Raw genomic sequence first — 59,869 nt, 5'->3', positions numbered from 1 at the left:
TCGTCTCCAGGGCACGGCGGTATGTTCGCATCTGTTACTCTCCTCAAAACTTCACTTCCTGTCTGAGACGGCTTGCAGCGGCATAGAAATACACTGACACGGAAAAAACATCTTTCTTAAACAACTGCAAGTAGACTGTGTTTTTCCATACTTTGAAAATAATTTAAAAAAAAAAAACTGTACTGTATGCTAGCAGAAAAAGGAGGATTACAACAGCAACGATTGGTTGACATTGTCAACAGAAATCGATAATAGAAATAGTCTCAATGAATTCTATTGTCGACTATTGTCGCACACATTTTTTCCAACAGAGGGCGGCATCTCTAGTACTAGATTATCGCCACAGATATTTGGGAATTTGACGAATATCGGTATCAGCATTTTTATTCATTCAATAAGCCGATTATTAATAGCATGGCGGCGCAGTGGTTAGCGCGTGTGCGGCACGGTTCTAAGGTCTTGGGAAACTCCTGTGTGGGTTCAAATCCAGCTACCGGACTTCCTGTGCGGAGTTTGCAAGTTCTCCCCGTGCTTGCGTGGGTTTCCTCCGGGCACTCCGGTTTCCTCCCACATTCCAAAAACATGCATTTCAGGTGAATTGGCCGGTCCAAATTGTCCCTAGGTGTGACTGAGCGAGTGAGTTGTCTGTCCCTGTGTGCCCTGCGATTGGCTGGCAACCAGTTCAGGGTGTCCCCTGCCCACTGCCCGATGATTGCTGGGATGGGCTCCAGCACCCCGCGACCCTACTGAGGATAAGCGGTGCAGCTAATGAGATGAGATGAAATCAGATGAGATGAAGCTGATTATTAAGGCTCAGATGCAGCTGAGCCTCTCTATCCCTCTCACCTGTTTTCTGACTGACACGTTACCCACCTCGCGCCTTCTGATTGGGTAAGCGACCGGGGCCAGAGCCACTGAAGCAGGAATGATAACTTTGGAGCGGAGTAAACAGCTGCATCTCTGCTAACTCCTGCGTCCCAACATACCTGTGAGTCAAGACCGCTAATGATATCTTATCTCATCTCATCTCATCAGCTGCACCGCTTATCCTCAGTAGGGTCGCGGGGGTGCTGGAGCCCATCTCAGCAATCATCGGGCAGTGGGCAGGGGACACCCTGAACTGGTTGCCAGCCAATCGCAGGGCACACAGGGACAGACAACTCGCTCGCTCATTCACACCTAGGGACAATTTGGACCGGCCAATTCACCTGAAATGCATGTTTTTGGAATGTGGGAGGAAACCGGAGTGCCCGGAGGAAACCCACGCAAGCACGGGGAGAACATACAAACTCCGCACAGGAAGTCTGGAGCTGGATTTGAACCCACGCAGGAGGTTCCCATTACATGAACTGTGCCGCACATGCGCTAACCACTGCGCCGCCGTGCTGCCCCCGCTAATGATATATACATTTTAAAAGGTCCATGGCAGAAAAGCGTGTGTAAGAGAGCAGAAAAAGTATAGTTAGCTTGTTTTAGGGAAGCACGATCAGGTGGACTGATATATTAGCTCTTATCACAACATTAATTTGTCAATCAAGCGTGTGTGTTTGTGATTGAATTAGAGCATAAAAAGCATGCCAAAGTGGAAGGCTGAGTGATTAGCTGTTACCTGTAGTAGGACAAAACAATAAACGAAGAGTAAAACAAGCAAGTAATAAAATAGCAAATAAAACATTAGAGTTAAAAGGGGGCGGTATGTGAGGCAGATGGTCAAGAAAAGGCAAGTCTTAAGAGGTGAGTTTGGAGTCCGGATTTGAAGGTGGACAGGGTCTCAGAATTTCGGAGGTCCTGCAGCAATGAGTTCCAGAGCTGGGGGGCAGAGCGGCTGAAAGCTCTGCTCCCCATGGAGCTGAGTTGGGCAGGGGTATAGTGACATGGAGGGAGGAAGATGATCTAAGGGTGCGGGATGGCGTGGCAGTGTGAAGGAGGTCGGAGAGATAACAGGGTTATGAATGGCCGTGTAGGTGTAGAGCAGGATTTTATAGTTGATTCTATGATAGATTGGGATTGGGAGCCGGTAGAGTTGCTGAAGGACAGGGGTGATGTGATGACGAGATATGTTTTTGTTATGTTTAAATTATGGACCAGCTGAAGTTTATGGAGGGTCATTTTGAAGTAGAATGGATCGAATAGCTAACCGAAAAGAGGTAAATGTCAGGACCAGAACGGAGACAGGACCCACTTGCGTTACGTTTCTCTCAGTTTTATTAGAAGAAAGGAAATTGTTTCCCCCACGATCCGGTGATTGCTGGGCGCAGGAAGCAGGTCCCTCTGAACACGGACTTCCGTGGCGAGCGATGGCGGTGTCGGGAGCGGAAAAACGGGTCAGTAGCCAGGACAGGAGAACAAAAACGTGGTCGAAAGCGAGTCGTTAGCCAGGAAAGGAGTGTAGACATGGTCGGGGACAAAATAGGTCGAAAGCTGGGACGGGAGAGTAGCCGTGGTCTGGATCAAAAAATGGTCGAAGCCGGAGGACAGACAGGAGCAAAAAACAGGTGGGAGTCAGGGTCGAAAAAGGCTTGCCTAGTGATAACTGAGATTCGCAGACGGACTGAAAACAGGGGACAGATAGGAGTGGGTTTAAATAGAGACAGAGAGCCAATCAGAGTCCAAGGCAGTTGGCACCAAAGGAGCGGGCACAGGTGATGCATATTAGTAATGATGACAGTAAATGGTCATTTCGAAAACACACATCCTAATCGGACATTTTCAATTTATAGCAGAATTCTTCAAATTAGAAAACAGCTAGGGCAGCACAACGGCGCAGTGGTTAGCGCGTGTGCGGCACAGTTCTGAGGTCGTGGGAACCTCCTGAGTGGGTTCAAATCCAGCTCCCGGCCTTACTGTGCGGAGTTTGTATGTTCTCCCCGTGCTTGCGTGGGTTTCCTCCGTGCACTCCGGTTTCCTCCCACATTCCAAAGACATGCATTTCAGGTGAATTGGCTGGTCCAAATTGTCCCTAGGTGTGACTGAGCGAGTGAGTTGTCTGTCCCCGTGTGCCCTGCGATTGGCTGGCAACCAGTCCAGGGTGTCCCCTGCCCACTGCCAGATGATTGCTGGGATGGGCTCCAGCATCCCCGCGACCCTACTGAGGATAAGCGGTGCAGCTGATGAGATGAGATGAGAAAACAGCTACAGAAAAAATAACAGTATTTTATTAGCCCACTTTTTGGCAACCAACCCATGTCAAATGACCAAATGGCCATCTTATCCTTTTTTCAATTTCAGAAGAATGATTAGTCCAACATTATTTTTAATGACTGTGACTGTTTTTGCCACTCCCGCTGACCTGCACCAGCAGACTCGACATTTCCTGTCCCTGTGCATTCAGTGATCGTTTTAACATATGTGCACTGGACTGCGTGAACTGTTTTTGTACTTGTGACATTCTTCACCACACCAAGCCAGATTGCAAAGAAATCTTCGCTTAGGTCTGAAATGCTGAATTCAATTTGACAAAATAACAGTCGGGCTTCATACAAACTAGAGTTTTAAGTGTATTCGTTTAACGATAGTCGAAGAATAATAGTTACGTACGACAACCAATGAACAGCAATCAATATTTTGGAAATGTGATCAATTCATTTCAAGGACTTTAAGACAGTGGTTCCTAAAGTGGGCGGTAGTGCCCCCCTGGGGCAGTGGAAAGGTCTGGGGGGCGATGAGGAAGAAGAAGGTGGTAGGTGGGCGGTAGGGGGGCGGCAGTCTGAAGTTTGAACGTAGTGCGGTTATGAAAACGCAAAGCACTGCGGTTTTTTCACGGTTTTGTAGTGAGTTATGGAGTTTTGGCCAATCGCAATTGTTACCGTTCGAGTTTTAAAAGCGCCGACCAATCAGAGGCAACTTTTATAATAGTACAAGCCAATAAACGCGATTTAAAGTTTGTACGCACCCAGAGTTGGGTAGGGTTACTTTAACGTGATTACTTTCAATGACTTCTGGAAAACTCCAATACCAAATATGCTAATAAAAGACAAAAGAAACTAAATATGAATAAAATGATGACTCACAACACGTGGTAAGCTTTCTCTCCTGGCTTTGATCTCTTTGAGCTCCGGCAAAACGAACATAAAATGTGACAGAAACAAAATGAAAATAAATCCAAACAGCTTGCCAACATCATTTTTGCCGTTCCGTGTATTCCGTTACTCCCCAAGACTGCACAAAATTTAGTCATTTTATCCATATTTAGTTTCTTTTGTCTTTTATCAGCATATTTGGTATTGGAGTAATCCAAAAGTAATTGAAAGTAATCCAGTTAAAGTAACCCTACCCAACCCTGGCCGGTACAGAGGAGCAAAAACGTAAACAGGTTCAGAAAACAGGTCGGCAACGGGAATCAGACGTAAAACAGGGCAGGATTAGTCAGGAGTCAAAAGAGCTTGCCTTGCATGTAGCTAACGTTCGCAGACGATCTGACGAATGTTGACAGGAAGGCGGAGGTTTAAAAAGAGTACAACAGCCAATCAGGGTCTGCGGCTGTTGCCTGCCTCCAACGGAGCAGACTCAGGGGCCCTGCATCAGTAATCAACAGGGTTGGGTAGGGTTACTTTAACGTGATTACTTTCAATGACTTCTGGAAAACTCCAATACCAAATATGCTAATAAAAGACAAAAGAAACTAAATATGAATAAAATGATGACTCACAACACGTGGTAAGCTTTCTCTCCTGGCTTTGATCTCTTTGAGCTCCGACAAAACAAACATAAAATGTGACAGAAACAAAATGAAAATAAAACAAACAGCTTGCCAACATCATTTTTGCCGTTACATGTGTTCCGTTACTCCCTAAGCCTGCACAAAACTTAGTCATTTTCTTCATATTTAGTTTCTTTTGTCTTTTATTAGCATATTTGGTATTGGAGTCATCCAAAAGTAATTGAAAGTAATCCAGTTGAAGTAACCCTACCCAACCCTGTACGCACCACACTATGCCACACCTACTGTGTGAGCTCATTGAGTGTCATGGGGGACTCCGTAAACATAGTCCCAGAGTCAACAAACGAGAAGAAACCGAAGCTTGCACCGAAGGGCGGCACATCACTTCTTTGGACCTATTTTGGTTTTGACGAAGCGGACGTGGAACAGAAGAAAACGCCCGTTTCAGAATTCACTTTCGCGTAGTCGCTAGGTTCGGAGGAAACACGTGTCATTTGGACCAGCACCTTATAAAAAGGATTACAAGTAAAAGACGAAGAAGATGCATCTACAATTGGACTGAGAGGTAGACAAACCTCCATCAAAGCGGCATTTGCGCCCTTCACGCCGTACGAAAAAATTTTGCAAAGGCACAAAGAAATAACCGATGCTGTGACTAGCTAAAAATGTTTAATAGTGTCCAACCCCAAAACTGCATTATCGATTAGAGCAGGGGTGTCAAACTCATTTGAACTAAACTCATATGATAGAAAAAAACACTCTGTCAGGGGCCGGACTAGTAGATTAAAGAGAAAGAAAAAGAGAGAAAGAAATAAGAAAAAGAGGGAGGGAAAAGGAGAGAGGGCGGGACAAAGAAAGAAAAAAGAGAGAGGGGGAGAGAGCGTGAGAAACAAATGATAAAAGGTCGTGAGAGAGGGGGAAAAGAAAGGGAGAGGAAGAAAGAAATCGAAAGAGAAATAGAGAAAAACAGAAGGAGAGAAAAGAGAAAAGTAAGCGTGAAAGAAAAAGAGAGAAAGAAATAAGAAAAGAGGGAGGGGAAAAAGAGAGAGGGCGGGTCAAAGAAAGAAAAAGAGAGAGAGGGAGAGAGCGTGAGAAACAAAAGATAAAAAGTTGTGAGAGAGGGGGAAAAGAAAGGGAGAGGAAGAAAGAAATCCAAAGAGAAATAGAAAGACAGAAGGAGAGAAAAGAGAAAAGAAAGCGCGAAAGAAAAAGAGGGAAAGAAAAAAGAAAAAGAGGGAGGGAAAAGGAGAGAGGGCGGGACAAATAAAGAAAAAGAGAGAGAGGGAGAGAGCGTGAGAAACAAAAGATAAAAAGTCGTGAGAGAGGAGGAAAAGAAAGGGAGAGGAAGAAAGAAATCCAAAGAGAAATAGAAAGAAGGAGAGAAAAGAGAAAAGAAAGTGTGAAGTGTAGGAAGAAAGAAAGAGAAAAGAGAGAAAAGGAAAAAAGGAAGTTAGAGCAAAAGAGGTTAAAAGACACAAAGAGAGAACGAGGCAAAGAGCAACAAAGGAAGAGAAAAAGAGAGACATAGAGAGTGAAAGAGACAGAGACATAGAGTGGGAGAAATGGGGTGGAAAGAAAAGAGAGAGAGAGAGAGAGAGAGAGAGAGAAAGAAATACAAGTACAATGTCTTTGTTCGAGGCACCTGGCTTTGGCAACATCAAGTTAACATATTTCAACCTGCATCTTGTTTTTCTCTTTCGCTTCTCTGAGTGTTGTCTCGCGGGCCGATTCAATCCCTTTGCGGGCCTGCTCTGGCACGCGGGCCGCCTGTTTGACACCTGTGGATTAGAGCACACTTTTTGGGGGTCGCTGGCAATACATTGGGGAGCCAAGGGGGCGCCAGTCTGCAAAAGTTTGGGAACCATTGATTTAAGACCTCCAAAACAATTTCTGTTTTGTAATTAGTAATTCGTTTCTTGGAAGTCTCATTTGAGATTTCATTACATGTAAAACAAAATGGCAGTATGTCAACGTTTTCAGTCTGGTTAGAATTTCAACTTTAAAGTATGTTGTCCAATAATAACAGGGTTGGGTAGAGTTACTTTCACTTGATTACTTTCAATTACTTTTGGATTACTCCAATACCAAAATATGCTAATAAAAGACAAAAGAAACTAAATATGAATAAAATGATGACTCACAACACATGGTAAGCTTTCTCTCCTGGCTTTGATCTCTTTGATCTCCGCCAAAAAGAAACTTCAAATGCGACAGAAACAAAATGAAAATAAATCCAAGTTTCATATATTTAGTTTCTTTTGTCTTTTATTAGCATATTTGGTATTGGAGTAATCCAAAAGTCATTGAAAGTAATCAAGTTAAAGTAACTCTACCCAACCCTGAATAATAATACACACTAAAGAACATCGATGAGTTCCATAGAAGTTTGTATTGTTGTATTAAAGTTAAGAGGAGGACTTTAAAGTAAAACTTTATAGATTTATAATGTCTTAACTTGTTTTCTCTTCATTTTGATTGGTTGAAAATGTCAAGAGCCAGAACAGGATCAGGACCCAAACGCGTGATGTTACTTACACAAGCCTTTTATTTTACGGGAATGGGGAGTCATGCACCTTATGCAGCAGTCTGCCGTGAAATGATAGGAAGCCAGAGGCCGACGAGATCGATACCGATTGCCCAAGTTGATATCGAACAGATGGGGTCGATACCGGGCAGGACGGGACAGACAGGATTGATAATGAAACAGGATATCGAAATAAAACAGGACAAACTAGAAGGGAACAAAAACTGGAGAGAAAACAAAAAAGGACAAAAATAGACGGGAACGGAACTTGAAAGCGATATTTAACAGTACAAAAATAAACGGGAACAATACCAATACCAACAGGAAAGCAGGACCGAGTCAAAACCCACGTATTGCGGGGCAGAGGTTTGTTGACGGGCTGATAAAGGAAGCGTGACAGCGCTGAGCTGAAATAGACAGAAAGCCAATCTGTGAACAAGCCGCAGCTGGCGCCTCACAGGGAGGGCCAATTGGGCAACCATGACAGAAAAGATCATCCAGTATTCATTATTATCATTACTTCTACTTTTATTTTGTTTTCAAAATCAATTCGGAGTAGTTGTTTTTTGTTTGTTTTTAATCTTAAATAAACAAACACTTGCCACCTGTTTTACTAAAATCGGTAGAATATGAATGCATTTTTACTGCTGAGACCGATTATGATGAAAACCCACAGAACAAACAGTAAACATTCAAAATAACATATTTTGGACTGCATTTTTGAAAATTTATCTAAAGCCCCTGCTAAAAGTATTCAATTAAAAACTAGCATATTTAAAGGAACAGTGTGTAGTATTGGACTGCTAGCTGTCGCTATATTGTGTAGTGCAACCAAAAAACGAGTGCTGAAGAGAACAAGGAAGAATACAAACTACGGAGACTCAAAATTTGTTTTTTGTTTTCTGGGGGTACCCGTAGCAACAAGATGGCGGACATTCATGTCAGCTACATCTGGGTTTGGCACATGATATGTAAAATGAATGTAAGTTTATATGATAGTTCATGCTTTTTCCCCTTATTTTTGAAATTATTTTTTCTACCACTAGGTGCTGCTCAATAATACACAGTGTCCCTTTAATCTAAACAGGTCTTTCTGTATTTATTTTGTCATAAAATTAATTTGCAGAGGATATTTTCTCTTAATCCCACAAACAAACGCACTATTTTTTGCTAACTTTTTTTGACAATAGATGCTAATGCTAGCCCTAATTGGAAGTCAAAGGTAATCAATTACTCTAGAGCACAGGTGTCAAAGAGGCGGCCCGCGGGCCAGATCAGGCCCGCTAAGGGATTGAATCCGGCCCGCGAGACAACACTCAGAGAAGCGCAAGAGAAAAACGAGCTGCAGGTTGAAATATGTCAACTTGATGTTGCCAAAGCCAGGTGCCTCGAAGAAAGACACTTTCTCTTTTTCTCTCTCCCTTTCACTTTCTCCTTCTCTCTTTTTCTCTTTCTTTGTTCCTCTTGGTCTTTTTCTGTCTTTTTACCTTCTTTTGCTCTCTTCCTTTTTTCCTTCTCTCTCTTTCTCTTTCTCTCTTCCATTCTCCTTCTCTCTTTCTTTCCTCATCCTTTCTCTCCTTCTCTCTTTTGCTCTATTTCTCTTTTTATCTCTTGTTTTTCATGCTTTCTCTCTCTCTCTTCCATTCTCCTTCTCTCTTTCCTTCTCCTTTCTCTCCTTCTATCTTTTGCTCCATTTCTCTTTTTATCTTTTGGTTTTTCATGCTTTCCCTCTCTCTCTTCCATTCTCCTTCTCTTATTCTTTCCTTCTCCTTTCTCTCCTTCTCTCTTTTGCTCTATTTCTCTTTTTATCTCTTGTATTTATTTCTTTCTCTCTCTCTCTTTCCACCTCTTTTCTCCCACTCCGTTTCTTTCACTCCCTGTGTCTCTTTTTCTCTTCCTTTGTTGCGCTTTGTCTCTTTCTCTCTGTGTCTTTTAACCTCTTTTGCTCCAAATTCCTTTTTTCTCTTTTCTCTCCTTCTGTCTTTCTATTTCTCTTTGGATTTCTTTCTTCTTCTCCCTTTCTTTTCCCCCTCTCCAATGACTTTTTCTCTTTTGTTTCTCTCCCTCTTTTTTTCATTGTCCCGCCCTCTCCTTTTCCCTCCCTCTTTCTCTTATTTCTTTCTCTCTTTTTTCTCTTTCTCTTTAATCTACTAGTCCGGCCCCCGACAGAATGTTTGTTCTATGGTGTGGCCCCCGAGTTCAAATGAGTTTGACACCCCTGCTCTAGAGGATAGTTTAGATTTTTTTTTTTTTCATACAATCTTATTACATTTTTTCAAGTTCCATATACATGTATATCGTATTTTTAACTTCAGATACGGCTCGAAATGTTAGCGTAAACATAAGAGTATTCAAGTTAATAACACAGAGCTATGTTTAAAGTTGAGCTAATTTAGCTAACAAAGCAGATGAGGCAAGTTAGGATAGTTAATAACGCAAAGCTTTTGATTAGTTTAATTGAATTTAAAACAACACCTACAGCGAAAATGTTAGCATGAATAACTAGCGTATTTAAGCGAATAACACAGAGCTAAGTTTAACGATGAAGCTAATTTCGCTAACTAGCCAGGTGAGGCAAGTTAGGATAGTTAATAACACAAAACTTTTGATTAGTTTTTCTGAATTTAAAACAACAGCTACAGCTAAAAATGTTAGCATAAATAATTAGCGTATTTAGGTTATTACACAAAGCTAAGTTCAACGCTCAAGCTAATTTAGCTTACTAGCCAGATGAGCCAAGTTAGGATTGTAAATAACACAAAGTTTGAGATTAGATTAAATTTCAAAATTACAACTACAGCTAAAAATGTTAGCGTAAAAAACTGACATGTTTAAGTTAATAACACAGAGCTAAGTTTAATGATGAAGCTAATTTCGCTAACTAGCCAGATAATGCAAGTTAGGATAGTTGATAACGCAAAACTTTTGATTAGTTTATTTGAATTTAAAACTACAGCTAAAACTAAAAATGTTAGCATAAATAACTAGCGTATTTAGGTTAATAACACAGAGCTATGTTTAAAGATGAAGCTAATTTAGCTAACAAACCAGATGAGGCAAGTTAGCATAGTTAATAACGCAATGCTTTTGATTAGTTTAATTGAATTTAAAACTACACCTACAGCTAAAATGTTAGCATAAATAACTACCGTATTTAAGCCAATAACACAGAGCTAAGTTTAACGATAAAGTTAATTTCGCTAACTAGCCAGATAATTTAAGTTAGGATAGTTAATAACGAAAAACTTTTGATTAGTTTATTTGAATTTAAAACTACAGCTACAGCGAAAATGTTAGCATGAATAACCAGCGTATTTAAGCGAATAACACGGAGCTAAGTTTAACGATGAAGCTAATTTCGCTAACTAGCCAGGTGAGGCAAGTTAGGATAGTTAATAACGCAAAACTTTTGATTAGTTTATTTGAATTTAAAACAACAGCTACAGCTAAAAATGTTAGCATAAATAATTAGCGTATTTAGGTTATTACACAAAGCTAAGTTCAACGCTCAAGCTAATTTAGCTTACTAGCCAGATGAGCCAAGTTAGGATTGTAAATAACACAAAGTTTGTGATTAGATTAAATTTCAAAATTACAACTACAGCTAAAAATGTTAGCGTAAAAAAACTGACATATTTAAGTTAATAACACAGAGCTAAGTTTAACGATGAAGCTAATTTCGCTAACTAGCCAGATAATGCAAGTTAGGATAGTTAATAACACAAAACTTTTGATTAGTTTATTTGAATTTAAAACTATAGCTACAGCTGAAAATGTTAGCATGAATAACTAATGTATTTAGGTTAATAACACAGAGATATGTTTAAATTGAGCTAATTTAGCTAACAAAGCAGATGAGGCAAGTTAGGATAAATAATAACGCAAAGCTTTTGATTAGTTTAATTGAATTTAAAACTACACCTACAGCGAAAATGTTAGCATGAATAACTAGCGTATTTAAGCAAATAACACAGAGCTAAGTTTAACGATGAAGCTAATTTCGCTAACTAGCCAGGTGAGGCAAGTTAGGATAGTTAATAACACAAAACTTTTGATTAGTTTTTCTGAATTTAAAACAACAGCTACAGCTAAAAATGTTAGCATAAATAATTAGCGTATTTAAGCGAATAACACGGAACTAAGTTTAACGATGAAGCTAATTTCGCTAACTAGCCAGATGAGGCAAGTTAGGATAGTTAATAACGCAAAACTTTTGATTAGTTTATCTGAATTTAAAACAACAGCTACAGCTAAAAATGTTAGCATAAGTAATTAGCGTATCTAGGTTATTACACAAAGCTAAGTTCAACGCTCAAGCTAATTTAGCTTACTAGCCAGATGAGCCAAGTTAGGATTGTAAATAACACAAAGTTTGTGATTAGTTTGATTACATTTCAAAATTACAACTACAGCTAAAAATGTTAGCGTAAAAAAACTGACATATTTAAGTTAATAACACAGAGCTAAGTTTAGTCTAATTTCGCTAACTAGCCAGATAATTTAAGTTAGGATAGTTAATAAGGCAAAACTTTTGATTAGTTTATTTGAATTTAAAACTACAGCTACAGCTAAAAATGTTAGCATAAATAACTAGCGTATTTAGGTTAATAACACAGAGCTATGTTTAAAGATGAAGCTAATTTAGCTAACAAACCAGATGAGGCAAGTTAGGATAAATAATAACAAAAAGCTTTTGATTACTTTAATTGAATTGAAAACTACACCTACAGCTAAATTGTTAGCATAAATAACCTCCGTATTTAAGCGAATAACACAGAGCTAAGTTTAACGATGAAGCTAATTTCGCTAACTACCCAGATGAGGCAGGTTAAGATTGTAAATAACGCAAAGTGTGGGATTAATTTATTTGAATTTTAAACTACAGCTACAGATAAAACGTTTAGCGTAAAGAAAATAGCACATTTGAATTCATATCACAGACCTAAGTTAGACGATAAAGCTAATTTAGCTAACTAGCCAGCTGAGGCAAGTTATCATTGTTAATAACACAAAGTTTTTGATTAGTTTAATTGAATTTCAAATTACAGCCACAGCTAAAAATGTTAGCGTTAAAAATAGCCCATTTAAGTTAATAGCACAGAGCTAAGTTCAACAGTGAAGCTAATTTGGCTAAGCAGATGAGGCAAGTTAGGATTGTTAATAACACAAAGCTTGTGATTAGTATAATTTAATTTTAAACTCAAGCTAGAAACAAAAATGTTACACAGAACACAGAACTAAGTTCAACGATGAAGCTAATTTCACCAACTAGCCAGATGAAGCAAGTTAAGCTTGAGAATAACTCAAATCTTGTGATTAGTTTATTTGAATTTAAAACTACTGCTACAGCTAAAAATGTTAGAATAATAACTAGTGTATTTAAGTTAGTACACAGAGCTTGGTTAAACGATGAAGCTAATTTAGCTAACTAGCTAGATGAAGCAAGTTAGAATTGTAAATAGCCCAAAACTTGTGAAGAGTCTACTTGAATTTCAAATTACAGCTAAAGCTAAAAATGTTAGCGTAAAAAATATCCTGTTCAAGTTAATAACACAGAGCTAAGTTCAACAGTTAGGCTAATTTGGCTAACTAAGCAGATGAGGCAAGTTAGGATTGTTAATAACACTGAACCTGTGATTAGTTTAATTTAATATTAAGCTAAAGCTAGAAATAAGAATGTTAGCGTATTTGGAAGTAACAATAAATAACTGAGTTCAACGATGAAGCTAATTTCGCTAACTAGCCAGATGAAGCAAGTTAAGCTTGAGAATAACTCAAATCTTGTGATTAGTTTATTTGAATTTAAATCTACGGTTACAGTTAAAAATGTTAGCATGAATAACTAGCGTATTTAGGACAGTACACAGAGCTAAGTAAAACGGTAAAGGTAATTTAGCTAACTAGCTAGATGAAGCAAGTTAAGATTCTAAATTACACAAAGTATACTTGAATTTTAAATTACAGCTACAGCTAAAATGTTAGCGTAAAAAACTAGCATATTTAAGTTAATAACAGAGTTAATACGAGTTCAAAGATTTAGCTACTTCAGCTAACTAGTCAGATGAGACTAGTTAAGAGTGTAACTAGAACCAAGCTTGTGTCAAGTTTGGTATTTGTGGGGAAATATGTACAAACATTAAAAAGTTTAACCACGACCAGCACCCAGGAACCTCCCCACGGATCGGCCACGCCCGCTGGCCGCCTCCCATGCACCGACCTCCCGCTTGGCTCCGGACGTGATGCTGGAGGTCTACCGGTCGTCTTCTTCCAGCTCCGCGTCAGTCATGGGCTTGTTCGGGGGACCAGCGGCGGTGCTTGCGGTGTGGCTCTGCGGGCTTTGTGGCAGCCAATGCTGGGCGCGTTCGGACGCTCCTCGCGGTGTGGCGCTGGGCTTCGTTTTCGACCCGAAGGCAATCTGCGAGCCGCCGTGCCAGCACGCCGGAGTATGCATCCGGAACAATACTTGCCTCTGCAGCCGAGGATACGAAGGCGAAAGGTGCCAGCTTGGTGAGGAAAAAGACTATTTTGGTTATTATCTGCAGAATTGTATGCATACCTGTCAAGCTCCAGGGCTCCTTGCCCTTACAAAATGTTGTATTTTCCCTTACAAAATACAAAATAATCTTACACCATATTTTGTTTTCAAACGTGTTTATTGATGTAGTTTAACATGTTATACTGTACATGTGTTTCGTTATATCATATATATTGTTGATTAACATTTTGTTGCGACATGAATGAGGTTTATCATAAAAGAAGTTAAAAAAAGAAGTAGCTTGGACGTTCACCGTAGAAGGAAAAAATACATGCAAATATAATCAAGTAGAATAATACATTTTCTTATTCAAATGATTCATTCATTTTCTGCATTAAATTATTGTTGGTAATATACTGAGTAAAGGGATAACCACAAACCTGTCTTTTTTCATTTTCTACTTTTATACTTCCTTTCTTTCTTAACTTCTTTATACAACATAATCATTCGTAATATAATGCATCAAAGCAAGTGAGGAGTTGAGCCGAAAAAGCCTGTTCTCTAAAAAGAGACGGACTTCCTTTCATTACATAACTACCACATGAAATCCGAGGCGGCAGATGCATGCGCACAGTAGCATCAAACCGCTCGCTTTTTTTGCAACGGAAAAAAAAAAACGATACAGAGAAAGAGGATACCGCGGCGAACTTGTTTGACTTGATTGATTTGCCGTTTGGTGATAGTCGGTGTATACCGGATGGTACCCATAATTGACAAATTTGCATTTTTCCGTACGGATTTTCTTGTACGTCGTACACGTCTTAAAATGCATAATAAACGTAATTTGTACGGCAAAAACTTACAGGTTGACAGGTATGTGTATGAATTAAAAATCCAGGTGTAAATAGAAAGCTGTTTCCAGATTTTGACGTAATTTGGACGAAAACTTCTGTGAAATAACATCAAATGTATCAATCCTGATCAAAAACGTTGCACTTTACATTTCAAATATAGAATTAAAAACAAAAAACAAATAGATTTTAAGAGGCTGTGCAAAAAATGAGAGAAAAATATGGTTGCAGTTTGTTCACATTGAGTCTCGGTAGTTTGTAGTCTTCCTTGTGTTTGCTAGCATACGTTTTCAGTTGCACTACACAATAAATCAACATCTAGGGGTCGAATATTACCAAGTGTTCCATTTTAATATTTTCATATTTTCTTTCAGTAGAAATGCAATCTTAAAAGGACAGTGTATATTATTTGACCACTAGATGTCGCAGTATTTTGTCATGCGACCCAAAACAAATACAAACTACAGAGACTCAACATGACTAAACCTTAAAAATGTTGTCCTTTTTTCCCCAAGCTTTTTGTTTTCTTTTGTTATCTCTAGCAGCAAGATGACTGACAATTATGTCAGCCCCCTCTAGGTTAGACTTTTTATGTCAAATAAATTAAAAAAAAATGTTTTTTTTTTAATACACATATATGTGATAGTTCGTATATTTTGCTCATTATTCAAATCAATAAGTTTTTTTTCATGAATTAATTTTTTCAACCATCATTCGGAATGGGAGGACCGATACCAGGTATTAGTACTCCTGAAGGTGGTACATACTCAAGGTAAGTCCGCTTACCCGGGCTGTCCTGCGCGAGAGGGGGTCCGAATCTATCAAGCAGATCCTCCACAAAGAAAAAGAAACAAAGAACAATGACAGGTGGATACTTTTTTTCAGCATGAGAGAAGCCCAACTCAAACCTGGACATAATGATTGACATTACAGGCCTCACCCAAATATCGGCTAAGGCTTAAGATCTTACCTCCAGGGGGTCGGGAACCTAAGGCAACCTACAGATATTTCTCTTCTATGAGCACATATGGCTTGGAAATACAATACAATCTTCTTCAGCGTTCCAATTCGAGTTGAGTTTGGTGCGTGCATAGCCGACATGTCGCTGGTAGTAAGAGTGGTTCGGTCCAGTATAGAAAGAGCTCAGTCCCAAGTACAGTTTACAGTCAAAATATCACACCAATGGACCCTGTTAATCCTTTAAATGGAAGCTCACTAATCAATGCATTTTTACTGCTGAGACCGTTTATGACGAAAACCCACAGAACAAACTGTAAACCTTCAAAACACCTGCCAAGCAGACAGAAGAATTTGACCGGGTGAGCAGTAGGGGTGGTCGAAGCTATGCACACCGTGCCGTCTGCACCATAGGTAAATACGCCAGTAATCTTGTTTGCAGTATTTTTTGACATTTATACAAAAGAACTCTGCTAGCACCTTGCTTTGAAACAATTTATGAAAAAAATGTTTTGTCTTAAAATGTATGGTATGGTATGGCTCACTCCCCCCCCCAAAAAAACAAAAATCATAATATTTTGTTATTATGGCTCTTTGGGTCAAAAAAGACCCTGCCCTAGTAGATATCATTACTGGCTGTCTTCTAGTGGTCAGCTAAAATTGTGATTTAGTAATTTGCGGAATTATAAATTGCTATTTATAATAATTATCTATTTAATATCAACAATTATACTAAACAGGCAATAGGTACTGTATCTGTTTCAATCAAATGCTACTCAAAAGTTGAGTATCGGTGTCAATCTGGAAAAAATATGTGGTATTGAACTCCGCTACTCGTGTTATTGTTGATATTTTGGGTGTGTGTGTGTGTACAATTTCTAATATTGACATTTTTTTCTATGTTTTCTCACTAAAATGTGTACAATTGATGTTTAATTTAAACTATAAAATCTTATCCATTGCTTCCAGCTAACTGCCATCCAAAATGCAAGAACGGGGGCGTCTGTCTTCGTCCCGGAAAATGCAGATGTTCTCCAGGCTTTGGTGGGAGATATTGTCACAAAGGTAAGATTTTCAGCAACATCAGCTAAAACAAGTGCAAAAAAAAAAAAAAGAAACATTTTCTATGTGGGTGCAGTGACATGTGACGACGGTTGCTGGAACGGAGGAGAGTGCAATGCAGTCAATGGAGTGGCCAAATGCATCTGTCCCTCCAGTTGGACAGGCTCCAAATGCCAAGAGGGTTTGTTTATTGGGTTTACTTTTTTATAACGGGGACGGAGTCAGAACCAGAACAGAAACAGGACCCACTCGCGTAGCGCTTCTCACAAGTCTTATTAGAAGAAAGGGAAAGGGTTGCGCCCACAATCTCCGGATTGGACACAGGAAGCAGTTTGCTCTGAACGTGGAAGTGGGACTTCTGTGGCGAGCGATGGCGGTGTCGGGAACGGAAACGAGTCGAAAGCCGGGAGAGGAGAGTAGACGTGGTCGAGATAAAAAACGGATCGTTATTCGGGATGGGAGAACAGACGTGGTCGAGATCAGAACAGATCGTAGCAGGAGCACAAAACGCGACAGGCTAAAAAGGACTTGCTGTGTAAAGACAGAGATTCGCAGACGTACCGACAAAAGCGGACTGACAGGACAGACTTTAAATACTGACAGAGAGCAAATCCGTCAACAAGCTGCAGCTGGCGCCACACGGGCTATACACAAATGGAATAAAGCTACATATGTATGAATAGGTCTAACGCCAACAAACATTTTGAGTGTTTGAAAGTCAAAAATATAAAACACATGCCACGAGGGTTAAATTTGTGCAATGAAACCTAGGTGCTACCATTTTAAATTTTGTAGTTTTTGTATTGCTTTGAATAACGCATCCGTGATTTTCATCAAGTAAAGTAACAGGATGGGTTTTCTCTATGTTCTCTGGTCGATTAATGGTAGTCAGAAAATACAGCTTTTTGCAAGTCGTGTTTAGCTTTGTCAACATCTAGTGGACATATTTAAAAATGCAAACCATTGTTTGACACTCGTTTTTCTCTTGGGCTTCTCTCTCGCGGGCCACAAAAACTGATGCGCCTGTCCACATTTGGCCCACGAGTTAAACAAAGTGATTGGGTTTTGGGCGTTTTATTTATGTCTTCATTTATTTCTATGGCGTATATTTGTAGGTATTCATTTACAGGATTGGGTAGGGTTACATTAACTGGATTACTTTCAATTACTTTTGGATTACTCCAATTAGAGGTAAGATCGGGCCAAAAAAAAGCACCCGAGCCCGACGCAGGCCCGAGGGGTATTAAACCCGACCCGGACCGAGCCCGACTAATTAACTGGATTTGCTGGCCCGGCCCGAAAGGGGCCCGAAATTACATATTTTATTTATAAGGAGGGGTGATTTATGATAACAAATTAAACTCTGCCTTTTGTTACAACATCTAGGCCTAAGTTAAATAAAACTGTATAAACATTTACATCTTTTATATTTCTGTGACAGCTTTTTAAATGTCTGATCAGCGTCGAGGTCCCAGTCTTTTTGCTATCGTATGCGAGCAAATTGCCACATTGACACTCAGCGAAGCCAACGCAAGTCTCTGTATCATTTTCTACTATCAATTTGAAATTGCTCCACACTTCACTCTTACCAGAGTGCGTTTTCCTCGTCAGTTCTCCTCTCTTGAGTTTATCCTTAACTTCTTGTTGGTCCGACTCCATATCGGGGATACCAGGCCAAAATCACGCGAATTTGCGGAGGGGAAGATTATTAAGAGGACAGCATTCACGTCACGTCACGTGCACAGAGCATGCTCTGGCTCCGTTAAAAGCAATTACAGCTCCTTCTCCGTTTTATCCAAATTATTTATTTTATAACAAGTATTCCTTGGTCTAGTATCCATACATAGTTTAAGTATATATTTTTAATGAACATATATTTATAATTATTAATTAATTTAAAAAAAAAAAAAAAAAAAAAAAAGCAGGACCGAACCCGACCCGACCCGACCGTATGACTGACATTTCAGGCCCGACCCGGCCCGAAATTGCCTCGGGTTCGGGTTCGGGCTCGGGCCATAAATCTTAGGTCTAACTCCAATACCAAATATGCATTTAAAAGACAAAATAAACTAAATATGAATAAAATGATGACTCACAACACGTGGTAAGCTTTCTCTCCTGGCTTTGATCTCTTTGGTCTCCGGCAAAACGAACATAAAATGCGACAGAAACAAAATGAAAATAAATCCAAACATTTTTGCCGTTCCATGTATTCAGTTACTCCCCAAGCCTGCACAAAATTTAGTCTTTTTATTAATGTTTAGTTTCTTTTGTCTTTTATTAGCATGATTGGTATTGGAGTAATCCAAAAGTAATTGAAAGTAATCAAGTTAAAGTAACCCTACCCAACCCTGGTGATGTAGAGTGTGTTGTTGATTTTTTAGACATTTTAGAAGAGTTCTTAGAGCATTTAGAAAAGTCAAGGGGACTGTTTAAAAAGTGCCCTTTACTACATGTGACTGTTTTTAAAGGTAATAGTAATCTAAAACGTTTGAACCGCAGATTTCATCCCGAAAATTGAAGTTCTTTGTGTACTTGAGTGGTGTTGTCAATAATCTCCTGTGCTGTTTTTCCCTACCAGCTATTTGCCCCCAGGACTGCAAAAATGGGGGCCTCTGCATGGCGCCTGGAATCTGCAGCTGTCCTGAAGGTTGGCTGGGAGGTGCTTGCCATATCGGTGAGTTCAACTGCACACTAATTCGAAACAAAAATGGACAATTAATATTGGAACAATGCAAAAGGGCTAGACACTATAAACGTTCCAGTTACAGAATTGTAGTCAAACATAGTAAAAAAGCATAAATACGAGTACATTTTTTACTAAAACAATGGGTAAAATTTTTCAGATTCAGAAAGAGATTCAGATCTACTTTATTGTCATTCTAGTACACGTGTATACAGAACGAAATGTCGATGCATCTGACCCCCACAGTTTCCTTGAATGTACAGATATAAATAATGTTGTATAGTATTTTGGCTACGTGTAGTATTTTACCATAGTGCCGATAGTGCAAGAAGAGTAGCTAACCAGATGTGCAATATGGGCAGTCAGGTTAACAAGTCAGGTACACAGTAACATTAACACTGTAACAATAACGCTGTAATTACAATAGTGCAGAGAGCAATGTGCAAGGAGTGGCAAGCTATAAAAAAAACTGCCAGTAGTGCAAAAGTCAGATTAGCAGCCGTTTAGATTTAAGTTAACTATATGTTAGATTGACCATTTAACAGTCTAATGGCCAGGGGGACTAGACTATTGCGGAGCCTGGTGGTCCTGCACCGCACACTGCAGTACCTCTTCCCAGAGGCTAGCAGAGTGAACAGTCCATGATGGGGGTGAGAGGGGTCCCCGGTAATGTTTTTTGCATGGGATAGGCAGTGCTTCTGGCCAATGTCCTGAATGGAGGGAAGTGTAGTCCCGATTATTTTCTCTGCTGTCCTCGTTACCCTCCTCACACTACCCCAGTCGGTAGCGCTGCAGCCTCCACACCACACAGAGATACAGCTGGTCAGGATACTCTCTATGGTGCCCCTGTAGAATGTAATGAGGGAGGGTGGGGGCAGGTGGGCTCTCCTCATCCTCCGCAGGAAGTACAGGCGCTGCTGTGCCCTCTTCACCAGTGATGCAGTGTTTACGGACCATGTGAGTTTGTTTGTAATGTGCACCCCTAGGAACTTGATACTGCTGACAACCTCCACAGCCTTGTTGTTGATGCAAAGTGGGGCATGGTTGGGCTGGTTTTTCCTAAAGTCGACAATGATCTCTTTAGTTTTGTCGACATTCAGGACCAGGCTGTTGTCCCTGCACCAGCCCACCAACTGCTCCACCTCCTCTCTGTAGGCCAGGTCGTTGTCATCCCTGATGAGGCCCACCACTGTTGTGTCGTCAGCATACTTCACGATGTGGTTTGTGGCGGACCTAGGGACGCAGTCGTGTGTCATCAAGGTGAACAGCAAGGGGCTTAGGACGCAGCCTTGGGGGGAGCCCGTGCTGAGGTAGATGACATCTGAACTGTTCTGACCTATCCGCACTGATTGGGGTCTGTCACAGAGGAAGTCCAGCAGCCAGTTCCGCAGGGGGGTGTTGAAACCCAGGAGTCTCATCTTGTCTACCAGATGTTGTGGGATGATGGTGTTGAATGCTGAACTGAAGTCCAGGAACAGCATCCGCACATGGGTGTTCTTCTCCTCTAGATGTGTCAGGCTCAGGTGAAGCGCAGAGGAGATGGCATCCCTGGTGGAGCGGTTTGTCCTGTAGGCAAACTGAAAGGGGTCGAATGAGGAGGGGAGACTGGAGGTGATGTGCTCTTTAACCAGTCTCTCAAAGCACTTCATTATGATAGGAGTCAGTGCAACGGGCCGGTAATCGTTGAGTGATAAGATCTGGGGTTTCTTTGGCACTGGGATGATGTTGGCAAATTTGAAGCATGATGGTACTTTGGCTTGGTCTAGCGAGGTGTTGAAAATGTCTGTTAGTACACAAGCCAGCTGATCGGCGCACTCCCTAAGTACCCGCCCCGGAATGTTGTCCGGGCCTGGAGCCTTCCTTGTGTTGACCCTTCTCAGGGTCTTCCTCACGTCAGATGAGCCTTTTATTTTACGAGAAACGGGGAGTCATGCACGTTAGGCAGCAGTCTGGCGTGAAATGATAGGAAGCCAGAGGCTGATGAGATCGATACCAATTGCCCGAGTAGATTCCAGACAGATGGGGTCGATACCAGACAGTTGGGACAGACAGGATTGATTATGTAACAGGATATCGAAATTAAGCAGGACAAACTAGACGGGAACGAAAACTGGAGAGAATAATAAACGGGACAAAAATAGACAGGAACGAAACTAGCTAGCATGCAACTCCCGATTACAATGGATGTTTTTAGGACCAACCCCAAAAAACAAAGCAAAAAAAGCAACCTGGATTTTACTGTTTGGGTACCAAAAAAGGCTCTAGGGAAATAATGTAAGATTTCTTAAACTACAAACAAATACTTTGTTCAAAATAGTTTTCAATGTAAAACTGAGTTCAATGGCTAAATCTTCTCAAAGCACAATCTAATCAAAATGCATTTTCAAAGTACTTTTCAAGCAATGAACTGCAACTAAGTGATTGGGTCAAGAACCGGAACAGGAGGAGGACCCAGATGTGTAACGTTTCTCACACAAGCTTTATTTTACGGGAACGGGGCAGTCATGCACATTAACACAAACGCCAGTGATCCGGCGATCGCTGGGCAGAAGAAGAAAGACATAAGTCTGGTGTAGAACAACAGGAAGCCAGAGACCAACGAGATTGATACAAGTTACACGAGCCGATACCGGACAGATGGCGTTAATACCTGACACAACGGGACTGACAGGAATGATAACATATCTAGAAGACCGAAGACCGATATCAAAACAGGGCGAAATATACTCAATCGATTCCGGACAGAGTCAAAACACACGTCTTGTGGGTGCAGAGGTTCCTTGATGGACTGACAAAGGGCGAGTGAAAGCACTGAGCTTAAATAGTAAAGTAATAAAAATGTGTTTTTTGTTGCAGCTGAGTGTACCTTGCCGTGTTTGAATGGAGGAAAGTGTATCTCCCCCAACAAATGTCGCTGCCGCCCTCCCTTCATGGGCCCTCGATGTGAGGAAAAGAAGAAGCGCCACTAAGGGCCCAGTAGTCCACTTTACTCATTTTATACTTTTTTTTTTTAAATTGTACAAAAAATGCCTGCTTCATATTTGTTTAAATAAAAACATGTCATTAAATGGAGTGACCTGTGTACACTGTATGTAGTATTCTTGTTTTTTGAAATAGTGGCCCCAAACTAATTCTCCTGCAGTCAGTGCAAGAGTAACCCTATGTTATACTGCTCAACAGTAAAAAACTATAGCAGGAAACTTTCTTTTTGAGCTAGTAATTTCGAATTTCAGCAGTCGAAAACTCCCATAATTTCCGGCGCCCCCTTGGCCCCAATTTGTTTATCAATGATTTTCTGTGTTAATAAATTGTGTGTCCTATTTCGATAGACCTGGATCCTTGATTTAATTTTTTAGGGGGGATTAGTTATTCATATCAGAACTCCAAGAACTCAAAGTAATAAGGTAATTTAATTTTTATGAGTGGAGGGATTTCTAGCATCCTTCAAAGAAAAAAAAAAAAGATAGTATCAAGCCTTAAAGGGACACTGTATAGTGTAGTGCAAAGGAGGATTCAGAACTACTGAGACTCAAAGTAACCAGATGCACCATTTTTCTTCTTAAGTTTTTTTGCCCAGCATTTCTCGAAAGAAAAAAAGAAAAAGGAAAGGTAAAGGTGGAGTATGTAAGTTCAAAATAGTCTACTTTCTGATGCCATCTTCTGGCTGGAATCATCATTGCAGCTCCTTTTGTTGCGCGTGCAGGTATGTGAAATTCTGAGATGCACAGGAATAACCTCTTCCTTTTTCATCTTTTTGGGGTTTGGGGAGGTATTCGGACTGTCTTAAAACAGGGCGGCATTAGCTCAGGAGGTAGAGCGCTCGTCTTGGGATCAAGAGATCGCAGGTTCGATTCCCAGCTCCTCCGTGTTATATGTCGAAGTGTCCTTGGGCAAGACACTGAATCATAGCAGGTAGTTGCCTTTCATGGCTGACACTGTGATTGGTTAGTTAATGTAAATGGCAAATTGTGTGCATTTATATAGCGCTTTTCAAGTCAATGAAGACCTCCCAAAGCGCTTTACCCATTCACACACTCACACACCAATAGCGGCCATGCAGCCCTGCAAGGCGCTGACCTGCTTTTGGGGGATTTATTAGGGATTTAGTGTCTTGCCAAGGACACTTCGACATATAACACGGAGGAGTTCGGAATCAAACCTGCGATCTCTTGATCCCAAGACGAGCGCTCTACCTCCTGAGCTAATGTGTGAAGCAATTTTTCAAAGCGCTATATAAATGCAGACCATTTACACTCCTTTTCTTACTTTCACAATTTTCAAAATTGTTTTAACTTTTTTACCACTAGTAGGCACTAAATAATACACACTGCTTCTTTAACGTGACACAAAGAACCCTTTAATTGAGGTAGAGGATAATAAGTGGAGACGAAAAAAGGCAAGTGCAATACATCAAATCTCCACTAGAGGGCGACACTTGTAGATTAACCACAACGAATGCACAAACTCTCAGTCTTCTTACTTCATTTTGCTCGCGAGGCCTGCAAAACAGGAGAAAATACAGTAAAAAGTGTTTTAAATATTGGTCGCCGGCGTCTTTTGCAGACCTGAAGGGCGCAAGTGAGGCCCTTGTACCCCCTGCGGCAGTGGCAGTAGTCGGGCAGCACGCAGCGCCCCCCGTTTAAGCAGCGCTTTCTGCACACAGCTATATCATCGGCATGAAAACAAATCGATTATAAAGAGATGATATTTGCGATGCATGGTATGTGACTCACGAGTCTGACACTGGAGACCCTCCCAGCCGGTGGGGCAGTGGCACGTGTTGGGCCCCACGCACTCGCCCCCGTTTTTACACTTCTGCAGACAGACGGCTGAAATGGAAAAACACTTAATGCTCAGTTTTGTCAACATACTCACATTTCAATCAATAGGACATAAGTAAAATATGTTTTCATCTATATCAGAAATTTTAAATATATTTCCGTTAAATGAAAATGGTCAAGTGTTTCCTGTTATCCGAGAATCTTTCCATTAAAAATGCATCATAAGAGCTCTCTGCTGTTCCATTCATTCAAATTCCTCCTCCAAAGCTTAGGCTTTGAGGGTAAGACCCCCGGGCTTAAAAAAGGGGGGGGGGGGGATATTGTAAGGTTTATTGTTCCATATTCTTTATCAATGATCCATTATCCGTTATCGGTCAAATCACAATACGCTACAAAGACAAGGGCCGAGACACTTGCTCTCAACCAAGAGGCCGAGTCAAGGTCCTAGCCACAGAGCCAAGTAGTGATCATTGCGAATGCACCGTTCCCGGAGGTACTGCAATACCGGGCCGATGCGTGGAGTGGACAGAGCAAGCTCTTATTCCATCTCCGGATTGCACCTGGTCGTCACATGCCGACACGTTTAGGTTTTCCTAAAAAGGGGCCCACTCCAGCCCTGACTTCAACTAATACACCTAATACGACTACCACATTCACTACTACTGTAGTTGTAATACAGTGGAACCTCGCTAGTTCGCGGCTCCACTTTTGCGGGTTCAGAGCTCCGCGGGTCTAAAAAATATACCTTACCTTCTCAATAAAAGCATTTATTGACTTGAGCAAGCGCGAGCTTATGTCAACTGAGGACACGGTGTGGACACTCTTATTGTGAAGGGGAGGGGGAGGCCCTGACACAATGCTTAGTCATTGCCGCTTCGCTCCACCCCCCCCCCCCCTCCTTCAACTCCTCCCACCTCACCCCCTTCTTATGTGGCGCTGCTTATCATGGAGGAACTCGGCAACGCGACGTAAGTATATTCTCTTCTGTCACATTTCATCTCAAGTTTGACTTTATTATATAGTATAGTTTGGGTATAGTTTATACCTGTATACGTTTTTTTTAAGCATTTTTGAAGGGGCGCCGCTACTTCGCAGATTTTCAGTTTTTGCGCGTGGTCTCGGTCCCCATTAACCGCGATAACCGAGGGATTACTGTACTACTACCATTACTACTAGTAGTCGTGGTAATCGTAATAACTATAACACAACTGTTTTTACTACTAATTACTACTACTACTACCGCCATAAGTGTAGTCGTAGTAGTACAATGAAGGACCACCACTACTATTACTGATAGTAAAAATAGTCGTTGTAGAAGTAGTGCTACAAATTTCGCAACTTTAGCTTTTCATTACTAAGAACACAGTAGTAGTTGGTAGGAGAAATAGTTTTAGTAGTGGTTGTAGTCATACTCGTTTTTGTAGTACTCAAAAGTAGTTACAGTCGTTTAAAATAGTGAAGTAAAAGTTATCGGTCCATCCGTTATCTGCACCTGGGGTCAGCAACCTTTTTTGTGTGGAGTGCCACTTTCAAATTTCCTTGTAAATCAGTGTGCCACGCCAAAATAATGACTCGCACAACATTTGTTTTATATCCAACAGAGCTGTAATTTTACACCAGTCCAAATAGACAACATGGATATACATTGAAATCAGTTTGTTCATTTATTAACTAAAAAATGAATGTGAACAACATGTGGAAAAGCCTGCAGCCATCCATGACTTCAACTTTTGACCACAAGAAATAACCAGAATCAACTATAAACTACAATCAAAAAACAAGTAATATGGACAGCTACCATACCATTCATCAATGATATCTTGTTGCAGAAAATATCAAAACGTGAAATAACAGCAACAAAGCAGAAGGTACGCACGCTACCTTCTTTAAAATACTCGCCATCAGTAAATGGTTTTCAGTGCTTTGCTATGCAATGAGCAATGTGATAGCTTGCTCAGTGGTGGCATTTTTAGCAGTGCCAAAGGTCTTCAGGGTCTGTGTTTGTTTGCCGTACCTGGACACTGTGCGTTTTAATGTCTCCGCCTTGTCAGACTCATCCTTGAATTCATGTTCATGTTTTGTCTCGTAATGACGTTAACACTCTCGAGGCATAATGCACAAAAACCACGGTCATTTTTTTGCACAAAGCCCCAGTCATCTGTCCACGCTGGCTGGAAATAAGGAGATTTTCCCGCTGGAGGCGATGTCATGATTCGTTCATTTATTGCGCGCCTGTGTTTCTGTGGCTGGGTTAAAACACGGATCTCTCTTTGGCCCCGCGCAGTCACACACTCACACACGAAGCAGTGAAGGAGGGGCGCTACCGTAAAGCCTCTAAATAACACAGCACGAAACTGAAAATGTCTAAATTTCAGGTAAAAATGCGCATTTCTAAAAAATAATTATCATTATTTTGCCGTGCGCTCGTGTGCCACTGGTTAACACCTGACGTGCCACTGGTTGCCGACCCCTGATCTACACCCTGAACTGGTTGCCAGCCAGTTGCAGGGCACACAGAGACAGACAACTCACTTATCCACACCTACAATTTGGACCGGCCAATTAAACATTTTGGAATGTGGGAGGAAACCGGAGTGCCCGGATGAACCCCACGTAAGCACAGGGAGAACATGCAAACTTCGCACCGGATGGCTGGTAGCTGGACTTCAACCCATGACCTCAGAACTGTGCCGCTGACGCGCTAACCACTCATCTGCTGTGCCGCCAGTAGAAGTTATATTTGTACAAAAGTTAACGTTTTTCAGAACAGTTCCAAAAGTAGCCATAGTAATAGTATCAGGAAATGTAATGATAAAAATTCTGTGTTGTGACGGTGGTCTGATGAGGTTGAAGTACAAGTCATCATAGTTGTAGAGATATTCTCTGATGGGCTAGAGCAGGGGTCAGAAACCTTTTTGACTAAAAGAGCCATAAAAGCAAAATATATTCATTTTATTTTAGGAAAGGGCCACACCATATATTATGAGACAAACTTACTAAATTGCTAAACCCGCGCCCCAGACAAAAGCTTAGTCTTCAGCACATTTATTTTTGATGATTTGGTAAAAATTATGAAAAGAGAATGCCAGAGCCCGTGTCCCAAAATCAACAAACATACCACTTTAAACGTGTCTCTTTCTTGCAATTACTCAAGATCGGTTAGACTCATTTTGACCCTTTTTTATCCATACATATTGGTTTCAAAACCAGATGCAAGCAGTTATTTTGTAAAAACGTCACATCATTCTGCAAACAGGGAGCCTGATGTGCTTACCTTTAGCGCAGACGGCGTAGGGCGAGAGATGGGAGGGAGTGCTTGCACTTTTTGCATAGCTCCACCCATCCCTCCCACTCACCCATTCAAATAACTTTAGGTTTTCTTCCGGTCTTTTGGCCTACTTACAGTTTGTTCTGTGGATTCATCATAAGGCATCTGAACACTGAACACAGATTATTTAGTGAGCTTTTATATAAAGGATTCTTTAGCGTTGTACAGCCAAAACAAGTTTTTTTTTTGGTGTGACACCTTGACTGTAAATTGTAGGGAAAAACGTGCCCTATATATTTAGCGAAGTACTGCTTTATGATTCAGCTTTGGTTTGGCTTTGCGTGTATCTGAACAGGATTAATGGCTCAAGACTTGAACGAGATGGAGAAAATTTGCATGCAATCAAATTTGTCTCTGAGCCACAGATACTCATAGAAAGAGCCATATATAGCTCGCGAGCCATAGATTCCCGACCCCTGGGCTAGAGAATCTCTCCTTTTTTTAACCTGGGTACAAAACATTTTTGGGTAGCCGTTAAGCTTAGCACGGATTCGTTAGGAACATTTCTTGAATTAAGCAATACAGAATCCTGTGTTTCTCCAAATGATAATATCTCTAATCAACTCCCTTTTTCTCACACAATTTCTTCTTTGTTTATTATGAATGCGAGTTTCTCTTGTCAACGATGTCCTTTATTCTTCCGTTTAATATAATTTTCCTTGTCATGTAAATAAAACGTAGTTTGTTAGTATCAAACCAATTGCCTTATCTATGGGTCTGTATTGTTTTCAGTCCTTCTGGACTGATCAATCATTATCCACATCGATAATTTAAAGCTAAAAATAAAATATGCTTAGAGTATTGATTCCTTCATGAAGCCAGACACAATATGAGGGTATTTCAAATAAATTCGGGTGGGAAACCAGTGAAACTGGGCAGCACGACAGCTGAGTGGTTAGCGTGTCCACGGCACAGTTCTGAGGTCATGGGATCCAATCCAGCTACCAGCCTTCCTGGACGGAGTTTGCATGTTCTTCCCGTGCTGGCGTGGGTTACCCTCCGGGCACTGCGATTTCGTTCCACATGATACCAAAAATGATACATGTAAGGTGTGAATAAGTGAGTGAGTTGTCTGTCTCTGTGTGCTCTGCGACTGGCTGGTAAGCAGTTCAGGGTGTCCCCTGCCCACTGCCCGAAGATACCTAGGATGGGCTCCAGCCCCCCCGCGACCCTACTGAGGATAAGCGGTGCAGATAATGGATGGATGGAACCTGTGAAACCTATCTGATGGTAACCACCGAATTAGATTCTGAACCCAAAAAATATAATTTCAAGCAATTCTCTCTATAGTATTACAATACAGTATTAGTAAGTAGTAACAGGGGTCACATTACATAGTTGACGTTGCAATAGTTGTAGTAGCAGTCGAGCGGTACAACTCTGAATACTGCATGTATTTCATAGAAATTAATTTATAAATGTATAAAATCTTGACTACGCCTGTCACGTTGCCATGGCGCTCAATTGGCCCAACTCTGAATACTGCATGTATTTCATAAAAATGAATTTATAAATGTATAAAATCTTGACTACGCCTGTCACGTTGCCATGGCGCTCAATTGGCCCCGCCCGTGTGCCGCCTGCTGCGGCTCATTGACAGATTAGCTTTCCGTGTTTTTAAGCTCAGTGCTTTCATTTTTCCTTTGCCAGTCCGTCAACAAACATCTGCCCCCCAAAACATGGGTTTTGACTCGGTCCTGTTTCTCGTTGACATTCCCGGTCCCGTATTGTTCCCGTTTATTTTTTTCCTGTTTAATATCGGTTTCCAGTTTCGTTCCCATCTATTTTTGTGCTGTCTGTTATTCTCTCCAGTTTTCGTTCCTGTCTAGTTTGTCCTGTTTATTTTCGATATCCTGTTTTTTTATCTATCCTGTTTTTCTCTTCCTGTCTGGTATCGACCCCATCTTTCCGATATCAACTCGGCCAATTGGTATCGATCTCGTCGGCCTCTGGCTTCCCATCATTTCACGCCAGACCGGCTTCTTAACATGCATGACTCCCCATTTCCCGTAAAATAAAGGCTTGTGTGAGTATCGTCACGCGTTTGGGTCCTGACCCTGTTCTGGTTCATGACAACGCCAGTACCTGCATATACTGAAATCATTAATATGATTGCATACGTACGTAAATGACATCTGTTTCCCCCCCAGCCGGACGTACAGGAACACGTGTTGGCTCCTATGCACTTGCCATTGTTCATACATGTTGGCTCGCACACGCCTTCAAAACACACACAAACATCGTAACATGTTGCGTGTTCGTGTACACGTGATCAGTATGTGTTTGTGAAGAGAACTCACTCCATTGACATCGTTTGCCCGTGTAGCCTTCGGGACAGGAGCACACGTTGTTCCGCATGCACTGTCCTCCGTTCTTGCAAGGGGGGCTGCACACGGCTAACCAACATGCAGATAAAACAACACACGTTAAATATTTATCTAAAATGTGTTTTTTAAAGAGACAGTGTATACGATTTGACCCCTAGATGTCGCTGTATGGTGTAGTGCAGTGCTGCTTAGTGCATTGATCGCGATCTACCGGTAAATCACTGAGTTTGTACTGGTAGATCGGCAGTCAAATGCAGCATTTTAGCGTAGACATCAATGTTACTTAGCGGCAGTGTTCCCTCTAAGCTGTGCGCGTGCGCAATTGCGCACTGCGCGCACATTCTCAGCGCACAAGAAGATTTAGCCAGCGCACAAAAATGAGGGCTCAAAATGACTAATTAAGAAGCGACTTAAGTCAAAGTTACAGTGCATGAAGGTAAAAGTACACGGGTTCCCCGACGCTGTGTCCTAAATGCGGGATTTTGAAGTTGAGTCGAAGTAGAACGAAGTTGAGTAAAGTCAGTAGAGTTTGTCGAGAACCGGCTTCTTCAGCTCGGCTCACTCAAAGGAACCGGCTCTTTCAGGTCCTAAACGGCTCTACAGGTTGTTTTTGCTTCTTTAATCCCAACATGACCAAATATTAAGTAAAATTATGCACAAAATGACTTAAAGGAAGGGGGTAATAGAACAAAAAAGAAAAAAATACCAAAATGAAAAAAGTAGTGAAAAGCTGAGGAAAAAAAAGAAACAAAAGGAAGAGAAGAAAAGAAATGAAAATGAAATGAAATGATCTGCATTTCTATAGCGCTTTTCAAGTCAAGACTTCCCAAAGCGCTTTACAGTGTGCTTCACATTTCCCAATAGCGGCCGTGCAGCCATGTAAGGCGCTAACCTGCATATTGGGGGTATTAGGGGTTCAGTGTCTTACCCAAGGACACTTCGACATGTAACAACGGAGGAGCCGGGATTCGAACTGCGATCTCTTGATCCCAAGACGAGCGCTCTACCTCCTGAGCCACTGCCACATTTAGAAAAAAGACAGAAAAAAGAAAAGAAAGAAATCTAGGAAAAAAGTAAATAGAGAACGAAAAGAAAAAAGTAACAGCTCGGAAAAAATAAACACAATCAGATTTTTTTTAAAGGAATTTAAAAAAAGTAGAAAAAAACAATTCCAATTATATCAAGTGAATCTTGTTGCCAACATTGTACTTCCACTAAAATATGATTGAGTACAGTTCTGTATCTTACAACCGACTAAATAAGTCCCTAAAAATGTTAATATTATGCGACAAAATATATCAGGAAATAAAAAGAAATGGAAATCTTGTGGAAGAATTGTAAGAACACACGACGTTTGTAGGCCGTACAACCTTTGCAATAGTACATGAGTCAATTCATTCAAAAGAGAAAAATCATTTTGCATTGCCGGAAACTCAGAAAAATGGAACTTGATGTCAAGTTTTGGACATGTTTGATAATTAATTATCTTGCCACACTTGTAATTATGGTTGCTCACTGTTGTTTCAAGCGTTGCTCACCGACTTTGTGTGAACGCTCAGACCCATGGAAAATTAGAGGGAACATTGCTTAGCGGCAGTAACAAATTGGAGAACCTCAAAGTTTTTAACTTATGACGTAATACGTATTTAATGATTAAGAGTCCAAATGAAATGTAATATTTGCATTTACCGGTACATTATTATATTGTAAAATGTATGATATTGGAGTTAATCAATATGCCTTACAAATAAATACTGATAATGAAATTACTATTTAGCCATATGTGTCACGGTTGCCATGGTGCCCAATTACCCCGCCCGTGTGGCGCCAGCTGCGGCTTGTTGACAGAATGACTTTCGATCTGTTTAAGCACAGTGCTCTCACTCTTCCTTTGTCAGTCCGCCAACGAACCTCTGCCCCTCAAGACGCTGGTTTTGACTCGGTCCTGTTTCCTGTTGGTATTTCCTGTCCGGTAATTGTTCCCGTTTATTTTGTCCTGTTTAATATCGGTTTCCAGATTCGCTCCCGTCTAGTTTGTCCTGTTTATTTTCGATATCCTGTTTTGATATCAATCCTGTCTATCCCGGTAGGAGTTGATATTCATTTTTACTCCAGAAAAAAACATGAAAATATAACAAGATCTTTTTCGTCTCTTCAAAATAAGAAAGACATAATAAAATATACATATTGTAGTTTTAAAAAAAAAAAGAAAAATTAGAACAATATCAATTCAAATCCGTATTATTATAATTCAAACCCTTAAGAAAATTACAATAAGAATAATAATTTGATCTTCTTTTGTCGATGTAAAGGGGAAAAATCAAATATATTGAGATATACTGGATGAAGTATCATGAGGTAAATGTACAGAAATATTTAAACCTTTTATACCTGTGTTGATCATATATTCACAGTGTGTATTATTTGACCCTTACAGGTATTGTGTAGTCCAACTGAAAAAGAGTGCTACAAAGCACAAGGAAGAATACAAATTACTTAAAATGAGACTTAAAATGACCAAACCCCACCATTTTTCTTCTAATTTTTTACCCGGGTGCTCTCTGTGTTTTAAAGAGACCTTTTAGACTATCACAGCGCAGGTGCATTTATACAGAGACTTGATTACACACAGGTGGATTCCATTTATCATCGTTGGTCATTTAGATCAACATTGAATCATTCAGAGATCCTCACTGAACTTCTGAGTTTGCTGCACTGAAAGTAAAGGGGCTGAATCATTTTGCACACCCACTTTTGCGGTTTTTATTTGTTAAAAAGGTTTAAAATATCCAATAAAGTGTGTCCCACTTATTGTTGATGCTTCATAAGAATTTACAGTTTTATATCTTGATGTTTGAATTCTGAAATGTGGCAAAAGGTCACAAAGTTAAAGGGGAACAAATAGTTTTGCAAGCCACTGTATATATATATGTTTATATGATAATTCATGTGTTTTTGCTTATTATTTAAATCAATATTGTTTTTTTAATAAATTAAGTTTTTCATACCACTGGGCTAAATGATACACACTGTCCCTTTAATTATCTGTATACAGTGGGACCTCGCTACTTCGCGGTTCGACGTTCGCAGGTTCAGAGCTTCGCGGGTCTAAAAAATAATAATAATAGAATAAAATAATAAAAAAAAAAAAAATTAAGCATTCTTGAAGGGGCGTCGCTACTTCGCGGATTTTCACTTTTTGCGGGTGGTTTTGCTCCCCATTAACCGCGATAACCGAGGTCCTACTGTACCTTCAATATTTTCATTCAGTTTTGTCATGTGAATCCAGAAATCAATGAAAAATAAAAAAAGTCAGAATATTCCGTAAAGTCTCACCAATTTGACACTGTAAGCCGTAAAATCCGACGGGACAAACGCAGACGTTTGATTTGATGCACGTTCCTCCATTGAGACACACTGGACTGCACTCAGCTTGATACACAGTGACATCATTATTACACATCGCACCAACAAGGTTGGGTAGGGTTACTTTAACTGGATTACTTTCAATGACTTTTGGATTACTCCAATACCAACTATGCTAATAAAAGACAAAATAAACTAAATATGAATAAAATGATGACTCACAACACGTGGTAAGCTTTCCCTCCTGGCTTTGATCTCTTTGATCTCTGGCAAAACGAACATAAAATGCCACAGAAACAAAATGAAAATAAATCCAAACAGCTTGCCATTGTATTCCGTTACTCTCCAAGCATGCACAAAATTTTGTCATTTTATTCATATTCAGTTTCTTTTGTCTTTTATTATCATATTTGGTATTGGAGTAATCCAAAAGTAATTGAAAGTAATCCAGTAAAAGTAACCCAACCCAACCCTGGTCACCAAGACAATTACCGTCGCACCGTACCGGAGTTGCACGTCGGTCCGTTCCATCCCGGCTTACATCTGCACACGTCGGGTGAGACACACTCTCCACCATTTTCGCAGTGCCGATTACACACCACTGGCACACAAGGGGAATTGAAATATTTATATGAAAGATTCTGTACTACTGATGAGGGAAATATCTTACTGATTTGGCATCTGGGTCCAACGTAGCCGTAAGAGCACGTGCAAAGGTTCCGGGCGAGACACGTGCCGCCGTGTTGGCATGGAGGGTCACAGCTTGCTAGTCAGTTGGCAAAAAAAATAAAAAATCACTAGAACAAGGAGATTAGATAAGGTCTAAAGCACTGGTTCTCAACAAGCCAAAAACAAAATGACCAGCAAACCCAAAACGACTTCAAGTATCATATATACTCCTATATAAGCAGGGTTGGGTAGGGTTACTTTAACCGGATTACTTTCAATTACTTTTGGATTACTCCAATACCAAATATGCTAATAAAAGACAAAAGAAACTAAATGTGAATAAAATGATCACTCACAACACGTGGTAAGCTTTCTCTCCTGGCTTTGATCTCTTTGATCTCCGGCAAAACGAACATAAAATGCGACAGAAACAAAATGAAAATAAATCCAAACAGCTTGCCAACATCATTTTTGCCGTTCCATGTGTTCCGTTACTCCCCAAGCCTGCACAAAATTTAGTCATTTTATTCATATTTAGTTTCTTTTGTCTTTTATCAACATATTTGGTATTGGAGTAATCCAAAAGTAATTGAAAGTAATCAAGTTAAAGTCAGACATGGGGACTTGAGACTTAGTGACTTGGACTCGAGTCGACTCGAGTCGCTGTTTTTATGACTTGTGACTTGACTTGGACTTGGCAATCTAAGACTCGGGACTTGACTTGACTTGAGCCACGATGACTTGAATGACTTGCGTGTTCATATATATATATATATTTCATTATTTAAATAATGTTGACAATTACAGTACGGGATGCGGGCTGAGAAACGCTCTCATGTCACGCCCACTCTGCCCATGCGCCACACACCTCCACGGCAACCACCTGAAGTCAGCATGTCTGCTCCGAGGGTAGTAACTTTTGGCTTCAAAAACTTCTGTGAAGAAGGTAAACGGCGAACAGCGCAGTGCAAATTTTGCAACGGGAAAATTTCGGACAGCCAGACCACCACCTCAAATTTCATCCGACATTTGAAGAGCCATTCTGCCCAGTAAGTGTTTGTCAGTGTTAATATCTGTTTGTCAATGTGTTAATATCTGGTGAGTTGGATGTTGGCTAATGTCTGTGAATATTGTCATTCACCCAGGTCATTTTATCCATACAGTTTAGTTGTAGGCAACTGGACTTCTAATTTGAGCTTGAGGAACTTCCATGAGGAACATCTACAGCTCAATCTCTAAAAAGTCCAGTTGCTTACTCTTTGGTTGTTAGCTAAGAGTGAGCGGCAGGGCGATTTAGCCGCTGCACAGGGGGGTTTCAGTTTATCATTGTGACATTCTTATGCAGAGACGAGAGGTTATCGTAACCTGCGTCAATGATGCTTCATTCATTTACTTTTATAAACATTGCAGTATGTTTGAGTAAAACGAATGCATTTGTGCTCATAGTGCCTCGTCTATCCTACAACGGGTAACGCAAAAGACAAGCCAGGCATATTGAGCTAGGAGCTACGGATAAACGGGCTGTCTAATTGAGAAAATAGGGTAGGCTAAGCGGTGAAGTTGAGAAGGACACGTGCACTGTACATGATCAAAAATCAGGGATGTGATTTGACCAAAGTGAAATTATCTGAAAATTAGGCGGGGGTCTGGGGGCCGCGGGCACCCAGCTAGGTCCAGGGCAGTGCCCTGGTGGGGGGAGAAGTGGGGCGAAGCCCCCCGGAGGTCATGGGTTTTCCGTGTTTTTAAGTACTTTCAATGCACTCAGATGACAAAGAAATAGACAAAACAACAGCATACATTTTCAATGTATTTTGAACTATCCCATATAAAATTACAGTTTAAGTCAACTCAAAATCAGTCACATTAAAAAACATTGGACTGCCTTTGCTATTAAAAACTATCACTGAGAATATCATCATATCTAACTCATGTGATTACTAAGTTAACACATAAATCATGTTGAAGAGTTCAAATTTCATGAACAAATAATTGTATCATGACCAAATGAAAAGTAACTCATATTAGAACATACCATAAATGTCTTTGTTATAGAAGAAGATGTTATCTATAAATGAAAGTACTGTAGTGGGTTGTACATAATTCACCCACGGAACCATTGTTTAGTTAGCGAGTTCCTAGGGGGACTCTTAATTCGGCCGGTTCTAGCCACTCTCGTGTTTGTTTTGTTATCGCCAGTTTAAATGTCATTAAAGCAGCTTTCGTTGGCACCTTTGTTTGACACTCCGCTTACGACTCCCGTCTCTGCTCGCTACATTGGATCACGTCGGGGTCACCAACATTTGTAGATAATTCCTTCTCTAACCAGTCCGATCGAAACTTGTTTTTTTACGATCTTAGCAATTTCTTTAACTCGCGGAGCATCTTTGCGTTCGATCTCGGACATCTTTCTTTAAACACTCGGCAAAAACGTGTGAGAAATGAACAATGGCATACTCCTACGCCTTTATAAGGAGCGCGTTTATTGGTCAACACGGAGACTTCAACCAATCGCAAGTACGTTTCATTTCAGTTACGGAAACACTAAAATGGAACGCTGTCGAGACGAAATCGTTTTTTTTACCATTTAAAAGAATCGGAAATTTTAAAATTTTATTTTTGGAGCGAAAAATGTGTCTTTGCCTTAATGTTATAGTCTCAATCTGCATATAATTTGGAAGTGTTGGCAAAAGGGCACCTTCCACGATTGGGGAGAGTGTGGGGTTGGCGGCAGCTGCAGGGGGATCCGCTCTTTTTCACAGGCATGCTGATCGTACATAGTCAAGTCAAAGTCAGTTTTATTTGCCAGTTCCTTCAAATGTACTTGACATAAAACGGAATCGAAATTACGTTCCACACTGTCCTATGCGTAGACATTGACAACAATAAAGTGCAATAAAAGTGCAACAATAAAGCCTGGCTATCGCGACTATTAATAAACTGTGATAAACGTGTGATAAACTCATCACACGAGTTTAGTCTGGCCAACCATCCGAGAGGCTGCGTTGATCAAATGCCTCTGTGTACTACTGGACTATGCTACAACCAATCAGACTACAACGTCATCACGCTAAAACCGCCTCAATCGTGCAGGCTAGATCAAAAGTTATGCCAGTAGTCTCCAAATCAAATAGTGACAATAATGTTAATCCAATCTTATAATTAAGACCACTAAGTCGACAATTATGGAAGTTTTTTTTGTAGTTTTTTTTTAGTAACTTTTTAGTATAAAAATAAATATTAGCTCATTATTTTCTTTAAAAATTTTGATTTCATGGTTGGAAATGTTAAATAAATTGTTTTATTTATTAACTATCACATGGTTAAGATATACCAGCTTTATGAGCATAAAAAAGTAAAAAAATGTGGTAAAAGCTTCAGTTACAGTTGATTTGATATTAAGTAATATCATCCAGAAGATAGATAAAAAAAAATACAGAAAGTTTCAAACAACTGTTTTTTTAACCATATGTCATGATTTCATGTCTGCCCAACCATACAGGACATCTCATTCTTGTTTTTGCATCTGCTTCACAGATATGCAGAGTATGAAAGGACAAGAAACGCCTGCACTGATACTACACAGCCTGCAATATCACAGTTCATCCAGTCTCGTCCTCTGGAAGCATATTCAGCAAATCATCCCAAACAGAAGTCCATAACCAATGCTATTGTTACAGATCTTGTGATTGGATGTAGCATGCCCCTTTCAATGACGGAAAATAAACATTTCAGGCACTTCATGTCTGTGGTCGACTCCAAATACCAGCCTATCTGCCGCAGAACAATAACTTCAACAATAGAATCACTTGTTGCAGACATGCAAGAAAAGATCAAAGTGATTCTTGCTGGTGTAGACCATGTGTCGGTTACCATAGACATTTGGTCAGATAGGAGGATGCGCGGCTTTTTGGGAGTCACTGGCCATGTCTTAACAACCTCAGAAGGAGTCATGCTGAAGTCATACCTGCTGGCATGCAGCAGATTCAAGGGATCTCACACAGGAGAGCGCATTGCTGAAGCCTTTGATTCCCTGTGTGAGGATTATGGCATTCGGAAAAAACTCGACTTCATAATCTGTGATAATGCTGCGAATATGAAGCGAGCATTTTCAGTCTGTTTTCCGAAGGATCAAGATGACGAAGTAACCGATGATGACAATCTGGATGATGAAGAATTGTGGGAAGACCTCTCCAGAGGTGACTGGGAGACTGTGGACCGCACAATCAACAGAGGAAGCCCTAAACGTCAGCAATGCTTTGCGCATACTCTGCAGTTAGCTGTTGGTGATGGTCTCAAGGATGCACGGATCATGAACAGTTCCTTTGCAAAATGCTCCAAGCTTAGCTCTCTCTTGCATACATCCAGCACCTTTAAAGATGCGTTTGAGGAGAAGTTTGATCAGCGAGGGATACCCGCTGCTGTAAACACACGGTGGAATTCAACTTTCCGACAAGTCAAGGCAGTGCTCTCATTCAGTCACCAGGACTTGTGCAGTGTTGTTCAGAACACGGGACACAGTGAGCTGGTCTTCTCAATTAGGGAGTGGAACTTGATGAAGGAACTTTGTGATGTGCTACAGCCATTTGCAGAGGCCACTGATCTTACTCAGGGAGAGAAGATTGTGACGATTAGCTCTGTCCTCCCCTGTGTATTGTCTCTTAACCACCACTTGGAAAGACTCAAGCCGCAAGTGCGCTTCCTGGGAAGCATGATCCATAGCCTGCAATTCTCTTTGAAGAAACGGTTCCGGGGAATCTTCGTTAATGTGAAGATGTTGTCAGCTGCATCAGGGGAAGAGCTGCCATTTGCAGACCCAGTCTACATCAGGTCAGCTGTCCTGGACCCGGCTTTCTCCATGATGTGGCTTCAGCATGATGTGCTTGTCACCGATGATGTCAAGAATAACATTGTTGACATGGTAAAAGGTCAGTGGATTTTTTTTTTTTAACGTGATGTACACTTAGGCGTGTCACCATTATCAAATTATGGAAATGTAATTCAAAACAGTTATATGAGTATTATAATCCATTTTAGAGATGATTTTGCAAGCGTATCAAACTGTGGATGTTCAATTTTGAATAATGCTCATGAGATCTTACGCTTGCCCTTTTTTTTCTTTGTTTTAATTAGATCTGATTCTACGTGAGGTGCAACCTCACACAACATCCCAGAGTCCTGAATTCCTAGAGGAGGAAAGCGAAAGCCAGCAAGAAGACAGCACTGGCCTATTCTCAGGCTACAAAAAACGCCGCAAGCAGGACCCAACCACCAACCCAGAGACACAACTAAATAACTATTTTTCTCTTTGTTGTGGGCAGCCTTGTCTGTCCTTCTGGGACGCAAACAGGGCTGTCCTCCCTGCCCTTTTTCCTGTTGCAATGAAAGCTTTGTCAGTGCCAGCCTCAAGTTCCCCAGTGGAAAGAGTCTTCAGCCATGGTGGAATCATTATGAGACCCCATCGAGCTCGGCTTGCAGATAAGACCCTGTCTAATCTTCTATTTTGCAAATGCAATACCTTGTAAAAAGGGAATGACTGATGGATATACAGTGACTGAGTGAGTGAGTTAATTTGTGTCATTGTGAGTGAGTGAGTGAGTGAGTGAGTGAGTGAGTGAGTGAGTGAGTGAGTGAGTGAGTGAGTGAGTGAGTGAGAGTGTGTGAGTGTGTGTGAGTGTGTGAGTGAGAGAGAGAGGAGAAATGTAACAAAGTTTAATAATAATAAGCTATTTGTTTTAGCTGTTATTTGTTTCCTCATAAAAAGGGATTGACTTATGGATATACTGTTTGAGTGAGTGACAGAAAGCGTGTGAGAGAGAAATCTGCAAAGAAAAGAGCAAGAGAAATGTGACAGTTTAATCCTCTGTAAGTTAGTATTTGTTTTAGCTGTTATTGTTACTTTGTAAAAGTAAAAAAAAAGTAAAAGTTTGGGTTTCGATCTACAGATCACTTTTTCTGTCAATAAATACCAAATACTGACGATATCACTGTTTGTTTGAGTCTATGATGTATTTTACTGAACATGAGTATTTAGGATACAAATATTTTATTACAGGTTAGGCACATTAGCCAAGGATGATTACTTGATTTCTTATATATTGCCTTTCACTTTATTAAGATCAGATTCTGAAGCTAAAATTACAACAGTACGCCAAAGGTGACTTGACTTGGACTTGACTTGACCTATTACAGGACTTGACTTGACTTGACTTGACACAGCCTGTGACTTGACTTGACTTGACTTGCCCAAGAAAAAAATACTTGGGACTTACTTGAGACTTGCACATGTGTGACTTGGTCCCATGTCTGGTTAAAGTAACCCTACCCAACCCTGTATATAAGCCTGTATTACATATAAGCCACCCCCTAAAACTGCTTGCAAATAGCCACAAATTAAAATAAATTCAAAATATTTGTCAATAGTTAATTAATTATGTATTTAAAAAGTTAATATACTGGTTAAACGTTAAATATATATCTTTCAGCATCTCTTAAATGACAGACACTGGTACATTTTTGTCATGATTACTGATGTGAATCACCTGTGCCCGCTCATTTGGCGCCAACCGCCACGAGTTCCGATTGGCTCCCTGTCACTATTTGAACCCTATTCCTGTCAGTCCCATGTTGTCAGTACGTCTGCGAACCTCAGTGTATACTGGGCAAGCCTTTTACGACCCTGACTCCCACCTGTCCTGTTTTTGCTCCCGTCTGTCTCCGGCTACTACCCGTTTTGATCCTGACCACGTTTCCTCTCCTGTCCCAGCTACCGGCTTGTTTTTTCCGTCCCTGACACCGCCATCACTCGCTACGGAGCACCATCCGAATACGAGAGCCACTTGCTTCCGCATCCAGCGAACACCGGATCGTGGGCGCAGCCCTTTCTCTTTCCTCCAATAAAACTTGGGAGAAATGTAACGCAAGTGTGACCTGTTTCTGTTCTGGTCCTGACAAGGAGCAGTGTTGTAATGTTCTTGCATGAAACAGTAGGTCAATGGGTGTCATCCCTATCAGACTTTATGCTTGGTTTTCTTGAGAAATATTCACTGAAAAGGCTCCATAGAAGTTTGGGGTACCAAACTATTGGTACAGGCTGTTCAGTCCTTGAGTGAGACTCGTTTATGACCCCGACCAAGCCTTGCTTTCCCAGTCCCAGCTACTGACCCATTCTGCCGTCCCTGACACCGCCATCGCTCGCTACGGAGGATCCACTTCCGTGTTCGGATCACAATCAGATTATGAGAGCGACTTCCTTCCCGTGTCCAGCATACACCGGATCGTGGGCGCAGCCCTTCCTCTTTCCTTCAATAAAACTTGTGAGAAACATAACCCAATTGGGTCGTGTTTCCGTTCCGTTCCTGACACATTTTAGTATTCAACAACTGTTTCTTCCTTCAACTCAATTGTTGTTGTCACCGTTTTCCACTTTTCCTTCCCTGTATCACTAACTTTCACAGGATCCATTGTTATGGGCAGAAAACGGAAATAAAACCAACAAAAACACAATAAAATGAGATATGGTCACTCTCAAATGTGCCAATTGACTGAACAGTAAGAAGAAATTGAGCAGGGCATTATCCAAATCTACTATGTAAACGACCTTCCATTTGTTTCTTGCCTTTATTTTTTCTCTCTACAATGAATTTAAGTAATTTAAAGTTTTTTATACTAAGCAACTTTAATGTCTAGCAATACAGAATCCCTGAAAAACAAACAACAAAATAAAATATAAAAATAATAACTCTTCAGTGCTACAAAAAAATAACAGAACTTTTAACTAGTTACAATTCAACTTCCAATCAATGTAAAATGAAACAACACAGAACCTTGAAAAAACACACAAAATGATAAATTGAAATGTCTGTAATAAAAATAATATCTTTAGTCTCGACTGAATATTGGCATTTTGGAGCACAAAGTGCTAAGCTATGAACGATTCTTCTCTAAATGATAGAGACTGCACAATGTTTTGAAGCCATGAATCATTAGAATAAGTCCAAATAAGGGACCATTTTCCTGCTTTGACTCCTTTTCTTAAATTTTCTTTTTGTCCTTCGTATTGCTATCTCTCCAAGAAGTATTTATTTGCTGTTAAAAGTGTCGATAAAAACTCATATTGTTGGGATATGATATAATGAAATTGTGTGTTTAATTGCTGTTAAAAATATTGTTAAAACGTCATATTGTCAGGAATAACGAAATCGTGAACATGCTTAATTGCTGTTAAGATTGTCGAGAAAAACTGTTCAGACCTCACATTGTTTATTTGCTGTTACTAGTGTCAATAAAATTGTTCAAACCAAAAAAATCTCTCTTAAACCAGTCCCCCCCCAAACCCTCATTCCTCTGCTCAGCGGATAAAAACACTCAAATCAATTAAAAAATGTTTTTAAAAATCTGATCTTATATGGGAAACACCGCCAACCTATCAACTTGAAGGCCATAAATAGCCCGCGGGCCCTGAGATTGAGACCCCTGGTCAAAAAAACTTGTGCTGATGCTTACCTTCCTCGCAAATGGGGCCGCCATAGCCCAAGGGGCATTCGCACAAATTGGGGCGCACGCATTTGCCTCGATTCTTACAGTCCGGCCGGCAAACAGCTTGGGGAACATGTGAAAAACAAAAGAATGGCGTCAGGAATGTTGTGTATAGCCGTGAAATGCAGTTAGAGAACGTGATTTCATGGTCTGGTTGCACTGCTTTGCAGGTTTTGTGCATCACAGGGGGATCTGGTCCACACAAACCAGATGAAAAACGAGAAAACTGTTATATTTATTCATAGATTAAAGTTCTTTTACTTTTACATTATGTTATGAATGTCATTGATACACTTCATATGTATTGTATTAATGTGGGTGGCACGGTGGTTGTGTGGTAGGAGCGCAGCCCTGCGGTGCAGGAATCAAGTCCGGCAACCGCAACCTCCGCATGTGGAGTTTGCATGTTCTCCCCGTGCTTGCGTGGGTTTCCTCCAGGCACTCTGGTTTCCTCCCACATTTCAAAAACATGCATTTCAGGTCAATTGACCGGTCCAAATTGTCCCTCGGTGTGAATGAGAGTGAGTTGTGCCCTGCCACTGGCTGGCAACCGGTTCAGGATGTCCCCTGCCCACTGTCTGAAGAAAGCTGGGATGGGCTCCAGCACCCCCGCGACCCTACTGAGGATAAGCGGTGCAGATGATGGATGGATCGATGGATGTTATAGCGACAAGAGTGTAAGATGTAATGTTAGTGCAATGTTAGAAGGACTCTCCACTATTACATATGATTACATAGTAGATTTAAATTTACTATTATAGTTTTTGTAATTAACACTGATGTTATTATTAAACCTATGTAAATATGTAGATTCATGAGGTGTTTTAATGTAAATTCACAGCTATTAAAAAATCCCAAGGGGTAAGATTAAATCATTTTCCTTTTCAGATACGTCACGTTAACATTGTTTTCGACTTTTTTTTCATGTTTAAAATAAAGTTTCTTTCATTCTTTCAATGTTGCAATTGGTGATTTTTTTGATAATTACTATTTAGGAAAAAGTAAAAATATGTTTAATGGCGATCTTGGGCTGAATCTTGAAAAGGTTGGGGACAACTGTTACAGGTTCCGTCAATCTGTGGCTTACCCTGTTGACAGTTGTATCCCGTGTATCCTTCCTTGCAGGTGCACGTGTTGGGCCGCGTACACTCCATGTTTCTGCCGCATTGAAATCTGCACACGGCTGCACAAAGGTAAAAACGGTGGCTTTATTCCCAGTAAGCACAGTAAACAGTGTTATATATTGCCATATATTCGATTTCTTCTTAGCCTAGCCACAAAAATTAGACCCAACTTCTCTAAGGTGATGCCTGAGGGCCCCAGGTAGCCCCCGAAGATCACCTAAGTAGCCCACGGAGATGTTCTGTGAATAACCCACCAGTTCAAGGTCATTGCTATTTTCTGGTCAATTTGATTTCTAACGAACAGAATATCTTAATGGTTGACTTAAATTCAAGTTACAACCTGGTAATTACATGGTAACTACACAGTAATAACATAAGTTGTTATTTCAGAAAAGTACATAAAAATGGTAGCCCTTTGTGCCAATCAGTAACAAAAAGTAGCTCTCAGTTTAAACAACGTGTGTGACTCCTGCTCTAGGAGTTCCTCTAGTGGTCTACAAAAGTATCGCAGGGACACTATTTAGTTTTGTTTAACCGACAAATCTACACACTATCGCTAAGTATTGCAGTGTTATTGAGAAAAACATTATTGAAACATTTTGGACCGCAAGCAACCATATCTTTACCATTTGTAATGGAATATTTTGACAAATGCTACCATTAATAGAGATAGATAGATAGATAGATAGATAGATAGATAGATAGATAGATAGATAGATAGATAGATAGATAGATAGATAGATAGATAGATAGATAGATGTGCCGTCTGGTAGACCAAATATAAACGTTGGTGTCCCTTGCTTTTTAGTAGAGATTTACAAGTATCCGCTAAAGAGGTATCTGAAGTGCTGTTGTGACCATTTGACCACCAGGAATTGAAAATTCGAGAAATATACATTGCTATTAATTAGATGAAATAATAGTAATACATTTTGTATTAGGCTGTGAATGTAAAACCAGCTGTTTTTTGCAGAAGGAAACAAACTGGATATACTGGTGGTGAAATGATATTAAAGATCATTACTTTTTTTATTCAAACCTTTGCACGTGACTCCATCTCCTGCATATCCATGAGGGCAGCGTTTCTCCAGAATAGGCAAAGCAGAAGACCAAACAGTCTGTGGATTTGCAACTGTGACCCCTGGTCTTGTGTTTCTATCGGAGGGGCTTCTGGATGAGTTGGGTGACGATGAAAATGAAGAGAAGGCGGTACGCGTCGTCTCCCTGCCCGATTCCGGTCCGCCGCTTGGAATTTCCTCAGCCGCCTCACCTGCGAAGAACTGCGAGTTAGAAAAAATGACATAGAGTGGACCACCAATTGAGATCATGCAGTAATTCATACCTGATGGTAAGCAAGTGGTCCCGTTGCCATAGAAACCAGTTGGGCAGGGTCCACAGACAAAGCCAGCAGCCACATAGGGGCTCTGGAAGCACTGGACGCCAGGATAACATGGGCCGCGGGAGCAGGGCGAGGGTGGAGGGACTCGAGGCCTTAGGTGGAACGCTGGCTCCTTCGCTGTTGTCACTGTCCCTTCCACAGCTATACAATCATTTTTAGAAAATAAGATTAATTAAAGAATAACATAAAGTCAATTAAATCGTTTTCAGAACAATTAAGATATTAATATTGACAAAGTGTCACGGTTGCCAGGGCGCCCAATTGGCCCCACCCGTGTGGCGCCAGCTGCGGCTCGTTGACAGATTCCCAGGTCCCTCCTATTTAAACCTAGTCCTGTCACGCTTCCTTTGTCAGCCCATCAACAAACCTCTGCCCCGCAAGACGTGGGTTTCGACTCGGTCCTGTTGGTATTTACTCTCCGGTATTGTTCCCGTTTATTTTGTCCTGTTTAATATCGGTTTCCAGTTTTGTTTCCGTCTATTTTTGTCCTGTTTATTATTTTCTCCAGTTTTCGTTCCCGTTTAGTTTCTCCTGTTCCTGACGCCATTTTTGATACCCCGATTCATTATCTATCCTGTCTGTCCTGTCCTGTCCGGTATCGACCCCATCTGTCCGATATCTAATCGGGCAATTGGAATCGATCTTGTCGGTCTCTGGCTTCCTGTCTTTCCATGCCAGACCGCTGCCTAACGTGCATGACTGCCCATTTCTCGTCAAATAAAAGGCTTGTGTAAAACGTCACGTGTTTGGGTCCTGATCCTGTTCTGGTTCTTGACACAATGAATCAAATTTTAAATAAAATTTGTTCCAACTTTACAGTCTTCTTGAGAGAAAATACAATATATTTAATTTGCAGAAAATTAAGTATAGGAAGTAGAGTAACTTGAATTCAGTTTTGTATTTTTAAAATGTTATACTGATTTTCTCATGTAAAATAATAAAGAAATATTATGTAAATTGTGAAAATATCATCACGAAAAATGTATTTGAAAACACTAATAAATCTCTATTGCAATCAATAATACTGAAATAATAACACACACATGGATCATTTTAATTAATTTAAGAATCTATCCAACCATCCATTTTCTAAACTGCCTATCCTCACCGGGATCGCGAGGGTTCTGGTGCCCATCCCGGACATCTTCGGGCAGTGGGGTACCCCAAAATGATTGCCAGCCAATCACAAGTCTCATAGACAAACAAACATTCACACTCTCATTTATGTCAAGGTACAATTTGGACCTGCCACTTAACCTGCCATGCATGTTTTTGGAATGCTGGCTGAAACTGAAGTGCCTGGAGAAAACGCACACAGGCACAGGGAGAACATGCAAAACTGCACCATATAAAAACTGCAAGATGACTCACAAGTGCACACAATGCCGTTGCCAGTGTATCCCTGTGGGCAGAGTCCACAAGAGAAAGATCCCTGTGTGTTGGTGCAGCCCACCCCGGGGAAGCATGGACGAGAGATGCACTCGTCCACGTCCTCTTGACACGTTCCACCTAGAAGACACCACCAGCATTGAAATCACAAGGTAAAATAGACACACAGAGTCGAGCCTTAAAAGGACAAGCTCCGTCAAAGGGGGCGCGGGCACCATTGACTTTGGGGAACCTTTTTATTTTTAATTTTCCCAGAATAAAGTGCAATTGCCCTTCCACTACACTAGAACGCAGTGGCGTTCTCATTGGAAGGGTGTTTTGTTTATATTTAGCCTCCACGCAGTGCATTAAACACAGAGTATAAGCGTCGAGTATGAAGTGTAGACTCATAGTGTAGCAAACCCTCAAGTGACCCCATGAAAAAAATATTCAACACGGATGCGAAGAGAGGCAAAGAGAAATGGGGTGAAGGCAAACAAAAACGCCCTCCCGAAAGCTAAGATGAAGCGTACATAGTTCTTCACTGTGACCACGGAGGGAGATGAGCAAAAACTGGTGTGCTTGCTGTGTTAAAAATGTTGGCAGTGGACAGCACAAAGCAAAAATGTCAGAAAAAATGTTCCAAAAGGAGTAGGTTGGTATGGACGGAGGTGACGTGTTATCACCAATATTGAGTAATCCTTGTTTTGTCGCCACCCATATCTGTCACGGTTGCCCATGGCGCCCAATTGGCCCCGCCCGTTTGGCTCTAGCTGCGGCTCGTTGACTGATTGGCTTCCCTCCTATTTAAGCTCAGTGCTCTCACTCACCCTTTTGTCAGTCCGTCAACGAACCTCTGCAACCCGGAAGACGTGTGGTTTGACTCTGTCCAGTATCCTGTTTGTGTATCCCGTCTGGTATCGATCCAGTCTATTTCGTCCTGTTTTGATATCGTCTCCAGTCTCCAGTGTCTGGTATCGTTCCTGTCTGATCTCTGTCTCAAGTCTACTATATCTGTTATCAATCCTGTCAGTCCTGTTCCGTCCGGTATCGACACCATCTGTCCGGTATCTGCTTGTGTAACTGGTATCGATCTCGTTGGTCTCTGGCTTCCTGTTGTTCCACGCCAAACTTCTGTCTTTCTTCTTCCTCCCAGCGATTGCCGAATCACTGGCGTTTGTGTTAATGTGCATGACTGCCCCATTCCCGTAAAATAAAGATTGTGTGAGAAACGTTACACATCTGTGTCCTCCTCCTGTTCTGTTTCATGATAATATCATGTGATCACTAACAAAAAAGACCAATCTTGGGGGTGCGAGAGGATTTCTTCTTTCGAGGGCGGGCGTGACAGAAAATAATTGAAAAGCACTGATTTAGATGAAGGCATGTATGAGGTCACCTTTCATCCCAAGTGGGCAGATGCACGTGAAGGAGTCATGCCCGTCCACGCAGCGTCCTTTCCTGCAAGGATTAGGGTTGCAATCGTCTATGGCCACCTCACATCGCTGACCTTTGAACCCACCCGGGCAGGCGCACTTGTACCCGCCACTACTGGTGATCTCGCTCTCACACGAGCCTCCGTTCAAGCACTCGCATGGACGCATGGACACCTGAGAAAAATCGAAATATCAAACTTTTAACTGTTTTGAATGTATATTCTAACTCTTTTAAATGAACAGGAAAACGTCTATATTAAGTGTCAAAAACCTATGGCTCTTTTCATTAGTACCGGAACATCTGGATCGATGAAAAAATGGAATTAAAACTATTTACTGTGTTGTTACATGCAAAGACGATTGTGCTACGTGCAAGCTGAGACAACACCGGGTTTCGTCTATTACATAAAGAGCAGAGTTTTAAGGACAAATTTTAACTACGGTAACAATCAACGTGTCACACCAACAGACCCCATTTTGGCTGGAAATCGCAAAGGAAGCCTTTAAATGGAAGCTAATTAAACAATCTATGTTCATTGTTAATGCACTTTATGATTAAAACCCATATAACAAACTGTAATCACCTAAAAACTGGATGAGCAATTTGATTGGGTGAGCGGTAGGAACGGGCGGAAGTATATCCACAGCGCGCACGCACAACTACTTGCTTTAAGTAAACTAGTACGTGCATTACTACTTTTCATGCACGCACCAATGGCCCCAAGCGAAAATAATGAAATGTCTTTTATTTCATAACAAGAATAGCAAGTAACTTAATTCTTTTTTTTGGGGGGGAGGATATCTTTTAGTGCTTTTACTTAGTTCCAACTGGCCTTGAAACTCTATCAATCCTGCTGGTTACCCTATCGTATCAAAAATTAACCCAAATTACGCCAGGTAGCCCTTTGCTAATTTACCAGATCAATGCACGTTTTGTTGGACAATAAATACAGTACAGTCTCAATGTTGCATTTATTACGATAGATATACCTCGTAAGGCATACCGTATTTTCCGCACTATAAGGCGCACCTAAAAGCCTTTATTTTTTTCAAAAGCTGACCATGCGCCTTATAATACAGTGCGCCTTATTTATGGATCAATTTTAAAATTGCAAAGTTTTCCAACTAACTTGCAGCCGCCGACTAGATTTTCCCCCGAACGCCAAGTAGTACGCGGTGTATGCTGGGATTTATTTACCGGCGTTTCATTGGCTAACCAATGTGTCAATCATCATTTGAATCGATCACGATTGGCTAAAGTTATTCGGAGGTCAAGGGGCGGATCCTTTTTATCATTTACAGGCTGGCATTGGCTTGAACGGCAAACAAAGCCTGCAATTGGCCGAAAAAGATGTGTCAATCATCAGTTGAATCGATCACTATTGGCTAAAGTTATTCGGAGGTCAAGGGGCGGATCCTTTTTATCATTTACAGGCTGGCATTGGCTTAAACGGCGAAACAAAGCCGCAATTGGCCGAAAAAGATGAATGTGTATAGCATGTGGCTGACGGCATAGAAAAAGCATTTTTTTCTATTCTGTATTTGTAAATATTGTATTCTCCTGGATTTACTACCCTCACGGATATAAGAGGACATTGGCTGCACATTATTATGAACACAACAACTTCGGTGAGCTACTCCGGATTTTATATTGTCCCTGTATCTTGTTTCAGACTGAACTCGATGTTTCTGTGATAAGCGGTGCAGATAATGGATGGAATGGAGTGTCTATTTTTAAATTAAACTCAATTCAAGTGTTTATTGTCATATGCACAGTAAAGTTGCGAGCGAAAAAGAAAATTGATATTAAGGAATGGTTGGCATTTCTTGAATCCCAAGACTTTAACCTTCCGAATGATGGAACGATGCATTTGAGTGACATCGTACGGACACCGCATCCGCACGTGTTCTCGACACCTATTTGCGTCTTTGCAAGCTCTCCGGAATGTTAAGGGGGTAATCAGTTGGACTGAACTATCTGACTGTTTTGTTGACGTTCCCATTGTAGCGCCTTATAATCCGGTGCGTCTTATGTATGTCAAAAATAGGACCAAAAACTATTTTTTCGGGGTGCGCCCTATAACCCGGTGCGCCTTATAGTGCGGAAAATACGGTAATTCTTTTGCCCTCACATCCCTGTCCGACATCCCAGTTTTGTTTAAATTGTCCACGCGCATCATGAAGGTGCTCAAAAAAACTAATGATGACACAAGCCAGAGGTGGCTGTCGCAAGTAAAAGAGGTTACAAATTCCATAAATCTCATTTTAACAAAATTCTAACTAACAAAATAAGAGTTACCCAAGTTAGAGTAAAATTAACACTATCTTCTCAAAATGCCCATTTAACAATCACACTGGTTTGTAAACCAACACAGTACTTGTTTTGTTTGTGAATTAAATTTTAAAAAAGTAATCATGACAAAACATATTTAGGTTCCTCTGGATTGCCTTTTTGGTGGAAAATTTTACTTTACAAAAATCAAAAACAAGAACAATAGAGCTTGGGCTTTGTCACGACCAGTATGAAGGGTATACCCAATCGCGTAACGTTTCTCAAGTTTTATTGAAAGAAATAGGAAGGGCTGCGCCCACGATCCGATGCTCGCTGGACGCGGGAAGCAGGTCGCTCTCGCAATCGGATTGCGATCCAAATACAGAAGTGGATCTTCCGTAGCGGGTGATGGCGGTGTCAGGAACGGAAAAACAGATCAATAGGCGGGACAGGAGAGCAAAAACGTGGTCGGGGTCAGAAACGGGTCGTAAGCCGGGATGGGAGAGCAGACGTGGTTGGGATCAAAACAGGTCGTAGCCGGAGACAAACGGGAGCAAAAACAGGACAGGCGGGAGTCAGGGTAAAAAAAAAAGGCTTGCCTTGTATAAACAGAGGTTCGCAGACAGACTGACAACAGGGTATTGAAAGGACTGGGTTTAAATAGGGACAGGGAGCCAATCAGAACCCACAGCGGTTGGCGCCAAATGAGCGGGCACAGGTGATTCACATTGGTATTCATGACAACTGCTAAATATTGTCTAATTCTGCACTCTTCCAAAGAAGTTACAAAAATACACATGAGGTTGACGAAGTAAAAAAACTCAAATGTACCTGCATCCCAGCAAAGAACTCTTGACTTTCCACAGAAGCGCTATGGACATCTGGGGAGTCCAAAAGGAAGCTGTAGACGGAGCAGTAAATCTGAGAAAAAAATATTCATTCAAAACAAAAATATTGACAAAAATGGACAACTTTTATGCTTTTGGATCAGCGGTGGGTAAACTACGGCCTGCGGGCCACATGCTTAATAATGCGGCTCGACAAATGAAAAAACTGAAAATATAGTGACAATACATGGTAACCAAAGTACTACTAATATAAATTTGTTGTTTGTTGTCTTCCTTTTTCCTCATCTATTGTAAAGGTTGGCCTGGAGAGGGATGGGCGCCAACAGGTTGTACTTGCCCAAGACACACCACAGAAACGGTGTCTCTACGACCCGAGTGTAAAGGGATCCACAACCACAAGATAATGGATTCGAGCTTATTCATCAGCAGCGACAAAAAAATAAAATCGATCAATAATTTTTTCCTCTTAACCCAATTTATCTGTCAAAAACTGTAACCCAATGCAGCCCAAAACTCAAATGTTTTCCCGCCCCTGTTTTAGACCCGGGCAGCACGGCGGCGCAGTAGTTAGCGCGTGTGCGGCACAGTTCTGAGGTCATGAGATCGAACCTTCCTGTGTGGAGTTTGCATGTTCTCCCCGTGCTTGCGTGGGTTTCCTCCGGGCACTCTGGTTTTCCTCCCACATTCCAAAAACATGCATGTCAGGTTAATTGGCCGGTCCAAATTGTCCCTAGGTGTGAATGAGCGAGTGATTTGTCTGTCCCTGTGTCTCCTGTGATTGGCTGGCAACCAGTTTAGGGTGTCCCCTGCCCACTGCCCGAAGATAGCTGGGATGGGCTCCAGCATCCCCGCGACCCTACTGAGGATAAGCGGTGCAGAAAATCGATGGATGTTTTAGACCCATAAGGTGTGGCCTAACCTTGTCTCCCAGACGGAGGTTAATGCCGTCCAACTCGATCAGCGCCCAAGTCTGGATGGTGATCTCCTGCTTGAGTTCCTCCCGCTGGCCCTGAGGTAAGACCCGGGTCCAGGCTACCACGTGGCCCAGTGAGATGGTGGAGTTGTTGAAACTGCTGGAGAAGCTGCACTTCAAATGCACGGTTTCTGAAGTCCACTCCGGAGTGATCACCGGCTCGGACGGAGCAGCGGGCAGCTTGATTAATGGGGCTGAGAAAAAGAAAACCAACAATAGTCCAAAACAGTACTCAGACCCCTCGCTTCTTCCCAGGTTTTGGCGGTTCACTGCTTCACAGATTTTGTATTGAATTTTTATTGTCATTGATGTCAATTTATCGTGCATTATGGTAAGATAGCATACAGCAAATGCTATCACGAGGCAGATTGTGTGTGTGTGTGTCACGGTTGCCATGGCGCCCAATTGGTTCCCACCGTGTGGCGCCAGCTTCTGTCACGGTTGCCATGGCGCCAAATTGGCCCCGCCCATGGACACCAGCTGAAGCTCGTTGACAGATTGCTCACTGTCACTACTTAAACGCTGTCCTATGAGTCACCTTTGGTCGGAGCGTCTGCAAAACTCTTTTGACACGTCAAGCTCTGAGAAACTCTGTGTTTTTGCTCCTGCTTTGCTCTCGCCACGATCTGTTTGATTTTTACCACTTCAGCGTTCCGAGCAATCTACTCCCCGCGACCAACGATCTCCGGATCGAGTGTGCGCTCCTTTATCTTTTCCCCAATAAACTGTGAGCAACGTTACGCGAGTGGGTTCTGCTTCCTGTTTTGGTCCTGAGAGTGTGTGTGTTTGTGTGTGTGTATGTGTGTATTGGGTGGTCGAGACTGTCAGCGTACATGACTGTGATGGGCTGGTGTATGCTGTCAGTCAATCAGCGGGGCGGGCGCACAAATCAATGTCTCTAAATCAAAACAAACTGAGAAGCATGGCAACTGCTAGCTTTTAGAGGCTCATTACATTGAAAAAAAAATTAAATTGGACTCAGAGAAAAGTGAGAAGAGTGCAAAGAAAATGATGATCATTCCATGGATTATTTTGGGGTTGGTGAAGCTACTGAGGTGACATCGGGGGAGAACCCAATAGCGAGCCTGCAGATCCAGCCTGCTGCTACAGTTAGGCTAACAACTCTTTTAAGCCACCCCTGCAACGCCAGATCGATTACCAATGAAACGGATGACCTGGAGCTACAACTTGCAAAGCCGATTCTAGCACATGTGAAGCCGAGACAACACCGGGTTTCGTCTATTATATGAAGTTTTAAGGAACTTGGTTGTATTTTAATCATCACGTAGACAGAGCTCAATTCGAGGACACTTTATGCTAGTGTGCAGCTAGCCCTCCAACTTTGTTGTACATTTGTGCATTTCTGTGTTATGTGTTTTTATTTGTAGATCTATAGCTGTTATTTTGTTACAGACATATACTCTCAGTCCTGAAGTAAGTTAACACTACTTTGCGGATTTTAACTGTTTCGCAGGGGACTCTGGTTCCTATTAACCACAATAACCGAGGATCACTGTATTTGCCAATAGTCCTACTTGTCATGACTACCGATGTGAATCACCTGTGCCCGCTCCTTTGCTGCCAACTGCCTCGGACTCTTATTGGCCCCCTGTCCCTATTTAAACTCACTCCTATCCGTCCCCTTTTGTCAGTCCGTCTGCGAACCTCAGTTAACACTGGGCAAGCCTTTTACGACCCTGACTCCCACTTGTTTTTTCCGGCTTTGACCCGTTTTTGATCCTGACCACGTCTACTCTCCCGTCCCGGCTTTCGACCTCTTTTTGTCCCCGACCACGTCTACTCTCCTTTCCTGGCTTACGAATCGCTTACGACCCCAACCACGTTTTTGCTCTCCTGTCCCGGCTACTGACCCATTTTCTGTTCCTGAGACCGCCATTGCTCGCCACGGAAGATCCAGTTCCACGTTCAGAGAGACCTGCTTCCCGCGTCCAGCAATCACCGGATCATTTGTGCAGCCCTTTCTCATTCTTCCAATAAAACTTGTGAGAAACGCAACGCAAGTGGGTCCTGTCTCCGTTCTGGTCTTGACACTACTACTACTAGTGACTGACTTACCATAGTTATTGTGTTGATCGACTTTTTCTTGTTCCGCATGTTCGTTTGTTTTTGAGTAGCGGGAATATTGGTTATAAAAATAAGGTTAGGGAAAAAATAGGCGGAACCTTTAAAGGTTTTAGTCACAGATTTTTCTGGGCATGAATCCGTTAAAACAAAGCAACATCACAAGTGCAAAGAGAAAAATAGCTAAAACACAACATAGAAAAGAATTGTTTTTTTTTTACCATGGTATAGTTTTCAACCGGAGGTAGTCCCTTATCTGTTGTTTGCATCCAATAAAAGACAGTTTGAAGACAATCCCAAATGCATACCTGTCAACCTGTACGTTTCTGCCGTGCAAAGTACGTTTATTACGCATTTTAAGACGTGTACGACGTACAAGAAAATCTGTACGAAAAAACGCAAATTTGTCAATGATGGGTACCATCCGGTATACACCGAATAGCACGAAACGGCAAATCAATCAAGTCAAACGAGTTCGCCGCGGTAGCCTCTATCTCCGTATCATTTTTTTTTGTCGCAAACGAAGCGAGCGGTTTGATGCTACTGTGCGCATGCGTCTGCCACCTGGGGATTTCCCATCATGCATCATTCCGATCACACGTGAACAAAGCGAAAGCAGAGCAGTAGGCCTACATTACAACCTAGTTTTGAATTTTCTTTTGGATACAATCATCAAGTCGCAATGGCCGAACCTGAATTAAAACGCCGTAAGTCATTCTGATCTGAAAACAACAGGCGGGGTTGATTGAGTAAATTTGAAATACATGTGGTCTTAAAAAACATCGGATTTCATGTGGTAATTGTGTAGTGAAAGTAAGTCCATCTCTTTTTAGAGAACCGGCTCTTTCGGCTCAACTCATTAAAGAGCTGGCTCTCAAACGGCTCACTTGCTGCATTATACTACGCATTATTATGTTGTATAAAGAAGTTTAGAAAAAAAAGAAGTATAAAAGGAGAAAATGAAAAAAAAAACAGGTTTGTGGTTATCCCTTTAATCAGTATATTACCAACAATAATTTAATGCAGAAAATGAATTCATAATTTGAATAAGAAAATTCTACTTAATTCTATTTGCATGTATTTTCCTTCTACAGTGAACGTCCAAGCAACTTTTTTTTATAATAAACCTCATTCATGTCGAGCAACTCAGTATCGCACAACAAAAACAATATACAGTGGGACCTCGGTTTTCGAACGCCTCTCAGTTCGAACAATTCGGTTCTCGACCAAAAATTTCGAGACATTCTTGCTCCGCTTTTCGTTCAAAAAATCGGAGTTCGAACGCCGGTACGCTAGGGGCGATGCTGAGCGGCGTACGAGTGTAGATTGCCCCCACCCCTCGTGAAGAACTGTTGTCACGGCAACACGCACTCCTTTCCGGCTTTCGTTTTAAAAACCGGTGAAGGGAGTGTTTTAACCTAGTTATGCCTCGGAAGAAGGTTGGTGCAAGCAGCAAAGTTGCTACAGGTAAAAAAAGAGGAGTAGTGCGTACAACTATTGCATTTAAGAAAGAAATAATGGCAAAATATGAAGAAGGTGTGCGAGTTTCCCTTCTTTCAGGAAAACAGCATGGCTTCTGCAGACCGCCGCAAAGGTAACAAGTCCTATTCATAATTCTTTTCTTTATCCTTTAATCGCTCACCACTTGTTGTGGAGACCCGGGTGCTAAATGACGTGTAAACGACCTGATTTTTTTATTTTTACACGTTCATGTTAGCGTAATCTTTCGTGCGGAAGATTACGCTAACGCGAACGTACGATTAGCCTGGGTTAGCTTTACGTTAAATATTCAAGATAAACATTCAGGGTGTTGGAACGGATTCAAACAATTACATTACTTTTAATGGGAAAAAACGACTTCGGTGATCGTACAAATCGGTTTTCGTACATAGAAATGGAACGGATTATGGTCGAGAACCGAGGTTCCACTGTATATGATATAACGAAACACATGCACAATTTAACCGGGGTTGGGTAGGGTTACTTTAACTGGATTACTTTCAATTACTTTTGGATTACTCCAATATCAAATATGCTAATAAAAGACAAAAGAAACTAAATATGAATAAAATGATGACTCACAACACGTGGTAAGCTTTCTCTCCTGGCTTTGATATCTTTGATCTCCAGCAAAACGAACATAAAATGCGACAGAAACAAAATGAAAATAAATCCAAACAGCTTGCCAACATCATTTTCCTCTCAAGCCTGCACAAAATTTTGTCATTTTATTCATATTTAGTTTCTTTTGTCTTTTATTAGCATATTTGGTATTGGAGTAATCCAAAAGTAATTGAAAGTAATCCAGTTAAAGTAACCCTACCCAACCCTGAATATGACATTTGGAAGTATCGAATTTTCCACACTTTAAGGTGCACTAGATTATAAAGTGCAACCCCCAAAAATTGTCTTCTGTGAGATATTTTTCCTGAATAAGGCGCACTAGGCTATAAGGTGCTTGGAATGTATGCTACACTAAAAGCTAGCGTTGCATAAGGAAAAATATAGATACAACCAAAATAGGATCAGGACCCAAACGCGTGACGTGATGAGGCCAGGGTGCCTGCAGCAGAGTTTTAGATGGCAGTTGAAATCCCCAGTTAGAATCGAAAATTTTTATAGAGCTGGGCGTGTTTATTTCTTGCAGGGCTGCCTTTTACTGAATAAACTGAGTAGTTTATGTTTCCATTTCATTTTATAGTCCCATCATGTCAAGAACCGGAACAGGAGGAGAACCCAAATGCGTGACGTTTCTCACACAAGCTTTTATTTTACAGGATATGGGACAATCATGCACGGTAATCCAAACGCCAGTTATTCGGCGGTCATTGGGCGGAAGACGTAAGTGATTTGAAAAAAAATAGTGCATCGTGACAATGAAAACTACAGGGAGTGCAGAATTATTAGGCAAATGAGTATTTTGACCACATCATCCTCTTTATGCATGTTGTCTTACTCCAAGCTGTATAGGCTCGAAAGCCTACTACCAATTAAGCATATCAGGTGATGTGCATCTCTGTAATGAGAAGGGGTGTGGTCTAATGACATCAACACCCTATATCAGGTGTGCATAATTATTAGGCAACTTCCTTTCCTTTGGCAAAATGGGTCAGAAGAGGGATTTGACAGGCTCTGAAAAGTCAAAAATTGTGAGATATCTTGCAGAGGGATGCAGCACTCTTAAAATTGCCAAGCTTCTGAAGCGTGATCATCGAACAATCAAGCGTTACATTCAAAATAGTCAACAGGGTCGCAAGAAGCGTGTAGAAAAACCAAGGCGCAAAATAACTGCCCGTGAACTGAGAAAAGTCAAGCGTACAGCTGCCAAGATGCCACTTGCCACCAGTTTTGCCATATTTCAGAGCTGCAACATCACTGGAGTGCCCAAAAGCACAAGGTGTGCAATACTCAGAGACATGGCCAAGGTAAGAAAGGCTGAAAAACGACCACCACTGAACAAGACACACAAGCTGAAACGTCAAGACTGGGCCAAGAAAAATCTCAAGACGGATTTTTCCAAGGTTTTATGGACTGATGAAATGAGAGTGAGTCTTGATGGGCCAGATGGATGGGCCCGTGGCTGGATCGGTAAAGGGCAGAGAGCTCCAGTCCGCCTCAGACGCCAGCAAGGTGGAGGTGGGGTACTGGTATGGGCTGGTATCATCAAAGATGAGCTTGTGGGGCCTTTTCGGGTTGAGGATGGACTCAAGCTCAACTCCCAGTCCTACTGCCAGTTTCTGGAAGACACCTTCTTCAAGCAGTGGTACAGGAAGAAGTCCGCATCCTTCAAGAAAAACATGATTTTCATGCAGGACAACGCTCCATCACACGCATCCAAGTACTCCACAGCGTGGCTGGCAAGAAAGGGTCTAAAAGAAGAAAAACTAATGACATGGCCTCCTTGTTCACCTGATCTGAACCCCATAGAGAACCTGTGGTCCCTCATAAAATGTGAGATTTACAAGAAGGGAAAACAGTACACCTCTCTGAACAGTGTCTGGGAGGCTGTGGTTGCTGCTGCACGCAATGTTGATCGTGAACAGATCAAAGCACTGACAGAATCCATGGATGGCAGGCTTTTGAGTGTCCTTGCAAAGAAAGGTGGCTATATTGGTCACTGATTTGTTTTTGTTTTGTTTTTGAATGTCAGAAATGTATATTTGTGAATGTTGAGCTGTTATATTGGTTTCCCTGATGAAAATAAATAATTGAAATGGGTATACATTTGTTTTTTGTTAAGTTGCCTAATAATTATGCACAGTAATAGTCACCTGCACACACAGATATCCTCCTAAAATAGCTAAAACTAAAAAAGCCCCACTCCAACTTCCAAAATATTCAGCTTTGATATTAATGAGACTTTTGGGTTCATTAAGAACATGGTTGTTGTTCAATAATAAAATTAATCCTCAAAAATACAACTTGCCTAATAATTCTGCACTCCCTGTAGTGCAAAAAAGAATCCCCAAAAAGAGAATGTTATGACGAGCAAATTTCGTTTCATGTTTCACTAAAAGAAAAGAAAATCTGACATTTTAGGAAATATATCTGTTTCTGACGGGACAGACAGGATCGATACCGGATACACGAGAAAGATACAGGACTTGGCATGACAGACGGGATCGATACCGGATACAGGATACTAGTAACCCTACCCAACCCTGATAACTACATAAATAGAGACGTTTGAAAACCAAAAATAGGGCAGCACGGCGGCGCAGTTCATGTCATGGGAACCTGTCGTGGGTTCAAATCCAGCTCCAGACATCCTGTGCGGAGTTTGTATGTTCTCCCCGTGCTTGCGTGGGTTTCCTCCGGGCACTCCGGTTTCCTCCCACAATCCAAAAACATGCATTTCAGGTGAATTGGCCGGTCCAAATTGTCCCTAGGTGTGAATGAGCGAATGAGTTGTCTGTCCCTGTGTGCCCTGCGATTGGCTGGCAACCAGTTCAGGGTGTCCCCTGCCCAGTGCCCGGAGATGGCTGGGATGGGCTCCAGCCCCCCCGCGACCCTAATGAGGATAAGCGGTACGGCTGATGAGATGAGAAAACCAAAAATATGGTGTAAGATTATTTTGTAAGGGAAAATCCGACAGTTTGTAAGGGCATGGAGCCCTGCAGCGCGACAGGTATGCAAATGGAATGTTAGAAGAAGCGCATAGTACATACCCGTTTGCGCACGAACTCCGTCAATGCGCGCAAACGCGACGCACGCTGCGAGTTTGACAAGCGCCCCCACTCCAAGGCTCATCGTCCTCCTCATTCTGGTTCCGGTCAAGAGGAAATCCTTGCACGCCCTCTGTATTATTCCTCCTCAACGTGTCGCGTTTTCCTCAAGCGCGTGGAAAGGAAAAAGTCTACGGTCATGTTCCCCGGACCGTAGTCTGGAGCAGAGTGGCAGGAGGGGCGGGAGTGGGGACACAGACGCAAACACCACCGATACCTGCAAAAACTTGTAAAAATAAACAAGAAAAAAAACACACATGAAAAACAAAACACGTGTTTCTTAAAGCACTTCCACTCAACTTTTATTATGGTTGTGCGGGAAAAAACACAAAAAAAACTACCGTATTTTCCGCACTATAAGACGCACCTAAAAGCCTTTATTTTTTTCAAAAGCTGACCATGCTCCTTATAATACAGTGCGCCTTATATATGGATCAATATTAAGTCGCAAAGTCTTGCAACTAATGCAAGCAGCCGCCAACTACATTTTCCCCCAAATGCGAAGTAGTCCGCGGTGTATGCTGGGATTTATATACCGGCGTTTCATTGGCTAACCAATGTGTCAATCATCATTTGAATCAGTCACTATTGGCTAATGTTATCCGGAGCCTCGGATAGGCTAGAGGGCCGAAACAAACCCTGCAATTGGCCGAAAAAGATGACTGAATAGCAAGCTTGCTAAAGTACGCCATAAAGAAACATGTTTCATTAGTCTGGATTGACTTCACTCACGGTTGTAAGAAGACCATGATTGCGTATCATTATTGAACGTGAGAACTTAGGTGAGTTATGCGGCTTTATATTTCCCCGGTATCTTGTTTTAGAACGATCTTGATGTTGCTGTGATGAGTTGAGTGAATTAACTCAATTCCAAGTGTTTATTGTCATATGCACAGTAAAGTTGTGAGCGAAAAAGAAAAT

General features: G+C 41.3%; 2 protein-coding genes and 1 pseudogene across 2 annotated transcripts; 1 reads left to right on the top strand and 2 right to left on the bottom strand.

Annotated features, from left to right (window-relative positions):
• The first annotated feature begins 12,782 nt into the window (after positions 1 to 12,782).
• On the top strand, positions 12,783 to 22,299 carry seraf (Schwann cell-specific EGF-like repeat autocrine factor). Its single transcript, XM_088328129.1, has 5 exons — positions 12,783 to 13,691; positions 16,437 to 16,532; positions 16,606 to 16,710; positions 19,111 to 19,206; positions 22,072 to 22,299. The coding sequence occupies exons 1-5, from the start codon at positions 13,424 to 13,426 to the stop codon at positions 22,182 to 22,184; spliced, it is 678 nt and encodes a 225-aa protein (XP_088184255.1). The 5' UTR covers positions 12,783 to 13,423; the 3' UTR covers positions 22,185 to 22,299.
• A 1,291-nt stretch (positions 22,300 to 23,590) lies between these two features.
• On the bottom strand, positions 23,591 to 59,137 carry vwde (von Willebrand factor D and EGF domains). Its single transcript, XM_088328128.1, has 17 exons — positions 58,892 to 59,137; positions 51,588 to 51,835; positions 50,652 to 50,741; positions 47,512 to 47,722; positions 46,116 to 46,253; positions 44,688 to 44,885; positions 44,385 to 44,615; positions 43,309 to 43,404; positions 42,189 to 42,284; positions 33,688 to 33,783; positions 33,523 to 33,618; positions 32,988 to 33,083; positions 29,625 to 29,720; positions 29,449 to 29,544; positions 23,949 to 24,044; positions 23,781 to 23,878; positions 23,591 to 23,714 (listed from the first exon to the last, which is right to left on the bottom strand). The coding sequence occupies exons 1-17, from the start codon at positions 58,983 to 58,985 to the stop codon at positions 23,697 to 23,699; spliced, it is 2,094 nt and encodes a 697-aa protein (XP_088184254.1). The 5' UTR covers positions 58,986 to 59,137; the 3' UTR covers positions 23,591 to 23,696.
• Positions 24,475 to 24,555, bottom strand: LOC148372971 (U2 spliceosomal RNA; annotated as a pseudogene).
• Positions 59,138 to 59,869: the final 732 nt, after the last annotated feature.

The sequence above is a fragment of the Urocampus carinirostris genome, chromosome 2 (assembly GCF_059441175.1).
Source record: "Urocampus carinirostris isolate Australia breed hairy pipefish chromosome 2, RoL_Ucar_1.0, whole genome shotgun sequence".
NCBI lineage: Eukaryota > Metazoa > Chordata > Actinopteri > Syngnathiformes > Syngnathidae > Urocampus > Urocampus carinirostris.
Note: the sequence above shows the minus strand (reverse complement) of the source record. Positions and strands in the feature narration are given on the sequence as shown.

Coding starts and splice junctions, on each gene's coding strand:
- seraf (XM_088328129.1), top strand. CDS start 13,424: ATGCTGGAGGTCTACCGGTCGTCTTCTTCCAGCTCCGCGTCAGTCATG. Junction 13,692..16,436: donor AGGCGAAAGGTGCCAGCTTG/GTGAGGAAAAAG, acceptor CATTGCTTCCAG/CTAACTGCCATCCAAAATGC. Junction 16,711..19,110: donor AGGCTCCAAATGCCAAGAGG/GTTTGTTTATTG, acceptor TTTCCCTACCAG/CTATTTGCCCCCAGGACTGC.
- vwde (XM_088328128.1), bottom strand. CDS start 58,985: ATGAGGAGGACGATGAGCCTTGGAGTGGGGGCGCTTGTCAAACTCGCA. Junction 46,254..47,511: donor CTGCCCACTTGGGATGAAAG/GTGACCTCATAC, acceptor GGTGTCTTCTAG/GTGGAACGTGTCAAGAGGAC. Junction 43,405..44,384: donor AGATGGAGTCACGTGCAAAG/GTTTGAATAAAA, acceptor ACCTTTGTGCAG/CCGTGTGCAGATTTCAATGC.